General features: G+C 28.7%; 4 protein-coding genes and 1 pseudogene across 31 annotated transcripts; 1 reads left to right on the top strand and 4 right to left on the bottom strand.

The window, feature by feature from the left end:
* Positions 1 to 14,454: 14,454 nt before the first annotated feature.
* LOC111284790 (protein HIRA-like) lies at positions 14,455 to 20,874 on the bottom strand. 7 transcript variants are annotated; one of them, XM_089761621.1, is made up of 11 exons: positions 20,734 to 20,874; positions 19,839 to 20,045; positions 19,350 to 19,625; positions 18,713 to 18,964; positions 18,238 to 18,635; positions 17,090 to 18,104; positions 16,559 to 16,763; positions 16,178 to 16,418; positions 15,814 to 15,936; positions 15,493 to 15,598; positions 14,455 to 15,055 (listed from the first exon to the last, which is right to left on the bottom strand). In XM_089761621.1, exons 2-11 carry the CDS (start codon positions 19,944 to 19,946, stop codon positions 14,732 to 14,734), a joined length of 3,048 nt encoding a protein of 1,015 aa, XP_089617747.1. In that variant the 5' UTR covers positions 19,947 to 20,045; positions 20,734 to 20,874; the 3' UTR covers positions 14,455 to 14,731. The 7 variants fall into 7 exon arrangements, 6 of the variants coding, with proteins under 6 accessions (XP_089617747.1, XP_089617746.1, XP_022729468.1 ...); XM_089761620.1 differs by lacking the exon at positions 20,734 to 20,874 and adding an exon at positions 20,211 to 20,610 and having other exon boundaries at positions 16,553 to 16,763; XR_016342613.1 differs by lacking the exon at positions 20,734 to 20,874 and having other exon boundaries at positions 15,814 to 15,956; positions 19,839 to 20,610.
* A 95-nt stretch (positions 20,875 to 20,969) lies between these two features.
* LOC111285790 (pentatricopeptide repeat-containing protein At2g27610 pseudogene) lies at positions 20,970 to 27,629 on the top strand (annotated as a pseudogene). Its single transcript, XR_016343296.1, has 3 exons — positions 20,970 to 24,385; positions 26,614 to 26,750; positions 26,951 to 27,629. The product of XR_016343296.1 is annotated as a pentatricopeptide repeat-containing protein At2g27610 pseudogene (transcript).
* On the bottom strand, positions 24,379 to 28,730 carry LOC111286034 (subtilisin-like serine-protease S). Its single transcript, XM_089761623.1, is given in 10 exon segments — positions 24,379 to 25,160; positions 25,269 to 25,473; positions 25,621 to 25,735; positions 25,814 to 26,053; positions 26,634 to 26,728; positions 26,895 to 27,112; positions 27,115 to 27,431; positions 27,635 to 27,746; positions 27,829 to 28,075; positions 28,110 to 28,730. Coding segments are annotated over 10 exon segments (2,175 nt in total). The 5' UTR covers positions 28,188 to 28,730; the 3' UTR covers positions 24,379 to 24,612.
* A 1,022-nt stretch (positions 28,731 to 29,752) lies between these two features.
* LOC111285114 (protein SUPPRESSOR OF K(+) TRANSPORT GROWTH DEFECT 1-like) lies at positions 29,753 to 36,852 on the bottom strand. Of its 3 annotated transcripts, none has more exons than XM_022874370.2 (9): positions 36,183 to 36,852; positions 34,619 to 34,724; positions 32,357 to 32,555; positions 31,607 to 31,675; positions 31,454 to 31,528; positions 31,200 to 31,298; positions 30,905 to 31,060; positions 30,350 to 30,513; positions 29,753 to 30,081 (listed from the first exon to the last, which is right to left on the bottom strand). In XM_022874370.2, the coding sequence occupies exons 1-8, from the start codon at positions 36,664 to 36,666 to the stop codon at positions 30,388 to 30,390; spliced, it is 1,314 nt and encodes a 437-aa protein (XP_022730105.1). In that variant the 5' UTR covers positions 36,667 to 36,852; the 3' UTR covers positions 29,753 to 30,081; positions 30,350 to 30,387. The 3 variants fall into 3 exon arrangements, 2 of the variants coding, with proteins under 2 accessions (XP_022730105.1, XP_022730103.1); XR_002689681.2 differs by having other exon boundaries at positions 29,962 to 30,081; positions 30,295 to 30,513; positions 36,183 to 36,844; XM_022874368.2 differs by lacking the exon at positions 29,753 to 30,081 and having other exon boundaries at positions 30,158 to 30,513; positions 36,183 to 36,844.
* Positions 36,853 to 42,201: 5,349 nt separating this feature from the next.
* LOC111285289 (uncharacterized) lies at positions 42,202 to 46,071 on the bottom strand. 19 transcript variants are annotated; one of them, XR_016342605.1, is made up of 8 exons: positions 45,670 to 46,071; positions 44,566 to 45,582; positions 44,092 to 44,133; positions 43,764 to 43,843; positions 43,620 to 43,648; positions 43,318 to 43,477; positions 42,785 to 42,857; positions 42,202 to 42,410 (listed from the first exon to the last, which is right to left on the bottom strand). XR_016342605.1 is itself a non-coding variant. In XM_089761611.1 (7 exons), the coding sequence occupies exons 2-7, from the start codon at positions 44,668 to 44,670 to the stop codon at positions 42,398 to 42,400; spliced, it is 429 nt and encodes a 142-aa protein (XP_089617737.1). In that variant the 5' UTR covers positions 44,671 to 45,582; positions 45,670 to 46,070; the 3' UTR covers positions 42,202 to 42,397. The 19 variants fall into 19 exon arrangements, 8 of the variants coding, with proteins under 8 accessions (XP_089617737.1, XP_089617738.1, XP_089617740.1 ...); XR_016342604.1 differs by lacking the exon at positions 44,566 to 45,582 and having other exon boundaries at positions 43,572 to 43,648; positions 44,092 to 44,134; XM_089761611.1 differs by lacking the exon at positions 42,785 to 42,857 and having other exon boundaries at positions 45,670 to 46,070.
* Positions 46,072 to 65,350: the final 19,279 nt, after the last annotated feature.

Genomic DNA, 65,350 nt, shown 5'->3' with positions numbered 1-65,350 from the left:
TATTTATATGAATCTATTTCATCATTGACACTATTAATAATTTTTTATTACCATGAACAAAACCATTTTCATCACCCAAATGGATCAAATAACATTCTTTTTACTATTATAAAAGATTTCCAATTCAAGATCTTTGAATCACTCATGACTTCCAAAGTAAATATACTTTGAAATTTTCATTATATAAAACCATCGATGATAAATCATTTATACAATCTATAGACACCTCAATCTGTTTGAGGGTCTATTAGGTTTAGACTTTGTTAATAAAAAATAAAAATAAAAAATGAAAAATAGAAAAATTTTAGGATGGTTTAATTTGTTTAGGTTTGTTTCTCTGTGGAGATTAATTTAGGTTAAAATTAAAGATTGAATTTAAAAGGAATTCAAATTCCTTTTCAATTTAAGGTTCTCAGATTTGAAACCCTATAAATACATGAATATGGCAAGCAACAACAGACATGAAAATCGAAGATAGATTGCACAGAATAGCAGAAAATAGTCAACAAATTTTCAAAGATTACTTGAGTTTTATTTAAAAAAAGATTTTTTTTTTTGGGAATTTTCTAGAAAATTTTCAGATTTCAATGACTTTTTCCAATTTTTGATGAATTTTCCAATGTTAGTTGAATTTTTTAGCAGGTTTTTCAGAATCCAATTGAAGAACCCAACAAAGTTTGAATTTTCAGTGAACTTTTGATGAACCAACCTAGATTTTGGTATGATTTTTCAGAATCTGACTAAGATTCAACTGAAGTTCATCTGGTTCTAGAGAGAGAGAAAGAAAGGGAGGGCCAACTATGAAAAAAAGCCTGAAACTAGCCTTTTATACTCTCACCGAAATGGTATCTTTTTGGCCTTAATAAACCCATTAGGATTGGTATATTTTTATTCGGGAGACCCGATCCGAGCGTAACCTGCTCCACTGACCTGTGTCCCAAACCAAACCCTTCAGCTGAATCGATCAGTCGAGCCGAGTCTTCGAGCCATTTTTTGTGCCTAAAGCCAAGCCGCATCAAGTTCCTCTAGTCGAGTCGTTTCTTTTTTTGGTATTTTTTTAATTTTTTTAGTTATTTATTTATGTGTTTGTTTATTTTTAGGGGTATTTTTACATGATTAAATTTAGAAAAAAAAATAAAATAAAATATTTCTTTTGAAAATAAATAATAATTATCCAATGCTAGAATTTTTTTAAAATTTTAAATGGTAAATTTTTATAAAATTTCTAGGTGAGAAAATTTTTATCCCAAATGATGAAATAATTTAGATAAAATTTTAATTATAATTAATATTTATTTTCAAACAAAAAAAAAGAAAAAAAAGAAAATTTAATAAAATTTTTGGTTGAAAATATTTGATAATTATCCAATAATGAGATTCTTCAAATGATAAATTCGTAAGAAATCTCTAAGTGAGAAATTTCTTTAAATTTGTCCTAAATGATGGAAGAATTTAAATGAAATTTCAAGAAAAATAATTGTCATATTATTTTCTTTCCAAAAAAAAAAAAGAAAAAGATATTTCTAATTTGGCCTAAATGGTGGAATAATTAGATATATTTTCAATAAAAAAAAACCAAAATAAAAAAATTTAATTAAAGCTTTTTATGATGATAAAACCTCTTTAAGAAAACAAATGGGATTATTGAATACTCATAAAGTGAGAAAATATTTTTAAGAGTTCTACCAGATTGATGGAGAGTCTTAAAAATTATTTTCAATATTTGAATATTAAAATTTAAGACCATTAGAATCAAAACTTTAGGATAAATTTAAAATTAAATGGTACCATCCTTAAGATGGGCATATTGGGGTGCTATAACCTTCCTTACATGTAACTGAACTCCTAAATCATGTTCTAGTTAGTAGATCAGAACTTATTTTTTTAAGGACCCTTAGTCAAGCTTAAGAGCTCCTTAAGATGGTAGATTTCTTAGGTGGTCAATCACACCTAGTTAAAAAAAATTGGTAGTGACTCTATTTGTTAAGTCTAACTATATATTTTTTAAACTATATATTATGATAGTTTGACGACTCTACTGGAGACGCTATAGAGAGTCAGGCCATAACAAGTTTAAGTTTATCCTATCATTGGGTCTAAGGGTTGTAAAGTGTAATGATTATGTTATTTGTTTGTTTACTAACATTTTTTTTGTCTTGTTTAATTTATAGGGTTGAAAATTTTATGTTCCTTTACATATACACTATCATATGCATTTGCATTACATGACCTTTATACCCGGGTTCTGTCTTTTTTAGGATGAAGTAAAGTACCTACACTCTCGTGAGATGATAATCTTTGCAATGGCTAGCGAAATACTCTCACTCAAATTGAATCCTTTTTGTTGGTAACCTGTGATATGTGAGATTGGACTGCCCTATTAGTTTGTGATGGATAATGATGTAAGGAACAATTTAAAAACTTTTAGTGATCAAAGTTACCTAACCCTGTATATAGTTAACACTTAAGAGGCCAACCTTAAGATAGAGCCTTTCCTACCCGTTAATAGATGTAACATGAAGTTATGACACAATAAGGAACGGTTTGTGATCTAACTATTTTGTTTGTATGACTTTGTGTATTACATGTCATGCATAATTTTCATTGTCATATGTAACATTATGCATCTGCATCATTTTTGTATTAGATTTCATCCATGAAAATGTATATTTCATTTATGCATCAACCTACCAAACATAAAGCATAGCATATCGTTTCTGATCATAATTATGGTATTCAAGGTTTAAAGATAACTCCACCAAATAAAAATCCCACATAATCAACTCACCAATATAACATAAGAGCTCGAGTTAGACAAATGAAATAAAAAAATTTCAATCATCTCAAAAGGATAGAGAAAGCTTAAGAAAAGCTTGAAAGCAAGTTAAGTAAGATTTTGGATGACTTGAATAAATTGAACAAAGGAAAGAGTATAGTGAAAAATACTAGCCAACATGAACATCTATCACAAGAGGTGATTGACCTTCTGTACCCTCTTGATTTTGGATCGCATCAAGCCCAATCCATACAAGACCCACCACTACAGTAATTTACTTATCCTGTAGGGTATATATACTTTAGAATGCCATCAACTTCAAACCTAGGGTAATACCAGAGTTATATAAATATTATTTTTATTGAAAAAGCATTAGAACCAGTATCAATCTCTAATTTGGATGATCCATAAGATAAAGAAAAACTGGGGCATGAGGAGAAAAAAACTTTAGAAGGCTCAAAAGTTGATAAAAAATAAACTTGTTAGATGAAAGGTTATGAGCAGTAGGGGAAATTAGTTTTTATGGTTCTGTGGATACTGTTGGGCTCTATTTAATCCTAGATGTTGTTATTCCTCTAAAGTTCAAAGTATCGAAGTTTAAAAAATATTATGGTACAAAGTGTCCAAAAACCCATATCATCATGTATTATCGAAAGATTATTAATTCATGTATTACAAGATAGTCTTACTGGCTCTGCTGTTAGGTGATATGTCTAGTTGGATAGGATCTGCATTCAATCCTAGAGTGATATGGCCCATGACTTCATTAATCAGTATCAGCATATCATAGATTTAGCTTTCGATCGTCTATCTTTACAGAATATAGAGAAGAAGGTGACTGAATCATTTAAGGAGTATGCCCAAAGGTGGAGAAACATAGCTACTCAAGTTCAGCCACCTTTGATTGAAAAAGAGATCACAATGCTATTTGCAAGCATTTTAAAATCTTTCTATTATGAAAAAATGATAAGGAATGCAACGAAGAACTTCGTTGATATGATAATTTCAAAGAAAATCATTGAAAATGCCATTAAGAGTAGCAAGCTTCAAGAAGGAGAAACCATCAAGAAAATAGGGTTGCCTAAAAAGAAAGAAGCAGAAGCCCAAGCTATAAACTTTAATGGGTAACAATACAGAAGCTATGCTCCATATCTATCACTAGTTCATCCTATTTACTATCTCGTAGTTAATGATATTGCATAAGTTTCTTATTAACCAGATCCACAACTAGCTTACCCACCAACTTACTAATTAACCTTTCAAGTACCTACATCAGTTTCAAAGCCTAACAATCAAGCAAGTGGTTTAAGAAGATCTCGAGATAACCAAAAAAAGGCACATATTGATCCTATCCCTATGACTTATACTGAATTATTCTCAGAACTGATCAAGAATAACTTGGTATCTTCAGTTATTCTAAAACCATTGAAGCCACCCTATCCAAAGTGATATGATGTTAATGTGACATGTGATTATTATAATGAGAACATGGGTCATTCTATTGAAACGTACCCTACTTTCAAACACAAAGTGCAAAGTCTGATCCGAAAAGGCTTAGTAAGCTTTGACGAATCAATGAGACAAGATATCAATAAAAATCTTTCACCTGATTGCATAAATGCATAATTTTGAAAATGATGTCAAGACTGGTTAGAAGTTACTTGTCATTTTAAGATTTCTTTCAAAGTAATGTTAGAAATTCTTTCATGCAATAAAATTTTATTTGTTATCATTTTAATAAAAGGTAATGATGAAACATTTTATTACATTTTTTCTTTCATCCCAACCACTTTTTCATGCTTAATTTTTTCATGTCTTTTTATTCCCATTTTCAATGATGAATATTTAGACAATGATAACAATAATTCTAGGATTTAATTTTGAAAACTTATTCACATTGATTTGAGGAGACTATTTGAGTGAAAAAAGTCAACTATTAGCAGATGTAAAATTAATATGTCTTGAAGATGTGTAGTCTTTTATAAAAATCCATGAGCTTGTTTTTGTTCAATAGATGATTTTCAAAGAAAACATTCATGTTTGAGATGAAAAATTGTCATTTTTCTTTTACCATTCGAAAAATCATTCATTGCTACCCTTTTGAGCTTATTATGATTTCTTTTTCTAAAGAACTTCGACCAATGATTACCCTCCATACTGAGGGGTAATTTTTGAAAAAGAAAAGAGGTAAAAGATCATAAAAGGTCTTAAAGATAGAAAGCAAAAAAAAAAAGTAAAACAAAAAAAGAGAAAAAAAATGAATGCCATAAATGAGTTGGGCAAAGTAATAAGAATCTTTTTATAAGGAATGAGATGAATGCAAGAAAAAAAAATAGTGAAATGAGGTGAAATGGGGCAAAATCTCAAGCTGCATCAAATGATAAAAAATGATCATTTGGTTTTGAACTCTTTGAACATATGTTTTGAGCCTAATTTATTCACTTCTTTCATGACCCCTCACCATAGCCTACGTTACAATCTTTAAAAATCTATTTTAATCAAGTGTGAATGCTCAAATTGAATGATCATATATTGAGCTAAGGCATACTTATGATGGAGTAATGAAATTGTGCCATGTGGATGTGTGGGAGATATCAATAATGAAAAAAAAATAAAAAAATAAAAAAGGAAAAAAAAAGAGAAAAGTGAAAAATGAAAAATAAAAAAGGAATACTAAAATTGAAAACCCGAAAGGGTAATTTGGGTAAAAAATATCTAGCTGAAAGTTGGATAGATAGTTCACATGGATGAAAGCTTAAAGACATTTGAAGATCCCGTAAAGCTGGGGCAAAGTTCAATGAGCTTAAAATGATTTCGAAAGATAATGAAATGAGTTTTGAAAAATAATTCTAGATTAATGTTAAGAATTGTCTAAGTATTCATTGTTTGGATATTGGTACCATTTGATACTATTCATCCTAATGACATGCATTGAACTTTTTCCCTTGGCCATTTGTTATTGTATCAGACTTACTCTTCATTGATTACTTTTCTTCCAATTCACCTTGTACTCTCTTATTTTTGCATTCTCAGAATGAATCGAGAAAATGTATGATTGCATTATATTTGTCGTAATTTGAAATGATAATGAATGAATGATAGTATGCATAAAAGTTTTTTGCATTCTTTGAAAAGAAATCCAAAATGATAGAGGGCAAAAACATGAATGAAAAGATGGTAGAAACATGAAAATATGATTTCAAAAAACACATGGTGTAACTAAATGAATAGGGTGATGGATTGGTCGACATAACTTATGAGATGTCATCAAATGATGGAAATAATGTGGATCAGTGGACAAAATTCATAGCTAGTGTTGAGAAGCTTGTGAATGGTAATCAAGTGATGAACCTAATATGGAACAGTTGACAGAATTTGGTTTAGTGCTGGGAAGCTAAAAGGGGAAAATGTGAGATGGTGGAGTCTTGAGAATCATATTACCACAATTAATTAGAATTTCATGACATCTGCATTACGTGTATTATGTTTGCATTGTAAGTTGGAATAATACATGTAAGTAATTTGGTTTGGACATGCATCAGTCAATAAACATTTGAAATATGACTTAGAGTATGGCACATACATTATTGTGAGAATCAGATTATTGCATTTGCATCATTGATCATGACATTCAATACATATAAAATTTGACTTTGATAAACTTTGAAAATCATCTGAAAAAAAAATTTTAATCTTTTGATGAAGTCTCTTAAGATAAAATTTTAAGTTTTCAGATGAGAATCTTTGAGTATCCAATGAAAATTTTTGAGTTTTCAAATGAAAATTTTTTAGTTTCAAATAAGAATCTTTGAGATGTGAAACCTTAAAATTCGTCGGATGTGAATTTTTGAACTAGAATGAGAAGCTTTAAAATTTTGGAAACGAATCTCTAAATTTATGAATGAAAACCTTTGAATAAGAAACTTAAAAATAATTCGAATGTGAATCTTTAAAAAACTTTAAACTTTTTGAATGTGAACCTTTGAACTTAGATGTGAAACTCTAAGATTTATTGAATGTGAATCTTTGAATTTGAATGAGGAGTTTGAAATTTTTGATGAAATCCTAAAGTTTTCAAATGAGAAATTTTTGAATCAAAATTTTTGAAATCTAGGAGGTGAATTCCTCAAAATTTAAAAAAATAAAAATAAAAAAAAATCTTTTGGTTTTGAATCTCTATAATTCAAATGAGAATTTCTAAAATTTGAATATTTAAATGTTGGATGTGAGCCTTACAATTTGCATGCAAATCCCTGAATTAAAAATTTAGATGTAAATATCATAAATGCGAATCTTGAAATCTTACGAAGATGAAAAATCTTGTGTATCTAAAATTTTATGAATCAAATTCTTGTGAAACTGAAATTTTGATAATCAAATTTTGGTGAATTCTTACGAAGCTGAAAGGCCCTTGTGAATCTAGATTCTAGTGAATCTTTGAATTATGAATCCTTAAATTTCAAACTCAAATTGTGAATCTTTGAGTTTTCATTCTAAATTTCATCAGACACCATCTATGACTCCTCTAGACAAGATTGTAAAGGAGCTTTATTTATTTTTTAAAATTATCGAACCTCTACTTATAGGAGCTTTATTTAGTTTTCAAAATTATTGAGCATCTGCTTATAGGAGCTTTATTTATTTTTCAAAGTTGTTGAGCCTCTGCTTAGAGGAGCTTTATTTATTTTTTAAAGCTGTTGAGCCTCTGCTTAGAGGAGCTTTATTTATTGTTCAAAATTGTTGAGTCTCTGTTTAGAAGAGCTTTATTTATTTTTCAAAGTTATTAAGCCTCTGTTTAGAGGAGCTTTGTTTATTTTTCAGAAGTCGTTGAACCTCTATTTAGATTAGCTTATTTATTTCTTGAAAGTTGTAAAGCCTCTGTTTAGAAAAGTTTTTATGATTATTCAAAGAGTCTGAGTAAAAAAAAAAAGTGTGTTAAGTTGATTGGGTTGTCTACATCTTTGCATAATTTCTGTTTCACAGTAAATATGTAAAAAGAGGTAGCCGTAGACACCCTAATCTATCTAAGGGTCTACTAGGTTTAGACTTTGTTAATAAAAAATAAAAAAAATAAAAAACAAAAAATTAGAAAAATTTTAGGGTGGTTTAATCTGTTTAGATTTGTTTCTCTGCGGTTATCAATTTAGGTTAAAATTAAAGTTTGAATTTAAAAGGAATTTAAATTCCTTTCTAGTTTAGGGTTCTCAAATTTGAAACTCTATAAATACATGGCTATAGCAAGCAACAATAGACACAAAAATTAAAGACAAATTGCATAGAAAAGCAGAAAATGATCAAAAAAGTTTCAAAGATTTCTTAGGTTTTATTTAAAAAAAGATTTTTTTGAGAATTTTTTGAAAAATTCCCAGATTTTGGTGAACTTTTTAAGTTTTCAGTGAATTTTTCGATGCCGATTGAATTTTTTTACAAATTTTCTAGAATCCGGTTAAAAATTTTGGCAAAGTTTAAATTTTTAGATGAATTTTTGACGAACCAACCCGGATTCTGACATGATTTTTCAAAATTCGATGAAGATTTAATTAGAGTTCATTCAATTCTAGAAAGAGAGGGAGAAAAAAAAGAGAGAAGAAAGAGAAGGGGAAGGCGAAATTTGAAGAAAAAGCCTGGAACTAGCCTTTTATACTTTCATCAAAGCAACATCATTTTGGCCTTAATAAACCTATTAGGATCTGCATGTTTTTGGTTGGGCGACCCGATCTGAGCTCAACCTATTTTGTCGACCCATGTCCTAAACCAAACCCTTCAGCCTAGTCAAGCTGAGTCGAGTTTCTGAGCTATTTTTTGTGCCTGAAGTCGAGCTACGCCAAACCTTTCCAGCCAAGCCATTTCTTTTTTTTGGCATTTTTTTTAATTTTATTTAGTTATTTATTTATGTGTTTGTTTTGTTTTAAGGGTATTTTTATATTATTAAATTTAGAAAAAATAGAAAAAAAAACATAAAACAAAATAAAATATTTCTTTTGACAATAAATAATAATTATCCAAAGATGAAATTTTTTAGAAATTTTAAATGATAAATTTCTATAAAATTCCAAGATGATAAATTTTTTTTCTAAATTTGTCACAAATTGTGAAATAATTTAGATAAAGTTTAAATAATAATTAATACTTATCTTCAAAAAAAAAAAAGGAAAAAGCATAAAAATAAATAAAATTTTGGTTGAAAATATTTGATAATTATCCAATAATGAGATTCTTAGAAATTTCAAATGGTAAATTATTAAGAAATCTCTAGGTGAGAAATTTCTTTAAATTTGTCCCAAATGGTGAAAAAATTTAAATAAAATTTTGAAAAAAAAATTGTCATATTATTTTCTTTAAAAAAAAAAGATATTTCTAATTTGGCTCAAATGGTGAAATAATTAGATATATTTTCAATAAAAACAAAAAACCATAATAAAAAAATTAATTAAAACTTTTTCTGACGATAGAGCCTTTTCAAGAAAATAAATGAGATTTTTGAATACTCTTGAGGTGATAAAATATTTTTAAGAGTTCTACCAGATTGATGGAGAGTCTTAAGAATTATTTTCAATATTTGAATATTAAAATTTAAAACCATTAGAATCAAGATTTTAGGATAAATTTAAAATTAAATGGTACTATCCTTTGAGTGGGCATGTGGAGGTGTTATAACCTTCCTCACATGTAACTAAACTTTCAAACTTTGTTCTGGTTAATAGACTCGAACTTATTCTTTTAGGGACTCTTAGTCAAGTTTAAGAGCTCCTTAAGAGGGTAGATTTCTTAAGTGGGCAATCACACCTAGTTAAAAAAGATTGGTGGCAATTCCATTTGTTAAGTTTAGCGATAGATTTTCGAGTCTATATGTTATGACACATTCCATGAAGTAGACCATATACATAACAAAAATTACTATAACACGATCAAGATTGTGGCATCAATTTTGGCTTATGACTATTTTAAGTCAACCATAATAATCTACCTCATAGCTATAAATCATGTAGATTTGACTATTAAAATTATCTCATTTATAAAGATGGCGTTTTCATTATCTCAAATATCATCATGAGTTTTCAATGCATATAGTAATTGCCCAATAGCCAATTCCAAGTTCATGATTATTGAAAGCTCTAAACTTGATTTTAAAATTTTATGAGAACTTTATTTTTTCACCATTATGTAGCCTATATATCTCTGTTATTTATCACATTTAATTGGTCAAAACATTTTTAGATATATAATAAATTCAACCTTTACTCATAGGACCAACATGCCTATATACAATAAGAGTCTATAGTATATTTAACTCCAATTTCAAATATTTTCACAATCATTTTGTAACCAATATGTTCATATCTAGATCATCATATCAATGCAAGTCATAAAATATGAATCCAAAGAATCATTTTCATAAAATAGTATGAACAATAATTATAATATAAGTTCTACTCATATTTCATGCAAAAATTCATGATGAATTTACGTTAGTTAAATAAGTGATTGGTTAACTCTAGGGCTTACAGCTTTCACAAACCAATATTATTATCTAAGCCCATATGTTAATATGATATATAACTAGCCACATCCTTGCCATTGTCATGAAACTATTGGAAACCTTAAAAACTTGTTCACTTTTCATTTTAATAGTCTATAAAAGGCTATTTTTTTTTAGTACAAGAAGCAAAAATACTTTCATTGTCTTTAACCAATAATGTATTAATTGGATGATGGCATTCTATCTCCATAGTCCATATCTTTCTTATATGTATAAGAAAGAAAATTCCATCCCATTTAGTTCATTTTCATAATATATGGTAAATTGTATCAATGTTCTCCATGCAATCACAAAATGAAATCAAACACATGCATGTATTGGTGCCTTTGGAACATTGAATTTGCATGTTTTTTTTTCTAATTTATAAACATACCTAATTAAACATTGATGAGCATCCTTCAAAATGCTAGTAACTGACAAATGTTTCAATATTTTTTTTAATGGCATGCCTTTTTGTGCAGTCAATATCCCATATGCAAAAAGCAATAATGATTCTTTTTTGTAACCATTGATTAATTCTTTGACAGTTTTTTTATGATTTTCACTTTTTGATTGTTCACAATAAAATTTTATTTTATAAAAACACTTATAGTGTAATACATCCGGTGGGCAAAATACATGTCACACTGCCTATGTTTCTAATAATAATTATTATTTGGTTTATTATCCATCAATTAATCCATGAAACACCGTATCTTAATAATAGTTTTCACATATATCAATTTAATTTTAATTAGTTTTCATAAAAATTAAATACTTGTCAAAATTTGAACCAATAATAAATTTTAAAAATATATTGTCAATATTTAATTTATAAGCGACTAACAAAGATTGAATCATACAAATAACTTGATTCAACTTATTATCTCAATTTTGGTGCCATGATTTAATAATAAAACTAATCTTGTAGCCAAATTTTATTTTTCTACATATATTCTCTATTTGCATCTAATTTCTTATGGTAAATTCATTTACCCACTTTAGATTGTTTTCATAAAAACTATGAGAAAATTTGCCCGTTTTATATATAACTAAGACATGACAATTAAACAATCGACCATTCCATTAGAACCTAATTTAATTCGTTATTTGATAATAAGTGATAATTCTTTTGATCGTAAATCAATTCATGTATTTCTCTTTTATGTTTTCAATCTATTTTTCATCATAGTCTTTATAAGCATTGATTTTTCAAATAAATATAATATAATTCATTAAACCTAATTGTAGAGCCAATTTTAGTATATGTATAAACTTATACAATGTAATCAATATTTTGCATATTGTGTTTTAACTTTACACGCTAATAAAATAAATTATTAATGTATTATCTCATTCAGTTAATCTTTTTACTAGCAATTATATAAAAAATAAAATACATACCTATAATGAAGATCTTTATGTAAATTAACATTTTGGTCCATAAAAACATTAATCTTTTGACACTTTCAACTTTCTCTAATATTGATCTCCAAATCAAGCCAATTTCTTTTCCTTGTATCTTCCTCATATGAAATATAAATTTTTAATAATTGTCTTTAAATTGTTAGAAAAAATAAATAAGAGGAGAAATAATAGAAAAAATTTTTGACTTTGAGGCGTAAAGAACATTTTTTTTAAAGGCAATTATATTTTTAGGATACAATAAACCTCAAACTCTCCAATCAGAAGCAGTGCAAATAGTTGTATTAAAATATTTATTTATAATGAATGAACAGACATAAACTTTTATTCAGAGGGTTATGACATTTTATATAATCATGACCTTTATGAATAATAATTTATTTATATTCAAATAATTATGACCATTTGTTATATGATAATTATTCTTATTCAAATAAAATTATTTAAAATATAAATAAAATTAATGTAAAAATTAATTTTATTCATCAATAACTAAATCTTTATATCCATTATAAAATGTACCATATTCTAAACTATCAACATTTAAGAGATAAGAGTAGTTGATCTTTAATGTCCCTCTACATATGTATTCTTATTGTAGAATAAGTTATGAATTACACCAAAAAAGAAAAATTGCTACATTATAATATTTATTAATCATGTTGTGCATATGGGTCACAGAACTAGTTAGCAGTATGTGGTAGCATACTCCCATAAAAAGTTCTATTTTATTTTTAAAATTGTTTTATACAATGAATTCTACAGTACGTAGTTAGTTGATTTAGGAATACATAGTACGTCAATTATTATGATCTTTTTAATTTATTTAAAATTTCATTTCAGATTCAAGTTGTAAGTACTGTTAATTTAAGTAATCTATGTTGGTTTTGATTAAGTAATTGTTTAGTTGGTTTATGGAATTTTTTTTAATATATTAACTATATACGTTAATTGCTATTTATACAAATATTTTCATTCTAAAAGAAAAAAATTGAAATTTTATTTTATATATATTTTATATACCATTGATAAAAAAACCATCCATGTTGCAATCGAAAATAAAAATAGCAAAACTAATTAATAAGAAACATTACAATAAGGCAATTAAAAATTTTATTAAATGAGTAAAACTAAACATACATATTTAGAGAGTAGAACTCTTTTTTTAGCACTCTTTGGTAAAATTATCTTCTTTTTCCACAATTTATGCCCTACAAAAAGCTTTATTTCATGAAGGGTCACAAAATCATCAATATTACCATACGAGCATTGAACTCAGTTATTAATGCATAATTTTTATCCCAAAAAAAAAAAAAAAAAAGAGAAGTGGTCAAATCTCTTATTCTCTCTTTTTTCAAATAATAAAAAAAAAACATATATTACAGTACAGAATTCCTCTTGTGAAAAAAAATTAATAGTTATTGCACCTCATCAAGATGAAAGATATGATATTCATTATTCAAGTGACGTAAACAAGAAGAAAAAAACTGTTTTTTGGTTGGATTTCGCTCTCGTATTGAAAATTGAAGTAGTTAAGAAAAAAATGGTAACAATATATGATATGGTTTCCAAACACATTTATTATATTTATACACACAAAGACAAAAAGGTTTTGATTGCATCAAATTTGATTTGAAACATTTCTAGTACAAACATTTTATGGAATTAGGCGGGCTATCTCCTGGTGTTTGGGTACCATCAAATCTTTAAAACGATAGCGACTATGATAAAAATTCTACAAAGAAAGGGGATACTGTTGATCTTATGAAAGATTTCATTCGGAATTAAGGATTCCTTCAGAATTAAGGAACTTTTTTATAAAATTTAAGAAGGTTAAATCATCACTGTCTTGTTTTTTTAGCGAACTATAGTTTACAAATATTTTATTTATTGCATCTTATTTTTAACTGTGTCTGCTGAAAATTGGGTTTGAACTTTGAATAATTAAATTAATTATGTGAACATATCACAAGAATCATGCTATTTATCTCACTAATTTTATTTTACATTTTAGTACTTTCTCACATGGCATATAAGTATTAAATAAATTTAAATGTGAGAGTTATCAGTTCATTGATAAATCAATTAATTTATAAATGAAATATTACAATCAAATTAATAATTTTATATTATGTCAAAATATATAAAAATTTGAAACAAAAATGATAATATTTTCATATTAAAATGGATTAAACAAATTTTACCTATTTATGTAATCGAGCTTTTAAGAAATTCAATTTTTAAGTCAATTTCTTTCAAAATATACAAGTCATAATTTAAAAATGAAGAAAAAATATTATACAAAAGTAGGTTCCAAATTTTTTCCGGTGTGAAACAAAGAATTATTTCACACTCGATTCATGGCATCAATCGAGCATTGTATCTAACTTTTTACTTCAAAAAATTCAGTCAATGGGGTCCAAGCTAGCTGTAAGACGCTTCATTGTTAACAAGTTTGTTTATTTTCCTATTGCTATTGGTAAACAAAAAATTGTATCATCAAATTGCTTCAATTCCTTTAAAATGTGTCATTATAGAACGGATGGGCAAACAAGAAGTTTCGATTTGTACTTTAGAAACCAAAAGAAGTAAATAATTCAACATCATTGGGTCTTAACCCTCTGTCTTGAAAAGCTGCCAACAACTGAAAACAACAATCACCTAATCAACAAACCTAGCCTTTTGTCATAATAATAATAATAATAATCTTTCCAATCACCAAACATCCACAGAATAGGAACACTTGAAAGACAGGATTGGATTAATATTATGCTCAATTAATTGTACAAGAGAATGATTTCTATCAATGGTGAGAAACAAAAAATAACTTTTAACTAACAAGTGAGATCCTAAAGTTACATACACAAAGAAACAAAAAAAATACATCTGGTCCAACAAAATGAGAAGCTCCGTATATATAGGAGGCTGCCCTTTCAAGCATCAAGCTCAAGATGGCAAGGAGTAACAGCAAGGGATATATTTCTGAGCACTCCGCTGTTCGCTAGTAAGCATTATTGGAGGTTGCCCAAGTTTACTTGATGTGTTATTGATGGAGCAGAATCCATTTTATCTTGACCAAGGGAAGGATTTTCCTTCTTATCTGTTGCCAGCAGGGCAGAATCTGTTTGACCTGCTGCAGACGGGGTAGAGTCCATCAGATCTATAGCTGGTTGAGAAGTAGTTGGCGGAGATGGAATTTTTTGGTCTAGATTGTTTTCAACACTTTGATATTCTGAGAGGAGATCCATGAACTCATTAAGTAAACGCTGAACTTTTCTATTGGATGCCATTGCAGGAAGAATGTCTTCTCTTAAAAGTTTGTGTTTTCTCATTCCCTACAAAGATCCAGATAATAGTTCAAAATGTTTCAAAGCCCTAGATAGACAAGTATCAAACTAGGATGTCAGATACCAGGGTCCAGGGAAATAAGAAAGGATATGTGGTCAGACTTGCACAAGCCAGAAACAAATCAAAAAGCCATGCAGGTTTTGTTCCCCGGTAATGGAAACCACTAGGATAGAGGTGCTTTCATTGACAACAAAAATGAACAAAAAAATTCCTTAAAGCAATATCTCTTACCTTCTGAGGACATCAACCCTCTAGAAAGATTTTAAAACTAATTGAACAAAAACACGTGAGTATTACATTTGTAAAGCACCTCAGATAATGTATTTTCAGATGAGTGATTCTCCACAGATATTCTAGGATATGATAAAAAATATGCACTAAAATAAATGGAGAGTATTTAAAAGAGGTTGGGAAAAAGACTTACAAGCACATAGGGATCCCAAGCAGGATTCTTGGAATCTGAAGCCATCCCAGTTGGTGGCCCGAGAAAACTTTCAGAGACTTCTCGCAGACGAGAGTCATCTGCTTCTCTGCAAACACAAAAGAGCATGTATAGTTTTAATAATTTATTATAATACTTGTGGCCCAATAAGCGATACAGAACATTATTCTGCAGCAATACATAGATGCCAAAGTTTTATTGCAATACACAGAATACAAACTTGGCATTACAAGTAGGGAAGCCACACATGATTTTTATGTTATCATCACTCTAAAATGCAATTGGTAAGGGAGAAAGACACACCTCGCCAGGAAGCGTACGTAGGAAAGAAGGCTCTGGCGATATTCATTAGGGGATTTCAAAGCCAATGATGATGCCAACTGGGCTTCTAAATAAGCACGTGTCTGCACACCATCATCAGTAACCCTGTTGCAAAACATGATCACCTGTGTCATCAGTTACACAGGTAAAAGAGCTTCTTAAAATAATTAAAACTGGTATTTATTCAGAATTATTTTTAGCAGCTACTGTGTCAAATGGAACCTTAGTAAGAGAAGAGTATAACTGAAATTCATGCCACCGACTTAGATAAGATGTCAAACAAATATCCGGCATCAAATCTAATATGGCTTCATGATTTTAGGGCAAAATATTAGTAGTGACAAACCTGCTCCAGCCTGGCTTTCTGGCCAAATATTTCCTGACATCCACCTGCAGTGCAGCCAGCTCACCAGTCTGAATTGAGCCCAAATTCCAAGAACTGGCAAAATTTGATGCAGGGAAGCAGTCATCTGCGACCCTCAGCCAACACATTAGACTCATGTCAAAGAGAAATGCATGCCGAGTAGCCAAAACAACGAGAGGAAAACCAGATTTTGATAACTTAGCAGATATAACTTTGATTGTGCCTGAAAAGAGTCATAAAAATGTCAGGAAATATGTGCAACATCCCACATGAACAAGACATTATGAGCTGTAAACCTACTTCCACAAAATATTAAGTCTTCTAATATAATACAAAGGCTCAAATTATATCAAGTACATGTACTTTTTGCAGATGAGCTAAGGTCCAAAGTGATTAAAGAAGCCAATGAATCATGGAGGAGACAGTTCCTATTGAAGAGATCCCATAAATACAAAGATCCTTTCCTTGTGACCAATAACAATTTCCAGCTCTCATCACAATCTATAAAGGATGCTGCAGATCCCATCATCATGGTCGGTAATGCACGTCTTCCACACTTTGAATAAACCTTAAAAAACATGAGCAAAAAAGACTAAGGTACATTTGCCAAACAATTTATGAAATCTCACTGTAATGATTTGCCAGGTATAATATCAATCAAGTACATGCAAGATGCCAGTCTAAAGCCCAACCTTGAAATCAGTATGGTGAAATGCCTACACAAACCCACAGTAACACCCCACCGGCAAGGAAAAAAATGTGGGAAAACCATGAACTTGACATAAGAGAGCAAGATATCACAAAAGATTAAAAAACAAAATCATACACCCATCTTCAAATATAACGGAGGAAAATATAAATTCTGCCTGGCTAGGATAGAGTGTTCTTGCTTACCTGCAGACACCCATCTTCACATCCCACAGCCCAGAAGTTTGCATTTCCTGCTAAAACAGAGACTTTTCCTGAGACACGATCAGACCAAAGAGTTTGAGACCCTTTTGTGCAAACAATTTCTGTTTCTTTTGTCATACATGCATTTCCTACACCATCAATGTCATTCACAGCACGTTCCCTAGGACAAGCTTCCAAGCAAACTGGTGTCATATCCTCACCTTCTTTCTTCTCAAATACCCTAATTGAAAGAGATGTGGTAGAGGAAGCAGTGGAATCTGAAGGCTTCATGCTTCCACACTGTTCTACACTGATGCTATGATCTTGGCCAGCAGAGACTGGAACTTTCTCTATAACCAGGCTGTCAGTAACAATAGCCCTGGCAGTGACCCCCAAGCGCTCCTTTAAATCAGAGCTTCTATCAATGGTTCCCCTGCCAGAAGCTTCTCTCAAACCACCATCAGTAGGAACTACATTATCATTTTCTCTGTGATAGGAAGATGAAAGAGGGAAGTCTAGTGCTTGAGATTGAGCATTGCCACAAATATTTTCCTGCTGAATGGGCACACCAACTGCTTCAGGAATGATCCTCTTTCTACCATCAGCACGCCTATATTCTCTTTGTTTCACAGGACTAGAAATCCGGGCAGAAGTCACTGCTTTATTTAATCCGTCACTAGCAGCTAGCCCACTCTTCTTCCCATCATTATTCTGAGGCTCAGAATTTTTGTTTGTAGCCCCCAACTCAACAGAAGATTTTACAGGTATCTGGTTCTGCTGAACATCCAAAGCTACTTTTTTGCTAGTGGTTTGCTTGGCTGAAGCAGCTTCAAGCAATAATTGTGCTGGGCTCTCTGCCAAATTCGCCTGTCGACCTCTAACGTCACCATAGCGACTTCTTTTTAACTCATCAAGTTCAGCATCACTTAGCCTGTGGCCAAGTTCTTTCACCTCAAAATGGAAAGTAGCCACTGTCCCATCCAATGAACAGGCAAAGAGAGAATAGCCATCAGGGCTCCTGTTTATGAAAAAAGGTTACTATCAAGATATAAAAAAAAAATTGGCATAAGAGAAAAACGCTACCACAATGCAAACAAAGTGCAAATCAATGACATAAAAAATATATCTTTCACTAAAATGAAACTTTTTACCATGATAAATCCACAACACTTTGACCAAAGAAATGCTTGGCTACAAAAAGAGGTCGAGGACTTGCAGTTGTCCAAACAGTTATAGTGCGGTCCTGACTTCCAATTGCAATTACATTATATGGCTGTGATTCTTTTCCCCCAATCTTAGCAGCTCCATTTGCCCAGCCAACAGGTGTGGCTTTCACTTCCTGCAAATTGGCAAAATTCCTTCTGAACATTGAGTGATTAAACTTCACTACAATAACCGGGGCATTGTGGCCTAAGAAGTCAAATGTGGCAGCCCATTCTCCTCTCTCTAGAACAGGTGCAGAATGCCTTGGCTTTTGATAACCATGAGTGGTAGTTATAAAATGGCCACATGGTGACCATCCAAGCCGCCTGAAAAACGTAGATCCCAGCTGAAAAGAACATATTTACATCAGAAAATGAAACAGAATTTAACACAAGAAAATTCCATCAACACAGATAAACATACTGATTTTGCCCAGTGACCCTCTGTTCTATGAGCAAGACTCCAGTCACTTGCTCGCCATATTATGACCGTCTTGTCATCAGATTGACTTGCTATGAAGGAACCAATGGGATCCCAGGCAACTCCTTTAACAAGACTAGAATGACCCCTGAGCACAGCTGTGCAGATGCCATTGCTCATATTCCATATGTGGATGGTGTTGTCCAAACTCCCACTAGCCAATATCAAGTCATCAGGAGACCAATTAAGATCCACCTACTTCAAGCGCAGAATAAAAGAAACTTCCAAGTAAGACGATATCCAGTGCTTATAAAAAACCACTATATTAAATTAAGGGGGCTGCATATGACATTACAGTAAAGGATTTCAACCATCTATTCCTTCTCCTCTACTTTCTCTCCCCCCACCCCCCTCTTTTCTTTTTACCAAATCAAAATAAACACATACTAAAAAGTGTAGCCATTAACAATTTATGTAGTGAGAAAAAGATGCTGCACAAACTGAGTTTCAAGGTAAAATTTGATGCTTTTCCAAGAATGAAAAATAAATGAATATGTAGCACAATAAAACCAACTAGAGGATAGAGAGTTGAGCCCTTATCAGTGGCAATATGTCCTAACATGAAAAACTATATCATTACCACATCTGCAGTGTGTCCCCTCAGTGTCATTGCAACTTTCCAATTTTCAACATCAGGGGGCTCTCCGCTGCCAAACTCAGTGGTTCCAGAACCAGGCTTTCTCTCATGAATTAGAATCACTTGATCATCAGAGCCTGATGCAACAAATAGACCATGCTTAGCCCACCTAACACAGTTGACAGACCCAAAGTGATCTCGCAAGGTTGCAAGAAGCCTCTGTGTAGATTCATCATTTTCCAAGTCCCTGCCAACAGATTTCATGTTCCATATTCGAACCTGCATTTTTAAGACGATACAAAAACAGTGATATTTAAGAACAAAAGATAATATACAATCCAACATATACAGATGCTATTTGTCAGCATAGTTAGATAAACTCTGGTCATATCATTGTAGTATACACATGCCAATCTGTAACAGTGGCCACCTCCACCAGTAGCAAACCTAAGCCAAACGAGAATACAAAGAGTATTAAGAAGGAAAGTTTACCTTGTGGTCACCCCCACCAGTAGCAAACCTAAGACCGCCAGGCTGAACATCAATGGAGAAAATCTGCATTCCTTCATGCCTAACCCAACTTGGTTTCTCAGCAATCATCCTTCTCTTCTTTAGCTGCTCCACAGAACCCTTTAAAATTCTGCTTCCTTTTTCACTATGTTTGGTGAAAACTCAGACAAAGACTAGTAAAGTTCATAGCTTTTCAAAAGGAGAAAAAAAAAAAAAAAACCCAACCACAGCTTAGAATGAAAAATAAAGATTAAGGTTTCTTAGCAGCCAAAACCAAAAGAAAAAAAGAACCCTAATTGTGGAAAATTATCAAACACCCCCCCCCCCCCCCAAAAAAAAAAAAAGAAACTTTACCTTGTTTTCTGAAAACCCAAAAAAGCAAAATATGAAAATTTAGGGTTTTGGAGTGCTTAGAAGTGAAAAAGAAGCAGCAAATTTCGAGGTAGATTAATGGGAAGAGAGAAAAGACATTAAAAAAAAAAAAAAGGCTTTTCTATTAAAGCTAATTCTAAAAATTAACTAAATAGGGTCAATAAGTGGGTTTTCTTTTTTTTTTTTTTGGTAAGAAGAAAAGCCCTAATTCAATTACAGAGAAGGCACAAGGTAAATAAAAAATAAAACAAATAAAAAACCATAGAAGACGAGATCTCCAAGCCCTAATTCAATTACAGAGAAGGCACAAGGTAAATAAAAAATAAAACAAATAAAAAACCATAGAAGACGAGATCTCGAAAATGATAAAACTTCGTCTTACAATAAAAAAGAAAAAAGAAAACCCAAAATATTGAGATATAGTAATTTATTTGTTAAAAAAAATAATTTGTATTATATATATTTATATATATATATATATATATATTTGTAAACGAGTACTTACCATATCAAAATGAAAAGATTTTTTTGCCAAACAAAAAATTAAAGTTAGTAAATTGTAGATTGCCCACCATCATCCTTGGGGTTTTATTGTTTCTTTTGTTTATTAACTTTTTTTTATTTGATTTGTTTTGTTTATTAACTTTGTATTGTATTTGTGTACAGTATAAACAAAAATTAAAAAAAAAAAAAAGCACTCCCTCGAAGCGTGTTAACTTCTAGTACTATCAAACAGGATAGCATTACCTGGAGCATCTCTTTAAGAACTCTTACAAAATCTCAAACAAAGCATTCTCTCAAAACTCTCAGCCATCCATTCCACTAATCTATCTCTCAAAATCTGCTACTTTACAGCCGACTCCTCACCTGTTTGACAAAAGCCCTCAACCAGACCGTGCACAATACAATGGCTTGCTTTTTGAGTACTCTCGCAATAACAACAAGATGGAAGCTCTAAATCTCTTTCTGGGTATTCATAGTTTTGGTTTACCCGTCGATGGCTTAATGTTTTCTTGTGTTTTAAATGTCCGTGGATGCTTGTTTAATGAGATAGCTGGAAGACAAGTCCATTGCCAATGTTTGAAACTTGGGTTACCTGAGGATATCAGTGTAGGTACTTCTCTTTTAGATATGTATATGAAAACAGAGAATGTGAGAGATGGTAGGAGAGTATTTGATCATATGGGAGAAAGAAATGTGGTTTCTTGGACTTCATTGTTTGGAGGCTATGCACGGAATGGAATGAATGAGGAAGTTTTGGACTTGTTGTTGACAATGCAAATGGACGGGATAAAGCCAAAATTTCCATATACCTTTGCGGCTGTTCTTGGAGTCATGGCGTATGAAGGGATAGTAGAGAAGGGTGTTCAAGTTCATAGTTTGATTATAAAGTTTTGTTTTGAGACAACAAATTTTGTGTGCAATTCTTTGATAAATATGTATTTGAAGTCAGGGATGGATAAAGATGCTAGAGCTATTTTTGGTGTTACGCAAACCAAGAATGCAGTGACATGAAATTGTATAATTGCTGGTTATGTGATAAATGGGCTTGATTTAGCAGCTTTTGAAACATTTTACAATATGAGGCTTGCTGGTGTTAAGCTTCCTCAGATGGTTTTTGCTTCCCCTATAAAGATATGTGCTAACCATAAGGAATTTGGTTTTGCAAGGCAGCTTCACTGTCGGGGTTTGAAAGATAGTTTTAGTTCTGACCCTAAAATCAAAACTGCACTTATGGTAGCTTATAGCAAGTGCTGAAAAATGGATGATGCATTCAAGTTGTTCTCAATGATGCATGAAGCTCAAAATATTGTATCTTGGACGGCTATAATGAGTGGGCACCTGCAGAATGGTGGAATTGAACAGGCACTTAAACTTTTTTGCTTAATGAACAAGGTGTAAGACCAAACCGTTTTACTTTCTCTTCCATCCTTAAAGGTCAACCTGCTGTTTCTCCTTTTCAAATACATGCGCAAGTAACCAAAGCTAATTATGAGAAGTGGCCTTCTATTGGAACTGCTATTTTAGATGCTTATGTTAAGTTGGGAAATATTGAGGAAGCTGCAAAAGCTTCTGAACAAATTGATGAGAGGGACATTGTTGCATGGTCAGTGATGCTAGCTGATTATGCTCAAATAGGGGACTCTGAAGGAGCTAGCAAAATATTTATCCAGCTGGTAAAGGCAGAGAGTAAACCTAATGAATTTACCTTTTCCAGTGTTATAAATCCCTGCACAGCACCTACAACGCCTTTAGAATGGGGAAAGCAATTCAAATCAAAATTAAGTAATGCTTTATGTTTAAGTAGTGCTCTTATTACCATGTATTCCAAGAGAGGGAATATAGGTAATGCATATCAAGTTTTTAAGAAGCAGCGGGAAAGAGACCTTGTGTCATGGTACTCAATGATCTTTGGATATGCACAGCATGGTAATGCAGAGAAAGCTCTTAAGGTATTTGAAGAAATGCAATGACAAAAATGTGGAAATGGATGATATAACATTTATTGTTGTCATTTCTGCCTGTGGTTCTTCTGGATTAGTGGATGAAGGCGAAATGTACTTCAACATCATGGTAAAAAATCACGACATTTAACCAACAATAGAGGTGTATTCTTGCATGGTCAATCTATATAGCCGAGCTGGAATGCTTGAAAAAGCCATGGACATAATAAACAGGATGCCATTCACCACTGGTACAACTGTGCGGCAAGCTCTCTTGGCTGCTTGCCATGTTCATCGCAATTTGGAGCTGGGAAAACTTGCTGCAGAACAGCTTATTTCACTTCAGCCACAAGGCTCAGCTGCATATGTTCTGCTTTCCAATATTTTTGCTACAGCAGGAATTGGCATGAAAGAAGGACAGTGAGGAAATTGATGGGAAGAGAAAAGTAAAAATAAAAAATAAAAAGAGGCTGGTTACAGCTGGATTTAAGTAAAGAACAAGACTCACTCATTCTTGGCTGCTGATTTTTCTCGTCCCATTCAGATCATATATATTCAAAACTTGATGAGTTAAAAACTCGGCTAAAGGACATGGGGTATCAACCTGATACTCTTTATGTACTTAAAGACATTGCTGCTGAAGTCAAAGAAACCATTCTTTCTCAACAGTGAGAGACTGGCTAGTGCTTTTGGGTTGATTGCTACTCCTTCTGGAGCAGCTCTTCAGATTGTTAAGAACCTTAGAGTGTGTGGGGACTATCACACTTGTTTTAACTTAATATCAATGATTGAAGGAAGGGATATAGTTGTTCGGTATACAAACCGGTTCCACCTCTTCAAAGCAGGTAGTTGTTCATGGGGTGACTACTCGTAATAATTGATCTATGAAGCATGGACACTTCTGAACCTCTCGCGTATCCATGTCGTATCCATGTCCGACACTTTGACGTTTGTGACACACCGAAATACTACATGTTCATGTTCGTCCTTCATAGTAATTGATCGATGCATCGTGAAGCTTCCAAAAGGTTTCTCCATTCATCTAGGTGCAAGGGGTGGGAATATAATTTAAAGCTCAATGTGCTAGACATGAAAATTCGATCCTATTTATGTGCTTGGGCCAATCCTATGTACTTACCAGTCGTTCATGGTAGAGTAATGTTTGCTAAGCAATAGGAACATTTGTCAGAGGCAAGTGATGGCTGCTTGTGTTTCTGACTTTGCTGTAAACATGTTGTTTGATAAGGTATGTGCTTTCTTTCTTTTTTTTTTTTTTTTCTGATTGTTACTCTTGGTCTTCATTAGTGTAAACCATACCTTCATCTACCGTGAATTGAGTCATGGGCTGGAAAAGTCTGACTAAGGTTTGTTCCTGTTGCATTTACATAAAGTTACATTGAGAGAAATTAATTCATTACTTTGGATACATCCTGTGCTTGTCAAAGCTTTAATATGCCTTCTGATCCGCAATTACAGGCAGACATCTTTCAACAATCACCTTTCTAGGTGCTGATTCTGCAAAAATATTGAAGTTGAACAAAAACCTGGTGCTAATTTCTTAGTGAGTTCCACAGAAGGTTAACATTCAATTTCCAGAATGATTATAGAATCTCATAAATGGATCATCAAACAACTCCAGAAGGGAAAAGCTTTCTATGCTACTTTCCAGTCGTTGATGTTGGACAGTTCTCAACTGAAGCCTTACGAGACCAAGTGAGTAGGATGCAGCATCTTAACATATAATATACTAAAAAGAAGTACGTTTCTTAGGAATCATAGAGTTAAACTTAATATCAAGGAATTTCTTAAATAGAAACATGAAACTAAAAGGCATAGTTAACATAAATAGTAGGATATTAATTGCTAAGAGTTGGCTGTGGACAGGATATTCCACGAACTTATATGAACTCAAATTCAAAGATGCAGTTAGCAGTTTGTCTCTACACAGATAGCACATTGAGACCAATAGGACTCCTGACGTTATGAATGCCATTGTTCCATGTCAAAGCCCCAAAGACAAAACTTCCATTACTATTCTTGTAGGGGATGAAATCATCCCTGAAGGACTGCTTCTCTCCAGTCTTTGTAAAGCAAAGTTTTGAAGGTGTAGCTATAACTTTAACACCAACTGGATGCTCTATATATGCAGCATAAACTGTGGAACCTTTACCATAATATGTAACTGTTCGATAAGCAGATAAACTTCCCTTCATGTTAGAGACACCAATTGAGGGATAGTTTAAATTATAGGATGGTACAGGAGGGTTTTGGCAATTAGTTAGGTGCCCAGTGAGGTTTTTCAGTTGCGCAGGGCTTGCACCTGTACTGCAAAGAAAATTGATGATGTCACTCAAATCAAAGTCATAAGTTAGACCAGGTTCAAGTGCCGCAGTTGGATTTATGTGTCCAGATCCATAGTCAAAAGGCGTAGTCTCAATGCCATTTGGTTCTCTTCCAATCAGGTGTCTGGTATTATCAAGGACAGTAGCTGTAGCAGCAAATGACGTCTTAGATATAAAATGTGACAGAAAAATTGGGTTATATTTGAAGCATCAGCCATGTATTCTGATAATATTCATTGCAGAGAACTGTTAACCTGTTGTCATTATTGCAGACTTTATGGCTGCTGGACTCCATGAGGGTTGGGTGGATTTTATGATTGCAGCAACACCAGAAATATGAAGACAAGACATGGAGGTTCCAGAGATAATGTTATAGTTGACAGAACGTTCAGCTGTGGCTTTAATTGCTACAGGAGACCATGCTGCCAGAATATTCAATCCAGGTCCTGTAATGTCTGGCTGCATGACATTTGCATCAGGAAGAGCAATCTTATGGGCAATCTTATGGACTATAGTTTCCTCACTAAACTTATTCAGAACAACAGCAGGGATAGGATCACATTAAGGCATGTGCAAAAAAAGTATTGAGAATTATATAGTAGTTACTTTAATGATGTCTGGAGTTATAACATTTGGTCCCATGCAAGAAAATGCAGCCACTGCCGGTGCAGGTTTACTGTCTAGAACTGTTATTGTTGGGTAGATTCTGGCTATGGGTTTCCTGTAACAATAGAAATAGTTAGTACTGCCCAATTTTGAAATAGTAATTCAGTCCAAATTCAGTTTTCAATGTACTCACTTTTCAGTTGCCATATATTCTTGTAGCAGTACTGCTTCTTCTTGACCAATTAGAGTGCCTGGGAGCACAAACTGGAAGCCAACCTCTTTCGCAGACGGATCAATAAGTATCATACCTACACCATCACCTTGTCTTATAAATATGCTTTTCTCTCCTTGGTTATCAGTTACTGTCTCAGTTGTGCACACCACAATCTTCCCCTTAATTAAAGTAGCATCTAGGGTATTATTCTTGCAAAAGCTGGAAAACAGTAGAAATCCATCAGGTTAGTGGCATGAATCTTGAGAAGCCATTCTTACAGTATGCTTAATCCTGGGCCTTGTTCCAAGTTTTAGTTTCTAGCCCATTGCATCTTAGTATTGAGAAGGAGAATGGTGGTTTTCTATCCTGCATCTACCTAGGGTGAGGAAATAATATACCTTATAAGGAAGGGGATGTGAACCAGGCTTTCTGAGCAAATGACCAAAGGATTGCTTTCCTATCTTGGTTATATAGCAATGACATGGCATGCGTTCTCATAAAATTCCTAGTGAGGAAAATATAATCATTTTGAATGTCTTATATACTCTTGGAAAATGTTAAATTGTTAGGATGTTGTTGTGATGATTCCATTATTCACAAAATAGAGATTTGTGATTAAAGGATTTTGCACTAGTTCACCTATTGTATGCATGAATCAAGAGGAAATGAATATTTAAATGCTGGTATAATTTGAGTGATTATATACATTAATCAACTTTGAAAATGCAATTCTGAAGGCACGGGGTGATCATGAACATGTTCCATTTATCATGCTGCAGAGTAGAACTTTTGGGCATACCTAGCATTGTATGGTGTAATTCCTTTGGCAGCTGCTGCACTCCCAGCAATCAAACCATATGAGGTTTCCATTTTCAGAGGGTTTAAAGAGAAACCCTGAGAGCATAAAAGTATCCTGGTAAATATCAACCTTATGTGCAGTTTGCTGATTCTTTTTGCTTCTGTTTTTGTGCTCTTTTTCAGGCTTTTTTTTTTTTTTTTCTTGTTGGGAGAGGGGGTTGAAGGTAGGACCCTTAGTGCAAAAATGTTTTCAGAATATTACCTTCAAAACTCTTGAGTTTCCAAGATATATGCTTGAGTTGAATATTCTGGCCACAGAACTTGCGGCAACTGTGAGGATCCAAGGAGCAACATTGGTTGCAGTACCTGGAAAAATAGAGTTTCCAGCTGAGCAGGAAACTAGAACTCCCTTTTGGAATGCATGGAAAGCTCCAATGGAGACTGCATCTTCAAAGTATATCGGTTGTGGTGGATCAGGCCAAGGGAAAGAGATAGGATATCGACACCATCACTTATAGCATCATCCATAGCAGAAAGAAGATCAGCATCACTGCAAAGGTTAAACCAACAAGCTTTATAGATTGCAAGCCTGGCAGTGGGTGCACCACCTCTTGCAGTGCCTCTGGCCATGCCAAATAAGCTGGCATTTGCTACAAATGATCCAGCAATGGTTGAGGCAGTGTGGGTTCCATGACCATCACTGTCTCGAGCTGACCAGAAGAAAATGCTGTTGAGAGATTCAAGAGGCCCATTTTCTGCTTCAAACCCTTTGAAATAAAACCTTGCACCTATAATTTTCCTGAAAATTTGAAGGCGATGTGTCATTGGACTCACAATTATTCCATGCTGGTTTCTTTTATATAATACATATAGCCTCATTGATGTGATCACGTTACATTCAACTTATAGCTGTATCTGGTTGTATGGTTAAGTACAAAAAGAATTTGCTATAAACTGTTGAGATGATGAGATGAAAGTTCACATTGGGAAATGTCAGTATACCTATTGCAATTGGATAATGCAAACTGTTCTCCGGGTACACATTCTCCCTTGAATTTTTCAGGCACAGGACCCAATCCTTCATCACTAAAGCTCTCTGATTCAGGCCAAATACCTGAAGAATAAATTTGAATAGGGAGGAGTTATTCATGAAATTTTGAACAATCAGGAAAGCATGCTGGCATACAAAGCATTACCACTGTCGATGACACCAACAATAATATTGGATGACGAGTCCATTTGAAGCTGCTTATATTGTTGAATGGAGTCTATTCCCAGAAAATCTCAGGTACGTGTGGTATGGATCGTATTTGTCCTGCTTTCAAACACAGAAACAACCCAGTCGCTCTCTGCAGTGCAAGTGTAATCAGTGAGTACATTGCATAATCCAGAGTGTTTGGTATCAATGGACTGTGAAAATGGAGGACATAGTAAAACAGCTTTCTTACATGTGTAAACCGCTCTCTGATCTCCTTACCTTGGCATTGCTGTTGACTCCATGCACCACAGTCAATCTAATGAACAAGAAAACAGTTAGAACTTGAGCAAGTCTCATGATACACAATTGAAAAAACCGCGATAGCAAGTGGTATAAAGTATAAACTATAAACTATAAAAGCTAGAGTGCAATAATAGCTTAAAGCATGAAATGGTGGTGAACTATGACCAGGAACTTGCCCTTCTTATAGCACAAGAAACTTAAAACCAGAAAAACTCTAATGCCGGCTTGATTTGATTCTGGTTGAAAAGTCTATTTTTGTAGATAAGAAATTTAATTAGAAGCCTTATTGTTTTAATAAGTAGACGGCTGTTTCTGGTATTCTTTCTTTGAGTTGGGTTTCATATAGGACCTTACATCATGAATTCTCTATTCAAAACAAAGTCTGCTTCTTGGAAGTATTCCATTGGATAATGTTCAGAGAACAAGAATATATGTTCATTGAAGCATCAAAGTTCCGCGAAAGTGACATCAAAACAACTCCCAAATGGAAGTATCTCAACTCTCACAAGTTTAACTCGAGATATTCTGATTTTTTACCTAAATGACTTGCTCGCAGACAACATTCAAATTCTGTAAAATGATGCATAGATTGCCATGTAAAATTTTTTTTGTCAAAAAAAAAAAAAAAACCATAACTCACGGTGTTAAAATAAGCTAAAGACCATGCGTCCTTTGTTATTGCTAGAAAGGGGTCTACTTTCAAGAATCATTCAAGCTACTTTACGTTATATATATATATATATATATATATATTTTAATATAATTATTTGTGATGTTAAGGTAAGAGAGTTTCCATTCAAACCAATAGAATGAAAAGAAAATAAGTATATTAATATAAATTGAAAACCAATATGATCAAAAGTTAAAACCTACATTTAATCCCACATAAAATATTTTTTTTTCTTTGATGCAAAAGATCTTTTGAATTAAATATACTTTCTTTTTTTTTTTTTTAATTTTCCTTCTCAAGCCATCTCTAGGAAGCCTTTTTTTTTTTTTTCTTTTTGGTGGGGGCATCTTTATTCTATAGGAGGTACTAAGGATTGAAGTAAGAAAAAGCCTTGTCCAAGATACTGCTTTTTTATTTAATTCAGGGCAAAAATTTGTTAAGGTGGATAGACTTTAATTTCTCCAAAGACAAGGTATATACGCATGCATTTGCCTTATTTTTTCTTTCTTTATATATTTTTTTAATTTAGTCTTTAAGTTATATGTAAATGTATGAAATTTGTGAAGTTTTTATGCGTATATAACCTTGAGTTTTTGTCTTTATTTCTGTTTAATTTTTCTTGGTAGGAAAAAAAAATTTTCTGAATTGACACCTCAAAAACTTTTACTAAGTACTAGCTTTTCAAACCTGTCTTAAAACCCTCACTATTCAAGTTGGTGCCACCCTCACCTGACATAACTGCAAATGAATGTATCTGATATGCACGTAAACAATGACAATGCCCTACATATGTACATTTGGATCCCAAAACAGCATTCATGGTTTAAAAATTGAACCAATCTTGGTAATGAAACTTGAATGGACCATGAAATGCATCCCTAACGCTACCAAGTCAAAGATGAAGCAAAGCAAACTTGAGAGTTATGACTCAAAGCCATCAAGCATAAGGTTATGAAGTAAAGGGGCTTTGGGAATTCAATTATATAAAACATCTCAGACTGGCTGGTAAGCATACAAATATATTCTGCACCAAAAACCAGACAATAGGAATCCACTAGGGCATTCGTAAATCAACATGGTAGATATCAAGAAATATCCCTCAGGGACCAGATTAACATCTGCGGACCAAACCATCCCCCAAAGCCTGTAAACCCTCCCCCCCCCCCCCAAAAAAAAAAAAAGAAGAAAAGCACTTTTCCTACTTTCGTTTCCCTCCAAACAACCCATCCAACCATTCTCCTAACGGTTGGCAGCACTAGCAAATGCTCCAAATGATACCTGAAAATTCAAATCATTTAAAAAACCAGATAATTAGACCGCATGAAAAAAAAAAAAAAAAGCACCATTCTTCAAGTTTAGGCAGAAAAAGGGCACAACTCATATTCTAGCATTATAAGCCAAATTACTTGGTAATCTTCTTTACACGGTAAAAAAAAAAAACAGCAATTCAATTGTGTATCTCCCATCTAAATCCAAGAAAAAAGAAGTCACCTTCCCCGCTTCCAGCAGTTATTAATAAAATACAAATCACAGTGATTGCACTCACAACTAGAGTAGATCAATGTGACAATTTTATCAAATCCATCAACCTTCCTCTCCAAACTCATTTGTAAATCTTTGATGGACCTCAAGATCAGCTTTGCTCACTGTTGGCCTCTGTCTTGCAAGAACCTTATCAAAATCTGATCTTGAAATAGGAGGTGGAAGGATCTGCATGGGCATTAATCAATGAAAAAGAAGGTTTAATTACTTGAAACGTCACAAATGACTAAATAGATATATTTATTGCATAACAGAATGGTAATATTCCAAAGTGTCTTCTAGAATATCTGATGAAATTTCTCTGTATTTTGATTATGTTTTCCTTGTTCATTAAATTATATGGTTTTTAAGTGTTAATTATCTCAACGATGACTTCATAATAAGATAATCACATCTTAGATATAGAAAATAACTAAATAAACACTCCAAACACTTCATATCCATCCGTTCTCCACCACAGTGACAAATCAAAAAAATAAGCGAATCTCCCAAAGTATACAGGAGCATAGGGACATAAAGTTAAGAACTCAAATACATTGTATCTCAAGCAACTCCATACCTGAACTGCAAGTCCTTTAACTGCCAATTCCTGCATAGTAATTTGGAAAGCACCTGGTTGCTTTGCTCCACATGGCATCCACATATCATTAGGTGTCTTGTAGAAAAACATAGCATCTTGGGTTTTACGAACTGGTTCAAAAAGAACATCCTTAACCTGTCAAGACAAATTCAAGTAAAAAAGCGCACAAGTGAGCTACTCTATATTTGTCCTTCATAGGAAGATTCACTGCCAATACAGAATTCAGAGAAAGGAAAAGAAGAGATAATGATCAAGCATAAGGTCTTGCACTTACACAAACAGATATGTCTGACCCTGAAAACCCCTCCGTCCGGTGAGCTAAGTTTTCAAAATCACTTTCAGTCAAGTTGTGAGGTGTATCACCTAAATGCACCTGTTGTAATTTATTTTATTAAAACAAGGCAGCCATATCAGAAAACAAAAGTGATTGATTGATTCTATTGTGAAAAAGAATATAAAACAACCAGGCATTTTCTTCCGTTTTTTCTCAATATTTTGGAGGAGAAGATCAGGGACAAGGTCAAGTACTTTGAACATATGTTGCCGAGCCTTCAAATCTGGGAGAGGAATGTAAATACGCTTATCAAAACGCCGGCGGATGGCCTATAAGAACAATTGGTTAGTAACAGAAATCCATCTGCGCTGACCCAAGATGAATATAACGTTGATATTCTCCTTTACCTGATCAAGTGCATAAGGAGTATTTGTTGCTGCAAGCACTAGGACTTTCTGATCATTATGTCCAACACCCTAAAACATAAAAAGCACAAGGTATAAAATCCATTCATTAAGTTAGAAAAGTTGGAAGGGATCATATATCTATTTTTCATAATCTAGCACAGGCATAAATAAAATATGAGCACCATGTGATACAAATACGGGCAACATGGAAATTCCCAAAAAAATCAGCATACAGATGCTAGCATGCTGCAGAGTACAGCAATAAAACAATACCTTACATAAATATGTATTGAATAACCTCTCAACAATATACACATAAAAGTCTTTCTAAATATATAACATTAATTAAGAAAATTGTGCTATTATAAAGTCCCAAGGTAATTTGCTTATCTTTGTACATGGGTTGAATCATGAATGGTCTGCAAATTTTTTGTTTTCACATTCTGACTTGTATACCAACAAATGAATGTGTAATTATCCAAAAAAAAAAGGTCTTCAAATTTTGGACTTAAACAAACTTCATATAGAATAAAGCTATTGGGTCTAGTATTAATATTTATAAGGCGCAAGTTATCCTTTCGAAAAGCTCAAAAAAGAAAGGCCATGGAATTTACATCAAGTCCTGAAGATCAAATTGAAAAGTGTTCAGAGATTATCAGAATGTAAATCATGTGAAAATAAAATCTTGAAAACCTTTGGGAAAAGAAATTTTTAAATTCTTCTTAGCACTTTTACCACACTGATAAATACCTGCATCTGCACAAGAAGTTCGGTTTTTATACGTCTAGACGCTTCACTCTCGTTGCCCTCACCGCGCTGACCACACAAGGAATCTATTTCATCAATGAATATGATAGAAGGAGCACTATCACGAGCCATCTGAAAAAGGTTTGAAACCAGCTTTTCACTTTCCCCCATCCACTTTGACACAAGATCTGATGACGAAACACTAGCAGAAAAAGAAGGAGAAAAGGGATTAAATTTTAAAAGAGAAACAAGCAGAAACCTAACATACATGCACATAAACGGAGCAAAGTTATATAAAAGATTAAATGCCAAAAAAAATTTAAAAACCAAACATCAGCCAGAAAGGAAAACTTATCTTAATATATTAATATTAACAATTTTCATAAATGAAAGCCTAGGTTTACAATCTCAAAAACAAAAGCATAACACTTGAAGGAAACACAATTTTCATGTCACAAGACAATGAAACTTTAGACCAATTGTTACACATAAGATAAACTGATAATCGCGAGAGAGACATCAAACTAAATTAAGGAATGAAGAGCAAGCTTGACCAGAACAGACAGGTAGTGACTAAATGTCTACTCAATAACACAGAAGTCAGTAGAATTGCTAACTTGCTCAAGATTACATTAGAATTCCCAACAACCATTCTTACTCCTAAGATATAATTTGTTTTAAAGCAATTGCTTCGATACTACAGGGCGTCACAAATCCCATAATGCATCTTTCAGAAGTATGCTAAAGTATAATAATGGAACAGCAGGATGCAACCACAGAAACAGTTCTAAAACTCCCAGATCTTCAGCACTATTCAAAGTATACTTTAGCACAGTGAAACCTTAAATTATGCGCATATGAAATCATACTAGAAGATCTTCACATCAGTGGACATGATAAATTGTATGGCTATAATAATTACACAAGCCAACACCCATTCTTGGAGCAAACACTGTAAAATCCATATCATTTTTATTTCAATTATTACTTCTATTATTGCTGCAATTAATATAATTACTACTACTACTTGATGTAGGTAAAATGGGGGTAATCTGTCAATGTCATTATTTTGGCGGACTTGGGGTTGGAAATAACGAAAACTAGGTTTCTAGAATAGGAGAAAGCAAATTAAGGTTAGCGAAGGAAACAGCACTTTGATGTGATCGGACGTTAGCATAAATAAGTGGCCGGAACTGCTTAGCCTGTTTACCAAAATTCTCAGCAACAGCAACAGTAGGATTTACTTAATGTATTTAAAAGCCTTGGCAGTGGGAATTGATATGGAAGATTTAGTCTTAGAAAAGCATAATAAACGGGATTTGATTAGATCATAAAAAGGAAGAAGACAATGTGGTTAACTATGAGATCAACAGTAATCCAAAAGCACTGTAGTAATGGAAATGAACAAAGGACAAAGAAGATAATAAGAGAGAAGGAGAACACGGTTACACTAGGCACCCATGCTCGGTAAACAAAATGCTCATAATTACATAAATCAAAACCCTAGAGAAATATGCACATTAGATTGGTATTTATAAGGACTCCAAGAGTATTCCTTAAATCCAACAGGATTAGGATTCAGACATAAAACTACAACCAAATAATCAACTTAGATTCTGGAAAACTAACCAAGAGCCTAGAAACTCCTAGACTAACATAAACTTAACAAAGTAATACCTAGGTTAAAGGAACTGTCAATTATAATTCTGCTCCTGCATGACACAATCCCTAGAATTCTTAATATAAAATCACATAAAACAATGAGGCGCTCTGCAATTGATGCATCAACATTATTTGTACTATAGATATCATAGCAAAATTCACACATAACTAATCAAGCAGCGCAGCAGTAATTTCAAATGACAGAACAAAAAACATGGAACTAAGGAGGAAAAAGGTAGGGAAATTTGCAGTACAGAAAGATAATAGATACTAACAGATCAAAGAGCTTTTCTAGCGGATAAAAGCAGTAACCACAATATGTGAACAGTGCCACCTAACCAATTCAATATTGAAGTCTTTACTACTGCCACCTCTCCCTTTCTCTCAATAAAAGGAAAGTGGTGACTGCATCACAGGGGAAACGCTAGATAACACACTATCAGCTACACATTAAAGGTGACCTTTTTCCCTTATTTTCATGATTCAATATGCATCTTGAAAACAAACAAAAGTTAAAAAGGTTTCAATCTCAGCAGATGATCAGTGAACATTTTCTTATGGGCAGATAAAGAGGTCAAATATGTGCCAATCAGAGTATATTACCTAAAAAATGTAGAGTCTGCTTCAGTTGCAACAGCCTTGGCCAAGTATGACTTCCCAGTCCCTGGTGGCCCATACAAAAGAAAAGCTCTCCATGGCCTTCTCTTTCCTAAAACAAGTAGGAAAAAAAAAACAAATTAGTTAAATTATATCCCTGCATTGTAATGTTGAAATGGGAAAGAATAGGACTGTTGAAAAAGCCGCTAAAAGGGGGGTACAGATTAGATTCAGTGAGTTTCTCTCCACCCAATAATACAGTTCAAGCACACATAAAACAAAAGCAGTTCAAATCATACAGTCTTGTATTCTAGCAAGACCAAGAGGATATCCAAAACCATCAATATGAACAAGGGAGAAAATGTATGTACTGGTTGAAGATAGGGCTCTTTTCCTACCAGAACACAAAACCTCATCTAATCCTATATATTACTTTGATTTACTCCATATATATAGATGGCAAATGAGCCATGTTTAAGTTGAATATGACATATTCTACTTCAAAATTATAACAGAAGCAGAAAACTTAAAAAGCTTTTGACTTTCAAAACCAAATTAATTTCATATCATGTAATTAAGATGGCAATGGTGTCAGCTCCAAAGGAGGTAGAGTCTGTATTGTTGCAAGAAATTGACACTAACAAAGGCAGCAAGCAGGTCTTAGTAAGGTGATGTAAGAGGCTGCTTGTCATATTTACATGCTGCAAGAAGTTGATCATTAAGATAATGATGGTATTAGTAGAGTTATTGTCATTAACAACTATTACAATCATTAACAACATAACAAAAAGGAGGAATTTCACAAGCAACAATAAATTCTCAAATTAACTCCTTTAATATCACAAAATAAAATCTCACTATGTTGCTTGTACTATTCTAGGAATCAATTCAAGCACGCAAGGAAAATGACAGCAAGATACACCACAACTAGCCGTATCAATAATTTGCTAAAATCTCACTGCATTAAACAGGAACAGTCCAACAGATATATAACAGGGGCAATATTGGTTTGCACCAAAACAACACGGAAAGCATGCAGTGCATCCCATAGATATTCAAAAAATCAGCAATTCACATTTAGGACTAACAATCGCAACAATTAGTTTATAATGCAACAAAATTAGGCACTCTTCATTACCACGATCAACTTAAACAAACAAACTCTTATTATCCTCACAATATCAAATATCAACAAGAAAATCACATCTTTCTCATTGAAACTACCAACCAACCTCCTCTATAAATAATATCACTGTCAAGAAAGAATAAAGTTCTAAACAAATGCACAATCAACAGTTAACCCATTTCACTATGCAATTACCAATTACCAAAATCAAGAAAAGTCAATGACTTTATAGGTAAAAATTAAAAAAAAAAAAATCATTAACAAAACCTATAAAAAAAAAAAACATAAAACCATAAAATTCCTCGATAGTTTAACAAACAACAATTAACCCACGTCATTATCCACTACCAATTTCTAAAATCCAGCTGAAGCCATCAATTTTATAGATGTATACTCAAAATCATCCTCAAACTCAAAAGCACAAAAATCCAAAGAAAAACTAACCAGTAAAAAACTGAGGAAACTTGACAGGCAAAATAACAGCTTCTTGCAAAGCCTGCTTAGCACTTTCTAACCCAGCCACATCATTCCACTTGACATTAGGCTTTTCCCTAATAATAGCGGAATCAAGCCCAGCTCTCAACTTAGCCTGTTCCGGATCCTCCCTATCACCGCCTTCTCCTCCACCACTACCATCCTTGGGCTTACTTTTGGGGCGAGTGGCAACGGCAGCATCTCCATTAGTAGCCGGTCCAGGCCCACCTTCATCGAGAACGGCACGGATCTCCTCGGCACGGCGTAAATACTCGGTGAATTTCTGGGTAATTGCTTCCCTGATTTTGGGGTTCTTCTCGTATTTCAAATGGGTCTTGAAATACTCTAGTGCGTTCATGTATAAAGGGAAGGCTTTGCTGTAGTTCCCTGCATTGTCTTCTTGTACCGCTTGCTTCACGTACTCAATCGCTTGTTCTTTGAAATTGCTATACATTTTTTTCTGGGTATTTTATTTTTTTTCAATGGAATTGCATTGATTGATAAAAGCTTAAATTCTTCTATTTCAAACGTATTTTTGGAGATTTAGGTTTAAAAAGAGGATGAAGAAAAAAGGGAAGAGAGAGAAAGGATGGAACAAGGGAAAGGAAAAGATTCGATTTTATTATCAAAACAAAACTCCAAAGTAAGCGCGTGGAATATTAATGGAGAAATTAAAAAAGACGGTTCATTGCAAATTTTTATTAATTGCCGTCAGGAAGAAATTATTAGGGAAAAAAATGACGAGTTTTTAATTTATAAAAGAGAATATGGGTTTTTGTTAAATTGTACAATATATCCCTGTATTTTAATTAAATAATAAAATTAGTTTTTCTATCTTATACACTCAAATTGAATTTTTATATTTTAATAAATTATTAAATTTAGTTAAATTATTAATAGCTTAAACTTTTTTTTAAATTGATGATATAATATTTTAATTTTTTTATCTGATATTTTTATTTACATAATCGTTGATTTTACTAATATATCAAATTTACAGTATAAAAATGATAAAATGACAAAAATGTTTTGTCACGTTGATATTTTCATATTAATTTTTTTCAAATTGTACAATGCGTTATTATACTTTAGTTAAATGATGAAATTAATTTTTTTATCTTAATATATATTCAAATTTTGTCTCTATATTTTAATTAATTATTGAATTAATATTTTACCTAAAATAAGTAAAATAAAACTAAAATAAAAAATAAAAAACAATATTTTAATGCAAATAGGTCGAATCATAACAAAATTTCTGTATAGGTCAACATACGAATAAAACCAAACCCATTTTTTAAAACGGCACCGTTTTAACTTGTTGTAAAAGCAAAAAATCATATATTTAAAGTTTTCATCTTTTCTCCTCTTTTTCATCCTCATTTTCCTCTTACTTCTTTCTACAAGTTTTATTCAATTAACTCATATTTCAATGAGATTTCTAGAAATTAGTGATCAAAAAATTCAGTGATCATAGAAAAAATTTATCTTAAAAATCCAAAAATTACCAATATCGTAAAATCGATCATCGACACCACCGTTTTGTATCACCGTCCAAAGTAAAACTAAGCATAATGCCTTAAAAGTTCAAATTCAAAACCTCTAAAAAAATTTTCTCAACCAAAAATTTGTTTCTAATTATTTTTATTAGTTATTTTTATTTTTGTTATCTTATTGATTGCTGTTGAATTTTCAAAATTTTCTCCAATCAATCTTTTTAAAAGATTTTCATATTTTCCTTATTTTTCAATTTTCAATTTTCAATTTTGTACTTTTATTTTTTTGCCTTTTTCTAACTTTGACTTATTAACTACCACCAACTTAACAATAAAAATAATAAAGAAAACAATAAATAATAAATGAAATATTTTTTTAGGCTTTTAAATTTGGACTTAAAATCCAATTTCACAATTAAAATCTAATTGTTCCAAAAACGATTTTAGAACCCAATATTGATATGAAATTCAAAATCCATTTAATGTCAAAAAATTTCCCTAACAAAATGAAATGTCTACAATTGTTTTTATTGTTGATTATGAATTTGGGTTTATTAGGTTTGTTGATTATAGGTTTCTTGATCTAACTTATTGGTTTATGTCATTTTTTAAATTTTTTTATTTTTTATCTATTTTTTTTATTTTTTATATTTCAAAAAGATTGAAAATACAAATTATCAAAAATGAAAAAAAAATCAAAATAAATAAATAAATAAAAGAAAGATAAAGAGAAGATATAATTCAGTTTTTGTTATGTTTATAATCTAATTTGAAATTAATCCAATTTGTCAAATTAAATCAAATTAATAATTCAAATATCCCAAAAAAATCTAAATATGAAAAAAACTACGATTGAATTAATAATTTATGTTTTTTTTGTGTTTTTTTTATGTCAAATCTTAAATTTAATAATTAATTAATATATAAAAATCAAATTTAAATACATATTAAGGTAGAAAAACTAATTCCACCATTAAACAAAAATATAAGAACGAATTGTACAATTTAAAAAAAGTTGACGTGAAAAAATAATAACATGTCAAAACTTTTTGTCGTGATATCATTTTTTATCACATGAATTTTACAAATTGACAAAATTAACATTTACGTAAACAAAAATGTAAGATTAGAAAAGTTAAAATGTCACGTCATTAATTTTAACCAAAAAAAAAGTTTGAATTGTTAATAATCTGACTAAATTTAACAATTAACTAAAGTATAAATATCCAATTTGAATACATCAAAGTAAAATGACTAATTTCACTATTTAATTAAAGTATAAGGATTTAATGTGCAATTTGAAATTTTTTTTTTTTTCATAAAAGAGAAAGTTGCATGGATCTAATGTTAAAAAAAAATAAAGAAAAATAACCATATTCTTTCATTATTTTATGGGAATGTAGTCTCTCACTCCCAGCACCTTTCCTTTTCTATTTTTTTTCTCTTAAATTTTTTCTTACTTAATAAATTTTTTAAAATGATATGAAATTTTTATTTAATTTTTAAAAATTATATGGAAATTTTTTGAAAAGGATTTAAAGATTTTTAACAAAATTTTAATTTTTTAAAATATATTTTCTATTAAAAATAGTATTTTAATGCTAAATAATATTATAATAAGAAATAAAAAAATAATTTAAATGATAATATTTTATAAAATATATTTGAAATATAAAAATAAGAAATTTTCTTTAATTATTTTTATTTTTTCCTTTTTTCATCTTTATAAAATAATATGTTTAACATAAAATAGTTTTTTAAATGTTATGAAATTTTTTTTAAAAGATTTTGAAAATTTTAACTTAATTTTAATTTTTAAAAATATATTTTCTATCAAAAACAAAAAAATTCAAAAACAAAATATATTGCAATTAAAATATAATTTTTTTAATTTAATGTTCTATAAAAATATATTTGAAATATAAAAATTGATATAATAACATCATTAGTCCCTAAACTTTAAGAAAAATTGTATTTTGATTCTTCTGTCTGTCACATGAGATATCAATTAAAACTATTTATATGACACAACTGATATTTACTATCAATTTAGATGATTTTATAAATAAATAACCAAATTAAAACAATTTTTAACAATTAAAATTTCACCTATGACTTTTTAAAAATTAAAAACCAAACTAAAATTTACCTCAAAACTAAATGACTACGAATACTATTAACTCTTTAATAACTATTCTCTCTTCTTTTAACCACAAGAAATGTATGATCTAATCAAACACCATCGAAACAAAAATAAATAGCATGCAAATCTCACTGTTCTCCATTCCCCTCCAACACTCACCAACAAATTCACTCTCCATGCAACACAAAAGCACACCCATGCTTTTCTCACTTTGACCCCACCAACAGTCCTGTAAATAACATCTTTATACTTGGAAGAAAGAGAGGGTGTCGATGGCACCTTTCATTCATTCTTTCTCCTTCCTCATTTTTCCAATTTTTTTTATTTTTTACTTATTTATTTATTTTTATATATTTTTTATTAGATAACATTTATAAAAAAAATCAATGAAAGTAGAAATATTGAAATAATTCATATTCGATTGGTTTTAATTCATATCGATTAAATATAAACTCATTATTTAAAAAAAATTGAGATTGAATATAAGTTTTTATAAAATGAGATCGAGTTGAAAATAGATTTAAAATGTTTCGTCCTTTGGTGTTTATATGTTATTTTTCTCATTTTTTTCATTTTCTTTGTTTTTTTAAAGCTTATTCTTTTTCACTATACTTTATATTAGATAAATTTTATAATAAAAAAATCAATTTAGATAAAGATGACAAAATAACAAATATCCGATAGATTTCGATTCGTTTTGTTCCAATTAATGTGCTTTCTTTCAATTCAAAATAATTGGTTTTTTTTTTTTTTAAATCAAGCTAGGGTCAAAGAAAAAAATTTGGATATTATTATTTGGCCTTGGTATATATAAAAAAATATATTTTATTATTTATTTAATTCTATATTTATACATTAAAAAATATTATTTAATATCTTTGTTTAGTAAATCCATGTGCCATCTCATTTAGCTTTTTTTTTTTAATTTTTAAAATTTTATTTATTAAATAAATTTTGTAAAAAAAAAATCAATGAATGTAAAAATAACAAAATAATTTATATATAATAAATTTTGATTTATCACAATCTAATTGATACAATTTTTTTTAAAAAATAAAGAGCGGGTTAATTTTTTCTTTTTTGAACAATTTGGATTAAGTTGTGACCATGTTTGCTTTGTTCCAACTTTTCCGAAAATACATAAAGAATAAATTTTACTATTTATTTAATTTATATTTACATATGTATTATATTAATAAAAATTATATAGTTTTAATGCTTGTATTGGTATAAATAGTTATGACTTTAACTTATTATTACGTCTTAAATTACAGATAATAAATTAAAAGCATTTATTCATGCTTTTCCAGTCATTTAAACTTAAACTTTTTTTTCCTTTTTTATTTATTTTACAAATTACATCATTTAACGTACTAATTATTTTCTTTTTGAATATATACAAATCAATAATAACATAATAGTAGATAATCAATAATTTAGTAATTAATCATTAAAAACTTAAATATAATCAATACAATTTAATAGTAATCATCAATAATTTAGTAATAAATTATTGATAATTTAATAATAAATGAATAATAATTTAGTACTAAATAATTAATAATTTTTAGTAAATCAGTAATAATATAATAATTTATGTATAATACCTTAATGGTAAATCAATTATAATATAGTTATAAATATATAATAATATAGTAATAAATCAATGATAACTTAACAAAAAAAATGATATATAACTTAATAGTTAATTATTGACAATTTAGTAATAGATTAATGATAACTTAATAATAATTTAATAATAATTTAATAGTAAAATAGTTTCAATTTAATAGTAATTAATTGACAATAGTAAATCATAAATAATTTAGTAGTAAATCAATAATAAATTAATAGTAAATAATTAATAATTTAATAGTTAATTATTAAAAATAAAAATAAATCAGTATAATTTAATAATAATTCATTGATAATATGATATTTAATCACTACATGAAATAAATCTTTAATGGCATTTTTTTATATATTTAGTGGCATTTATAAACATTTCTAAACAATTCGCGACACTTTTCAAAAATACCACTAAGAACATTGACTATACCTACATTGAGGAAAATAACATTTTAGAAAAAAATGCCTCAAATTTTATGACGTTTCTTGTAAAACGTTACTAAATTTAATGATATTTTTACACATAAACGCTACTAATTTTGATTATTTAACTACGTATATTTAAAAATCATCACTAAATATAACGGTATTTTCAGATAAAAAAGCCACTAATTTTAATCATTTAGCGACGTTTATGGCAATAACACAGTTAAATTAGAAGTTTTATTTTTTTATTATTTACTATTATAATTAAATAAAAAAATATTTAAATAAATAAAAATAAATTGAAAATCATAAATTAAATATTATAAATATTTAAATATCTAAATACATAATTTATTATAGTATGCATGTTACGACAAATATTTAATACAATAACAACTTATTGTTTCAGTACAATAATTCCATGCAAGTAATTTTATATCAGCATTCATATCAATGAAAGATGTACTCTTGCGTCCCCGCGCTAAATTATTCTACACCACAAAACTGTATAGCAAATAACAAACGAATAGTCATGATTGGAAAACCAAAAACTAAATTAATTATAATTTGTAATTTGACAAAATCAATTAATTATAATTTATGAAAAATATAGATTATACAAAGGTACCTGGATTAGGAAATAGTTATTATTTTACTTACACCATAAATTATATTTCAGTATTTTGAAAGAAAATTGTTGAAATGAAACTTTTTGGTTAAAACTATTATGAACTTGGTAAAATGGGTAAATTAAAGCCAATCACGTGGAAAAGATATAAATAAAGTGATACTATTCTCAAAATTAAACATGTGGCCCAATGAGCTTGCATACATCAAATTTCAAAAACAGTAACACCCAAAAGAGAGAAAAGTCTAACCTGCACTTCAATAGTACTAAAAACTCAGCAGCACGTTAAGGATAAATTGTATGTCTGTACTCATTCTCTTAACCTATGACTCAGAATGTCATAACAATTTATTCATTTTTTTATTCATTACACTAGTGAAAAAATAAATAAATTTATGGCATTTGATATGAAGTCATAGGTTGACAAAGTCTAAAGTGTATACACCACACCATCAGTTTTTGGTAAGACCTGTAGTTCTTCAATGACGCCGTAAATAACATGTGTACACAAGCACTAAGAAACGTAAATACATAAGGAATGCATCAACCATTTTCACCAGCAAAGTGATAAATCCAAATACCCAAAAATGACACAGGTCATGTCATCTATAGACTAGGAAGGGATATAATTTAGCAACAATTCTAGATAATGGCACCAAGCTATTACAAAGAAAACAAATACAAACCATACAGACAAAAATTTATTAAATAAATAAAAGGATTTATAGCGTATGTAACAACTCTATTAAATAAATTATTAAACCATACAAACAAAAAAATTACCTGAAATAATACTCAATTTGTTTCACTATATTGAACCTCAAAGCTACTGTCTCTGGAAGGAACATGGCAGTCCCTGGATTTATCGGGTATGGAACAAAGCGTGGAGGATGAGGTCCCCTTATAGAGCCTGGGGAAGCAATAGGCATATAACATATAGCTCCTAGAAAGTAGAAATAAGTCACTTTAAAGAGAATTCATTTTAGGAATGGCAAAATAAAATCGAGAGCTCAAACAAGAACAAAATACAGAATCACCTAAGGTTCAATACTAGGAAAGGTCCAGGGACAGGCTGGTAAGCACACCTAGGAACTGCAATGTGCGGTTGAGGTACCTTTGCTTGAAAAATAGATGGCATTGGTGGTTGATAATAAGGCAAGTGAAACACGTATCTGAAATATCAAAATAAAATAAAAATTATACCTCTTAATTATATCTAAATTGCTTACCCCAATAAGGACACCAATCTCAATACCAAGAAACAGAGTCGTAGTACTTGTAATGGTCCAAAGAATAAAATCTTTCTTATCTACATGCCATAAGAAAAATGCCTCTTCATAATCCACATGAAATCGTTAAAATGCAGAGAAAATAAATTACAACCAAAGATCTGCTTAAACATATCAATTACCTCATAGGATACCAATTTCTTTTTATTCTGGTAGATTTGATATGAGTTGCAAACAGTAAATTATATGATCCAACATCCATTGAAGCATAAAATAATGCATAATCTAGTTTTAAAAATGTTCCAACACAGGCTTGTCTTTTACTTACCAGACTTATAACAGCATAGATTACTATAGCAGCCAGAGCACACTGCAAACGTGATGAAGTGCAGATACCTATAGTTAGCATTCATATAATTTATAATTAACACCAAATTTAAAATCTAATTAATTTTTTTTTAATCCAAATTACCAAATTAACAAAACTTAAGAATTATTAATACTATAAAAACATAAAATACATTAAAAGCAAAAACACACGCATGAGAGTACAATCCTAATATATATAATGTAGTATAATTTATAATTAACACCAAATTTAAAATCTAATTAATTTTTTTTTAATCCAAATTACCAAATTAACAAAACTTAAGAATTATTAATACTATAAAAACATAAAATACATTAAAAGCAAAAACACACGCATGAGAGTACAATCCTAATATATATAATGTAGTGATGAGGTAATTAAAAATTGTTAAATATCAAGGGAATGATGAAATGGAGATGGAGGGATGGGTACGTCAATTGTCCCTTCCAGCATCAAGATCACATTCTTCATTGAAGGACGTAGAGTTGGGTCGTTTTGAATACACCACAGTCCCACCTTTACCATTCTTTCCAACATTTTCAAGTCTAATTCTTCATCTTCCACAAGCTTATTCAGCTCGCTAGAGTGAAGCAATTATATGCCCAACTTGAAAGAAGTATCTCATCTACTATACAAACCTTTACTTCTATGCTACTCCTACAACAGATGATCTCCAGCAGTATGATCCCAAAATTGTAAACATCAACTTTTATAAATATTGGGGCATTCCTTTGCCATTACAGTGCCAACTGCCCTCCCGTGCTTTTAATCCTTGTAATGCTTGTTTGATCTGCCATCAATAGCTTGGCTAACCCGAAATCTCTTAATGGCTGTCATCTCCTTCTGAAACTCTCTTTCTCTGTACTCCACATTCTCTAGTTTCTTAATTGCAACAATTTTAGTACCCCCTGCAACTGGTAGAGTTCCTTTATAAACTGCTCGAAAGGACTCTTTACCCAACTCTTCCTTGAAACAGTCTGTTGCTTCCTGGAGCTCAATAAAAGAAAATGATCTTATTGTAAACTGCTTAGTTATTCTTGGAGTAATTTTATTTTCTGAATGCTTTCTGTAACTGTGAATTCTATGCTTGTATAGAAGGAAACCAGAGATTGCAAAAGCAAAACACAGGCACATAATGGAACCTAAACTTATGGCAACAGATAAAAGCAAATGTGGGTTTTCTTCGTTGATGATGACTGTTGGACTACTTAGAACAAAAGGAATATTGTAGTTTGCGGAGCCTCCATGAATCAACTTAATGAAGGCTAAAGTTGATATAATTTTGCTTCTTCTACCATATCTGAGAGGTAGCTTATACTTGTTATATGTGAAAAAAAAAAGTTTTTGACAGAGCTAGAGACGAGAGAACACTCATGTTTTTAGTCTTGAATATTTTAAGGGTTTTGTCCATCTAATTCACCCAAATCATAAGCTCCAGTTCTGCTTACCCTAAACAACAAATAGAAACAAAATTTCAAAAAAATTACATTTACATGAAGGAAAAAAGAAAAGTTTTGGGTTGTAAGTGTTAATTACATGAAGTTTCATGGGATGGAAGATGATGACGATGACACCACCAGCTCCTCTGTCTATGAAATTAAACAATTCCATAATGAGCATACAAAAACCACACTCCACAATAGAACCTCAAAAGCTGCTTCAAACTACTCTATCCCCTCAAAATCCACAAACCCAGAAAGGGATCTGCCAAGTGGGCAAAATGGGCGAAATGGGTTTCAATCTGGAAATGAAAAATAAAAGAAATTGAAAAGTAAATGGAATGACGAGGAAATCTGAGGTCGACTGAATCTGAATGGCGGAAAAATAGGAGAAATGAAATAGAGGAAAATCTGCCAGAAGGGGCTGATGATTTTGGGGAAAATACAAACGCCACTAAATGATGCTTAATAGAGGCGTTTATCATAATAAGCGCCACTAAAAATTTTCATATCCGTACATTCCATTTTTTTAATTCAATTTAATTAATTTTGAAATTTTCATTTGTGGCGTTTGTAAACAAACACATTGTTAATTTTTACTGATTAGTGACGTTTTGAGTAATCCACGTCGCTAAATGTATATTTAGTGGTGTTTATGATATAAACAGTCATTAATTTTATAAAAACACGGAACATAGTGATATTTATCAACAAACGTCACTAAAAAACTGTCATTAAATATTTATTTTCTTGTTGTGAATTAGTGGTAATTTAATAATAAATTATGTATATTTTAATATAAATCAGTAAGAATTTGATAGTGAATTATATATAATTTAATGGTAAATTGGTGATAATTTTATAGTAAATAATAAAAAATTAAGTAATAAATCAATGATAAATAATAGTAAATATATAAAAATATAATAATAAATCATTAATAATTTGTAGTAAATCACTAACAACATAATAGTTCATTATTATAACTTAGTTATAAATCAGTAATAATTTAATAATAAATTAATAAATCACTGATAACTTTTTAATGAATTATTGATAAATTAATAGTAAATCAATTATAACTTTATAATAAATTATTAATAATTTAGTGGTAAATCACCAACAATTTAAAATCAATAATTCATAACTTAATGATAAAATCATTCATAACTTAATGTCAAACCATTCATAAATTATAAGTAAATTATTAATAAATTATTAGTAAATAACTAATAATTTAATTATCAATTATTGAGAACTTTTTTTATATTTGAAGTTGCCAAAGATTAAATCCTGGTTACTAGTAGAAACGATGTCAAAAGTTTCATTTTAAGGTTTAAGATAAACTAACGTAAAACCTATTTAATAAAAAATAAGTGAAAAAAATTCTAAACTTAAATAAAATAATAATGTGATTATGTAAAGAAAGTTTATCTCATATATTATTAGTGAACTTTTTAAATTCCATGTTTCATAGTTGTAAATGCATAACAATATCTTAATAAATTAATGATAGGTAATGTTAGCCTTAAATTTATCTTTATTTTGAAATGATAAAACAATAAGCTAAATAAGCTTGATCAAGATTTTGAAAAAAATTTATTTAGTACAAGTTCTTAAGTTTTATTATTTTGGTACTAAATAAATAATATGATTTTCAAAGTTTAAACAAGTCTTTCTTTATGTTTTCTTATTTCTTAAATTAAAACTATCTTTAAATATTATTTATTTAAGCTTAAATGAAAGTCTAATTATTGGTTTTAAAGTGAACTTATTCATTTTGGACTCAATACAATTTTGATAATATTGGTTTTTAGAAATAGATTAACTTAAGAAAGTTGTTTTACAAGAACAAAAGTTTTTCAATATTGAACTTGTTTTTATTTTTTTTGTATTAATTCACAAAGGTCTAATATTTGAATTTTATATGGTTGGAAAGCTCTTTGAGTTTACTTTCTAATGGATAAAAAAAATCAAAATCCAAATTTTTTAAGAAAAGATTATAAATTTTTACTAGACACTTTGTAGTTGTCTAAAAACTGTAAAAAAGTAGCTTTGAAAATTTCATTATAATTCATATACAATGAATTAGGTAATAAATTTTAAATGATAGAAAGCTCTTTAAGTCTAATTTTTAAATCTTCAAACAACTTTTGATTTGAAATTGTATAACTCAAGATATGATCAAATTAATGAGTAAAGTGCAAAGCAGGATACAACCGCCTAACTTGATCGAATTGATCCCCTTGGGTTATAAGATCGATGCCCTAGCTGAACCAATCGATTCCCTCTTGTAATAGATCAATTGATTTTTCTTACAATCAACATTTAAAACAATTTAATATTATTGTATTTTTAATTTGAAATAATTTAATATTATTTAAAAATATGCATATGTTAACAATTATATTTTTATTAAATAAATTCAAATCATTTGTATAAATTAAAAACATATTTACTACTAATGAATAAAAATTCAATACAAATTAAAATTGACTTAATTTTATACTTTTTGAAAAATAAATTTAAGTATGGTCATTGCATGATTCAAGATGAGACTTTGAATGTTCAGTGTGTATCAATTTCGATATTTGTTTATCATGTAATTTTTTTATATTAAAAGATAAAATAAACTATAAAAACCATTTAGGTAAAGTAAAAGTGAGATAAATTTTACATTTTATTAAAATTCTTAAAAAGCTTCAAAGTGAGAAAATTTGTGATTTATGATTTTTTTCCTTAATATTATTAAAAACCTTAAAAAAATTTAAAAAAAATCAAATTAGGAGAATCAAACATAAAAATCATACTAATAAAAATTCTAAAAATAATTTTACTTTCTCCTAAACTAACACCCCTTGTATTTCTTGTTTGGAATAACCCAGGCTTTTGCACGATTTAATGCTAAATAGAGTGGAACATATATTGAATAAGCCTGAGTGCAATGTATGAAGTGGCGTTTATTAGATTTCAAGTCTCTCTTCTTTATTTTATTATTGGTTCATGTTTTCATACTTTATTTTATATTTGCGTCATATTGTATCTGTAAGTGGAGTTTGATGATGAAAGCAAAGTTAGTGATGTCACATCTGAAGGTGATACTATCACATGTAAGAAAGTTGTTTGTGATCCTTCTCACTTCCCAATAGTATTGTTATAATATTTTTTTAAGCCTAATTTGATAGCTTTTTAAGATTGTCCTGTAACGGTCATTTAATTAATGTCCTTTCAAAGGGATTATAAATTCGTATATTTTTTAATTTTTTTAGCCTTATGTCTCATCAGATTTTTTTTATTGAGTATTATGGTTCTATTATGCCTTATAAAAATAATATATAATATATTTTAGATAAATTTTAATTTATATAAAAATATATTGATAAATTTATGAATTAAAATGTTAATTTAAGAGATTAATTTAATAATTTGATGCAGTAAAATGTAAATAAGATATAATCCAATGTAATAGAAGCAATAATAACCTTAGGGGTGAGCAGAAATTGGTTCAAATCGATTTAATAGACTAAAATTAATGAAATATGGTCATTTCGGTTCGATTTAGTCAGTTTTCGATTATAGTCAATTTTGGGATCAGTTAAATTAGTTAAATCAATTGGTTATCGATTTTCAAAATTGATAACCGAATTAACCGATCTTATAATAACTAAGGGTAAATATGTAAATTCTCTTAAAAAAAACCTTAAATTTAATTTACTTTTTCTAACTCACCGTCTCACCCTACCTACGTTGTGCCCCATTTCTGCTATTTGCTCCCCCTCAATCTGCCGCATCTTACAGTGCCCCTTTTCTATTCTTTGCAGTTTGCTCCCCCTTAGTCTCTTGCATCTTTGCCTCCCTCTTACTCTCTTACTTGATTGCTTCCTTTTTAATGTCTTGCTCCCTCTAATTTGTTACACAAGATCAAACAATTGTAGAGATCGATCTTCCTTTGCTGCCCAAGATGCCATCGTAAGTTTCTAAATCCTGATAATCTTTATTTTTTCTTTTACCGTGATATTATGTCTTTGTTTAGAGGTGCATTCTTCATGTCTGATCTATAAAAAATGCTTTGGGAAAATGGTTTGTGATTTTGTCTTTCAAGACTACAAGCTGTAGTTTTCTTTGTTGACCACTGAAAAGTTCTATTTTCATCCTGTTTTATGGATATGAAAGCATAGGACTTATGGGGGAGAATACATCCACTAAGCCAACCCCTGTTACTATCCTGAAAAGGAATAGATGATTTGTCCTGTTCATTCATGCACTCTTTAAACCATTTATTCTTTTTTTTTTTTGTTTAGTCATAAGTTAGAAAAGTCAGTCTACTTTAAATAGTGAGCCTGGGACAGCCTGCCTTTAATGCCAATTCTTGTGGCTCGCTTTCTGAAGTTAGGAAAGAGTTGATTGGAAGGGCGATTCCAAAACATGGTTTCTTGCTTTAGTCTGGTTTTCACAGTGATTGTGAAAGTAGGCTCGCTTAAAGATAAATAAGGAAGGTATTCAAAAGAATGCTAGTAAGTAAAAAAAAATAGTCTTTCCATGGCCTGATAGATTAAGTAGGGACTGTGTGATGTGAGCTTTCTAGAAAATCGTGATAGGTAGGTAGGATTTAACCCTTTTTGTTAACGAATTTCCTTCTTCGCTTTGTTCTTGCCATCGAGTATAAAACAAGTCTTTTAAACCAAAAATTCAAAATACTTCACACTTTTCTTCTAGCTTTAGTCCTCTTTTCCTGTTAACGTTTCCAGTAGCTCGGTTCAAGAAGTATGGAAAGATTTATTTAAGGTCTTATCATATATGAATTAGAATAAAAAGAAAGCAGAAAAGTACCTTACTAGATCTAGCACTTTTAACTTCCTTACTAGATCTAACAACTAATTAATCTAAATTGTGCTAGATACTTAAATTAAAAGCTAAAATAAATTAGTCTAAACTATGCAAGATACTTAAATTGTTCGTTGATAAAACAAGTAACTAATATATAGTTTGATCAACAAACTATTTCATTATTTGAATATCCAATGTGTTCAGTAATTGTGTGACCACTACTTTATTATTGTTTCATTATTTTAATATAATTTTATTTTTATTTATTATTTTAATATAATATAATTATTTATTTTTTATTGTTTGGATATAATTTGATCACTTTTTTTTTTTTTGAAGATGTTAAATGAAGTGAATGATATAATTTTGGATTTTACACCTAAGCAAACACAATTGGCCTCTCAACTTCCTGCACATGATGAGGTAACAAAAAGTGAAACTGTAAATTTCAAAGTGATGAGATGGGCATCTAAGCCATGGTCAGAGGTATGGGACCACTTTACTAAATTTGTTAACGAGGAAGGTAATCGTAAAGCTAGATGTAATTATTGTGACAGAGAATTTTTTGCTGATCCTAAAAAGAATGGAACCACTGCTTTAAAGAATCAAATGAATTCTTGTAAAAAGTTTACTCTTGTTAGTGGGGATGATGGTACTCAAACAGAATTGGTGTTGCCGTCAGGAGGAGTGGAATCTTTAGGCACTTGGAAATTTAATCAAGATGCTGCTAGAAAAGCTGTAGCTAAAATGATCATTCTAAATGAGTTGCCATTTAGATTTATGAAGTCAGAAGGATTTAAGTATTGCATGTCAGTTGCATGTCTTAGATTTCGTGTACCATCACGATGGACTGTTGCTAGGGATTGCTATCAACTTTATATTGATGAAAAAATTTATTTAAAGCAATTCATGAAATCATTTTCCACAAGAGTATCTCTTACCACTGACACATGGACCTCATTACAAAGGGTCAATTATATGTGTCTTACGACTCACTTTATAGACAAAGATTGGAAACTAAATAAAAAGATATTAAAATTTTATCCTATTTCTAGTCACAAAGGTGAAGCTATTGGTAAGGCGGTTGAAAAATGTTAGAGTGATTGGGGGATTGATATGATTTTTACTGTTACAGTTGATAATGCTAGTTCTAATGATGTTGCAATTGCATATTTGAGGAAAAATTTTAACAATGTTGGAACTAGTATTTTGGGAGGCAAATATCTTCATTTGAGATGTATTGCACATATTGTTAATCTTATTGTTTGTGATGGATTGAAGGAAATGAATGAAACAATTGCTCGTGTTGAAGGGGCAATAAGATATGTGAGACAATCACCTTCAAAGTTAGCTAAGTTTAAAGAGTGTGTTGTGAATGAACATATTCAAAGTAAAAGTTTATTATATTTGGATGTTAGCACTATATGTGATTCTACTTATTTGATGTTAGATGCAACTCAAAAGTTTGAAATAGATAATAATTCAAATAGTCATAAACATTTGAACTTGTTCGATAAACAGATTTATCTTTTAAAGTCATAATTATTTGAAATTGATAATTGGTCAAATAATCATAACTATTTTTATGCCTTTTATCTATTAATTTTTGAAATATTAATAAATTAATATTATTTTGGTATGAATAAGTTTATATGAACAAAAACAATTATTTTTTAACAAAATAAAAAGTCATAACTATGAAATAGATAATTGTTGAAATAGTCATAACTACTTGAACTTATTTGGTAAATAGATTTATCTTTTAAAAATTCTACTTATTAATTTTTGGATTATTAATAAATTACTATTATTTTATTTCAAATAAGCTTGCATGAAAAGAAATAAGTGTTTTATGACAAAATAAAAGGGCATACTTTTTTTAAATAAATAGTTAAATAGTGATGACAATTCAACTTATTCGCAAATAGATTTATTTTTTAAATCTTTTACTTATTAATCTTGGGAATATTAATAAATTAATATTATTTTATTTCGAATAGGTTTGCATGAATAGATGCAATTATTTTATGGTAAAACAAAAAGTTATAATTATTTGAAATAAATAATTTTTCAAATAATCATAACTATTTTAAATTATTCAGTAAATAAATTTATCTTTTAAATTTTTTACTTATTAATTTTTGAAATATCAATAAATTAATAATACTTTATTTCGAATAAGCTTGCATGAACAAAAATAATTATTTTCTTACAAATCAAAAGGTCATAATTATTTAAAATGAATAATTGTTTAAATAGTCATAACTATTTGAACTTATTTTCGGTAAGCAAATTTATATTTTAAATTATTTACTTATTAATTTTTAAAATATTAATAAATTAATATTATTTTATTCCAAATAAACTTGTATGAACATAAATAATTTTATTATAAAACAAAAGATCATTATTACTTGAAAAAAATAATTATTCAAGTAGTCATAACTATTCTGACTTGTTTTCGATAAAACATATTTATATTTTAAATAATTTACTTATTATTTTTTGGAATATTAATAAATTAATATTATTTTATTTTGAATAAGCTTATTTGAACAGAAACAATTATTTTCTAATAAATAAAAGTTCATAATTATGTGAAATAAATAATTGTTCAAATAATCATACTATTTGAACTTATTTGGTAAACAGATTTGTCTTTTATGCCTTTTACTTATTAATTTTTGGAATATTGATAATTTAATATTATTTTGTTCTAAATAAACTTGTATGAAAAAAAATAATTATTTTTTGACAAAATAGAAAGTCATAATTATTAAATAAATAATTGTTTAAATAGTTATAACTATTTAAACTTATTCGGTAAACAGATTTATCTTTTAAATATTTTACTTATTAATTTTTAGAATATTAATAAATTAATGTTATTTTATTCCAAATAAGCTTATATGAATAGAAACAATTAGTTTATAACAAAACAAAAGTTAATAATTATTTAAAATAAATAATTATTCAAATAGTCAAAATTGTTTGAACTTGTTTGGTAAACTGATTAATCTTTTAAATCTTTTACATCTTAATTTGTAGAATATTATTAAATTAATATTATTTTGTTTCAAACAAGCCTGCATGAACAGAAACAATTATTTTTTTATAAAATAAAAGGTCATAATTATTTGAAATAAATAATTGTTCAAATAGTCATAACTATTTGAACTTATTAAAAAAAAAACAAAATTTATGTTTCAAGCCTTTAACTTATTAATTTTTGGAACAGTAATAAATTAAAATTTTTTTATTTTGATTAAGTTTTTATGAACATGATTGTTGATTTTTGTATAACTTATAAGTACACAGATCAAGTAATAAAATGAAAGTATTTCAGTATCGTCTCCAAAGGGATTATAGATTATAAATGTTGGATTGCTTTCCATTACCAAAGGTGAAATCATAAAATCTTATATCTAAATAATTGGAATTTAGGGTTGATTGCAAAATTAAGAAAAAAAATTAAACAATAGTGTAAGCTTAGATCTTAATTTCGCTAACTATAACTTAGGAAGTAAAAGAATATAGCTAAAAACTATATCTAAAAAAACAACAAGTGAAATCTTGAAATAAAAAAAACTTGGGATTGCCCAAATGCTGGTAATAAAAAAGAGTTGACTTGAAACAATAATTGCATAAAACTAAACTTGTAGAGCATCAAATAAATGGTAGCCAAAACTTACATTGCATTTAAGAAAATTCAAAGAACAAAAGATTAAAAGAAAAGAATATAGATGCCAAAAACTTGTAAGTAGCAAAATAATAATTGAAAAAGAGATCTTGAAAACTGAATACTTCCTAAATTGAAAGAAAAAAAATTAAAGAACAAAGATTTTATTATTAGCAAATCTATCACCTAACCCAATAACTAAACTACAAAAAAGAACTAGAAAAAGAAAAAAGGTAGGAGAAGTAAGGGATGATGAAATAAGTGAATGGCCTTGCCTATTTATAGGCATAGGTCTGGTCGTAAGGGGATAACTATATAAGAATTACATTTAAATTCAAATACTAAGAGATATGGTTGATCCTTATTTTTAAAAAGCTTTGACCAAGTGAGACTCTTGGTCTTGGAAATGTTTTGGCCAAATGGGGTTCTTTGGACTTCATCTCAGCCATTTGATCATTGCTTGCTTCCATCTTAATTCAAACTTGTAGGTAGGTTTAGCTAAGGTAGGATTACAACACCTTTTGATTAATTTTCATCCAAAACTCTTTTAATTCAAATGGTAAGAGTCATTCTTTTATCACAATTCTTCAATAGATACACAAGAGTCTTCTTTACCTAAAACATCTTTGGCTAAAAAGGGTAGTTCCATGTGAGCTTGAAATTGCTTAAAGTTCTTTTTTATTATATCTTAGCCAAAAGGATATGGGAGATAAGAGTCCTTGTTCTTTTAAATTTCTTTAAGGGTAAGTAAAAAAGTCATGATGGAGTTTAACCATTTTTAGTTGTATGGGGTAGAGTTTTTGTGCCTTTAGAACTACATGGAGCTTTCTTGAAAAATGGATATGGTCGAATGGTGTAAAAGCCCTCCAATAATGCAAACTCTTTTCTTGGCCACTTAAACAAGTTCTAGTGAAATTGAAATTCTTTAAATCTTGCTTTAGTTTAATACAAGAATGATTTAAGAGTGTCTTTGTGTAAATGAACTTCTTCAAATTTCCTTGTTTTGCTACATGGTTGCATGGATGGATGGAATTGGGCCAGTAGGGTTTGGCTAGCCTTTACTCTTGTATGGTCGAATGTGCCTTTGCATGTATAGATTACATGTTTTTCTCATCCATAGGCTTTGAACCCTAAAAATCATAAAACTAACATTGAGGCACAAAAAATAAAGTAAAATTTAAATTTTAGCACCTTTTTTTATTTACAAAATCATTATATTTTTAGATGTTATCAGAACAGAAATAATTATTTTTTGACAAAATAAAAGGTCATAATTATTTGAAATAGATAATTGTTCAAATAATCATAGTTATTTGAACTTGTTCGGTAAGCATATTTATCTTTTAAATATTTTACTTATTAATTTTGTGTTTAACTAGTTAAATATTAATTAGTTATATTGGCAAAATGCAATTGGGCTTTAAAATGTACTTTAGGCTTTCAACATTAGATTTTGGGCTTTTAAACCCACATGACCCAACTTTGAAATAATCCAAATTAAACTAGATTGGGCCCAATATATGCAAAATGATCTCCACAAAATTTATCTTAAACAAAGCCCATTTAAGCCTAACTAGATAAATCCAACTAAAGTGCTCAAATAAGCCCAAATCGAAATGTCCAAATCAAGAATACAAATCGAATAAACTCAAATCATCTCGAACAAAATTAAGTGTTTACAACTACCTCTCTTTACATATTATGAAAATCAGAAATAAGGCAAAGATATAGACAATAATTTTATCTACAGTAAATGATTTAAAGATTTTTCAAAGGACTTTTTTAATTTTTTTAGGATTTTTTTATTTTTAAAATTTTAATTTTTTTTAGAATTTTTGAACTTTGATTTATTTGGAGTTTTTGAGTTTTTTATTCGATTTTATTTTTTAGATTTTAAAAAAAAAATTGGAAACCTTACTCATTAGAGTTTCCATAACTTTTGAAAATGAATCTCAAAGCTTCTTTCATCAGAGGCTTCATAACTTTTGGAAACATAACACAATAACATGAAGATTTTGCTCAAATGTCTTACAAATCATATTAAGAGGTCTTGGGAATTATGCTTAAAAATATTATAAATTGTTATTTTGAAAATTAACTTCTTTAAAAAAGCATTCAACTTTTAAGATTTCTTGAAACTTAGATATTGTCACCGAGGAACTTTGAAAAAATTTAGGATATCACTATCGAAAAGAATTCGTATAACATTACCAAAAAGCACTCATATATCACTATCGAGAAAATACAAATGAATTCAGATATCGCAACCAAAGAGAACTCTTATATCACCACAAAGAAAATACAGATGACTTAAAATATTGCCATCAAAGAGAATTTGATGAAAGCTCAGATATCGCCATTAAGAAATTGTAAATGATAAAATAGCCAAAACCCCAAAAATGACAAAATACACTAAAACAACCTTTCAAAGCCCTAAAATACCAAAACCCCAAAAATATTTAGTGATGAAAAATTTTATTTATTTTTTGTTGAAAAAATCTCTTTAATTCCTCAATATCTAGGCAGAATCTAAGAAAATTAATCCTTCACTTAAAAATTCTCAAAATTAACTTTTGGTAAAAGTGTTATTTCCTAGTAAAAATAATGATTGAATTCCCTCAAATATCTTAGTAAGGTCATCAAAGTTTTTTTTTTTGAATTATTACCATACCATATCACGTTTGCTATCAACAAATATAATGCATGCAATGGCATGTGAAATAAATGAAGTGAATAAAAATCACATAATGTAGTGAATTAATTTTATTTTATTTTATTTTTTTCATAACTTTTTATACTTCTTATCTTTATTTCTTTGATAAAAACATTTAGTAGTAGAAAATTTCCTTCATTTCCCAATATATCAGTGAAATTTAAGAGAATTGATTATTATTTTAATAGGTTTGCATCATAATAATTTTTTTAAATAAAGATAATATTCTTAAATAAATATAATATTTTGAATTCCCTCTAATATCTAGATAGGGTTTTCAAATAATTTTTATATAGAAATATTATCATATGTTTTATTTTTAAAATCTTTTTTTAATTAGTTATCCACAAACGAATTTATTTTGAAGACTAAAATTACGTGTGAAAATAAACAAATAAGTAATAAATAAATAAGTAAGCAGATAGATAAATAAAATTAAAATATACCTTAAAAAGGTTAGACTAAGCCCATATTAGAGCCCAAGGCAAAGCTATTGAGTTGATTGGGTGTAGATATGATACGCTAAGAATCCAAGATGGGGTAATCGGTTCAGTTCGATTCGGGTTAGGACTTGGTCGGGTCAAATCTAACTTAAAATATATATATATATATAAACAACACTATAAAAGGCTTGGATTTAAGACAAAATCTTGAAATTTCCAACCGCAAAAACACCCCATCCCACCTTTCGATCCTTTTGTAATTTTAGTATATTGTTCTCTTGCGTTTTCCCTTTCTTTCCACCATTACCAATCATCCAAAGGCTCTTTCCATGACTATCGGCTTTCATGCCTTCATGCCAATAAATAGTTATAACTATTTGAATAATTATTTATTTCAAATAATTATGACCTTTTGATTTGTAACAAAACAATTGTTTCTATTCATGTAAGCTTATTCGGAATAACATATTATTCATTTTTTAATATTCCAAAAATTAATAAGTAAAACATTTAAAAGATCGATCTATTTACCGAATAATTTCAAATAGTTATGATTATTTAAATAATTATTTATTTCAAATAATTATAACCTTTTACTTTGCCATAAAACAATTATATATGCTCATATAAATTTATTTGAAATAAAATAATATTAATTTATTAATATTCCCAAAATTAATAAGTAAAATATTTAAAAGATAAATCTGTTTGCCTAACAAGTTCAATTGTCACGACCATTCGAATAATTATTTATCTCAAATAATTATGCCCTTTTGTTTTGATATAAAACAATTGTTTCTGTTCATGCAAGCTTATTAAGAATAAAATAATATTAATTCATTAATAATCCAAAAATTAATAAATAGAAGATTTAAAAGATAAATCTGCTTATCAAACAAGTTCAAATAGTTGTAACTATTTGAATAATTATCTATTTCATAGTTATGACTTTTTGTTTTGGCAAAAAACAATTGTTTTTGTTCATATAAACTTATTCAGAACAAAATAATATTAATTTATTAATATTCCAAAAATTAATAAGTAAAAAGCATAAAAAAAATCTATTTACCAAACAAATTCAAATAGCTATAACTATCTGACCAATTATTTATTTCAAATAATTATGACCTTTTGTTTTATCATAAAATAATTATTTCTGTTCAAACAAGCTTGTTTAGAATAAAATAATATTAATTTATTTATAGTCCAAAAATTAATAAGTAAAAAATTTAAAAAGTAATTCTATTTACTAAAAATAAGTTCGAATAGTTATAACTATTTGAACAATTATCTATTTCAAATAATTATAACCTTTTGTCATACAATAAAATAATTATTTCTATTCATGAAACTTATTTAGAGTAAAATAATATTAATTTATTAATATTCTAAAAATTAATAAGTAAAAAATTTAAAGAATAAATCTGTTTACCGAATAAGTTCAAATAGTGACGATAATTTGAGCAATTATTTATTTTAAATAATTATGACTTTTTATTTTGTCATAAAATAATTGTTTCTGTTCATGTAAGTTTATTTGGAATAAAAGTAATATTAATTTATTAATATTCTCAAAATTAATAAGTAATATATTTAAAAGAAAAATTTGTTTGCCAAACAAGTTAAAATAGTCCGGCTATGTGAACAATTATTTATTTCAAATAATCATACCCTTTTGTTTTGCCATAAAATAATTTTTTTTTATTCATTCAAGCTTATTCAAAAAAAATAATATTAATTTATTAATAATTCAAAAATAAATAAGTTAAATATTTAAAAGATAAATCTATTTACCAAACAAGTTTAAATAGTTATGACTATTTAAACAATTATCTATTTTCAAATAATTATGACATTTTATTTTGGCATAAAAGAATTATTTTTGTTCATATAAGCTTGTTTGGAATAAAATAATATTAATTTATTATTTTTCTAAAAATTAATAAGTAAAAGATTTAAAAGATAAATTTGTTTATCGAACAAATTTAAATATTTATAACTATTTGAATTATTATCTATTTCAAATAATTATGACATTTTGATTTGTTATAAAATAATTATTTCTATTCATGTAAGTTTATTTAGAATAAAATAATGTTAGTTTTCTAATATTCCAAAAATAAATAAGAAAAAAGTTGAAAAGACAATCTGTTTCCTGAATAAGTTCAAATAGTTATAACTATTTGAATAATTATTTATCTCAAATAATTATGATCTTTTGTTTTATTAGAAAATAGTTATTTCTATTCATAAAGGTTTGTTCGAAATAAAAATAATATTAATTTATTAATATTCTGATAATTAATAAGTTAAAGGCTTAAAAGATAAATCTATTTATCAAATAAGTTCAAATGATTATAATTATTTCAATAATTATCTATTTCAAATAATTATGATCTTTTATTTTATCAAAAGATAATTATTTTTGTTTATACAGGCTTGTTTGGACCAAAATAGTATTACTCCAAAAATATTTCAAAAATTAATAACTAAAAGACTAAAAAGATTAATCAATTTACCTAATAAATTCAAACAATTTTGACTATTTGAATAATTAACTATTTCAAATAATTTTTTTTTGTCTTAGAACAATTGTTTTTGTTCATACAAGTTTATTCAAAATAAAATAATATTAATTTATTAATATTTTGAAAATTAATAAGTTAAAGACTTAAAAGATAAATCGATTTATTAAACAAGTTCAAATAGTTATGACTATTTGATCAATTATCTATTTCAAATAATTATGACTTTTTGTTTTATCATAAAATAATTGTTTCTATTCATACAAGATTATTCAAAATAAAATAATATTAATTTATTAATATTATAAAAATTAATAAGTAAACGATTTAAAAGATAATTCAATTTACTGAACAAGTTTAAATAATTATGACTAGTTAAATAATTATTTGTTTCATAATTATGACTTTTTGTTTTGCCAAAAAATAATTATTTTTATTCATACAAGCTTATTTAGAACAAAATAATATTAATTTATTAATATTCTGAAAATTAATAAGTAAAAGTCATAAAAGTTAAGTCTATTCGCTAAACAAGTTCAAATATTTATAACTATTTGAACAATTATCTATTTTTAATAATTATGATCTTTTGTTTTGTCAGAAAGCATTTGTTTCTGTTCAAATAAGCTTATTTAGGATAAAATAAAATTAATTTATTAATATTTCAAAAATTAATAAGTGAAAGATTTAAAAGATAAATCTGTTTATTGAATAAGTTCAAACAATTTTTACTATTTGAACAATTATCTTTTTCAAATAATTATTACCTTTTATTTTATTATGAAATGATTATTTATATTCGTATGAGCTTATTCGTAATAAAATTATATTAATTTATTAGTATTCCATAAATTAATAAGTAAAATATTTAAAAGATAAATCTATTTATCAAATAAGTTAATATAGTTATGACTATTTAAAAAACTATCTATTTCAAATAATTATAACCTTTTTATTTTGTCAAAAAACAATTGTTTTTGTTTAAACAAATTTATTCAAAACAAAATAATGTTAATCTATTTACATTCTAAAAATTAATAAGTAAAATATTTAAAAGATAAATATGTTTACCGAATAAATTTAAATTGTTATGATTATTAGAAATATTATCTTTTTAAATAATTATGACATTTTGTTTTGTCAGAAAAAAATTATTTTTATTCATACAAGCTTGTTTATAACAAAATAATATTAATTTATTAATATTCAAAAACTTAATAAGTTAAAGGCTTAAAAGACAAATTCGTTTACTAACAAGTTCAAATAATTAATATTATTTGAATAATTATTTATTTTAAATAATTATAATTTTTAGTTTCATCATAAAGTAGTTGTTTCTGTTTATACAAGCTTATTTAAAATAAAATAATATTAGTTTATTAATATTTCAAAAATTATAAGTAAAAGATTTAAAAGATAAATCAGTTTACCAAATAAGTTCAAATAATTTGACTATTTGAATAATTATCTATTTTAAATAATTATTATATTTTGTTTTATCATAGAACAATTGTTTCTATTCATACAAACTTATTTGAAATAAAATAATATTAATTTATTTATTTTCTAAAAATTAATAAGTAAAATATTTAAAATATAAATCTGTTTATCGAATAAATTCAACTAGTTATAACTATTTAAACAATTATCTAATTCAAATAATTATGAAATTTCGTTTTGTCAAAAACTAATTGTTTTTGTTTATACATACTTATTCATAATAAAATAATGTTAATTATTAATATTTAAAAAATTAATAAGTAAAAATAGACATGGCAATTCGTGTTTTCATATCGTGTATCGTATTGTGTTTGACACATGTAATGACATGAATTATTAAAACACAAACACGACGTGAATTATAAAACATGTTTAAATTCTAAATACGAACTCAATACATTTAATATAAGTGTTACACGTGACACAACACGATTAACACATATACAATTAATTTGTTTAAACAAAAAATGAATAATATAGATATACACAAATAAATACAACTAATAGGAATATATACAAGAGCATGACTAAAACAATAAATAACTATAAACTATCCATCATTTACAACTTAATAAACTTGGCATATTAATAATGTAAAAAAGTACTTACACATTAAAAAAATGAAAAAAATTAATACTCATTATATATGTGTTTAATATATATATATATTAATTTTAATTTATATTACATAACTATATTATTTTTTTAGTATCAAATTTAAAATGATAAACTATTAAAGATTAAAGAATAAAATAATAACACATATGATTAATATTAATATTAATATTTATATTGTATTTATATTATTAATATAAAAAATAATTTTATAATAATTATTAAATGAGTATCATAATTAAATGTTTAAAATAATTTTTATATGATATTAAAGACTAATTAAGTATCATAATTAAAAGATTAAAAAGTATAATAATCTTTATATATTTATATTAAATTAAATAAATATAAAATGTGTTAAACATGTTAAACATATTAAACATGTACTCATATAACCAAATTAAATTAAACGTATTATTCATATCATGTCACGTGTTTGGACGTATCAACATGTAGACATATCAACACGTATATGACATGAATTATGTCATATTGAAATTCACGTAGACTCGAATAAACACGAAACATATTTTTTTAAAATAGATACGATTTTTTTTGTGTCATTTTTATATCGTATCACCTTATCTTGTTTGAAATTTTCAAGTCTAAGTAAAAGGCTTAAAAGACAAATCTGTTTATCAAATAAATTTAAATAATTATGACTATTTGAACAATTATTTATTTTAAATAATTATAATATTTTGTTTTGTCAAAAAATAATTGTTTCTATTCATACAGGCTTATTAAGAACAAAATAATATTAATTTATTAATATTCCAAAATTGCTAAGTTAAAGGCTTAAAAGACAAATTTGTTTATCGAACAAATTTAAACTAGTTTTACTATTTGAACAATTATTTATTTCAAATAATAATTACCTTTTGTTTTGTTAGAAAATAATTGCTTTTATTCATACAAGCTTGTTCGAAACAAAATAATATTAATTTATTCATATTTTAAAAATTAATAAGTAAAAGCTTTAAAAGATTAACTAGTTTACTAAACACGTTTAAACAGTTTTTATTATTTAAATAATTATCTATTTCAAATAATTATTAGTTTTTGTTTTGTTATAGAACATTTATTTCTATTTTTATAAGCTTAATTGAAATAATATTTATTAATATTTTAAAAATTAATAAGTAAAATATTTAAAAAATAAATTTATTTGTTGAATATGTTTAAATAATTATAATTATTTAAAAAATAATATATTTTAAATAATTATGATATTTTATTTTATTAGAAAATAATTGTTTCTGTTTATATAAACTAATTGGCTATTAGATTTAAAAGTGTGGCATTGATTTAGTGTCAATTTTGATTAGTGAATAGTTTTGAATTTATTTATTTAATATTTTAATTGAATAATTATATAAAATTCTTCATCCTTATGTAACACTATCAAGGAAAACAATTATTTGCTTATGTGGAACTAACTTTGACATTTTTCCTATGAAATAAATTTTAATTTTGATACTTTTCTCTCAAACTTAATCAACATCAGGTTATTTAGGGGTGAGCAGTCGGTTGGTTCAGTCAGTTCGATATAAAAAAATTAATAACCGAATTAATCGATTTTTATTATATCAGTAACCAAACCAACCAACAAAATTTTTAACTAACCGATTTAATCGAACCGACCAAAAATCAGTTCGGTTTGGTTAGTTTGGTTAAATAACCGAATTTTTCATAATTTTTTCTTTTATTTTGAATAATTATTTAGCTACAAATTCAATCCAATAAAACTCAAATTCACATACCATTCAAACTAAATCACTAAAGAGTTTAATAATTTCTACAATATTTTACAAGAAAAAAGATAAATAAATACTCATCTAAACTTATTTAATCAAAATAAATTAAACAATAAGTTTTAAAAAGTAATACTCTAACATATATCAAATAACAAACAAAGCCATCAATATATAATAATTCTCATTTCAACACATAAACAAGTTTTCAAAGGTCAATAGGCCAACTTAAAAAAGCAAATAAAGCAAATATGCTTTTCATAACTTTGGTGCAAAACATAAAAGACCTTTTAAGTTGGCAAATTGAGCTAATAGCTCATACAAAACATAAAACAAGCCAAGGACACTCCGAGTTGGCAAATGGATATAAAAGTTCATAAAAAAACATAAAACAAGCTAATTAAATGACATTCCAAGTTCTAACATCATTCTTCATATATGAACCCCATAACTTTGGTGCACATCCTTCATTGTTTCTTAAGATGTTAAAGAGATCGAAACCTTAATTAGTTGTCAAAGAATACAATAACTATTTTTTAAATGCAAATATTCACAGAAATTAATAATGAAATTACCTCAAAAGGTCCATGCACCTTTTTCTTAATCAATTACTGGATCTAAGGCAATTTTTGACAAATCTAAAAATATATAAACAAAAAATAACAAAAGTAAGCTTTAAACAAATAAAAAAATAAAAAATAAAAATCCTTAAAAAATAAATGATGGTATAAATAAAATATTACCTAAATCCATTTTGTCAAGCTGTGTCAAATCATCTTCAGGTTGAAATGAATCAAGATTAGAAGATCTACGTAGCTAATCTTAAACACAAATAAGGGCTTGCACAATTTTAAGAGTTAAAGAGCTCCTATATGCATCAGGCACATGACCACCAATGCTAAAAGCATATTCAGAAGCAACTATGGATATAGAAATTGCCAATACATAACGAGCTAAATGGAAAAGGATAGGAACCCTGTGGCTATTGAGTTTTCACCAAGTTAAAACATCAAAGTCATCACTATCATCATCATCAGGCTTCTCACTCAAATATTTAGCCAATTCTGATTTATGTTCATCTTTGCCACATTCAATCCTATACCTCTTGTACTTGGACTTAAAGCTTTCCTTCTTTTTTATCATTCCATTTCCACTTTCATTATTGGTGGGCTATGACATTTGACTCGCTTGACTATGTTCATCAGCTTGCTCAAACTGAGATTCTAACATTCTTTTGTATTCATTAAACAATTTTTCTATTGCTTGTTGTACTTTTTTACTCATCAATGAAGATTCATCAGAAGAATACATTTTCATGAAGTAATATTCAACAAAAGGAAACTTTTTTGAAGGATCAAGAAGAGAAGCAATATAAACCAACATATTCATCTTCTCTATATTTTCCCAATACTTATCATATTTATCCTTCATTCTCTCTGCCATTGCATTTAACTCAACATTAGGATTTAGTTGCCATTCTGGCAAAGTGGAATAAACATCACATATATCATTAAGAAAAATATTAGATGTGACGTAAGAAGAACCTAAAACTTTCACGGTGAGATCATAAAATTGTTGCAAGAATTGTTCATGTAAGTTTATTTGAAATAAAATAATGTTAGTTTACTAATATTCTGAAAATAAATAAGAAAAAGGATTAAAAGACAAGTTTGTTTATAGAACAAGTTCAAATAGTTATAACTATTTGGATAATTATCCATT

Source organism: Durio zibethinus, chromosome 6 (genome assembly GCF_047325235.1).
Source record: "Durio zibethinus cultivar Kanyao isolate XHJ-2024 chromosome 6, ASM4732523v1, whole genome shotgun sequence".
NCBI lineage: Eukaryota > Viridiplantae > Streptophyta > Magnoliopsida > Malvales > Malvaceae > Durio > Durio zibethinus.
The sequence above is the reverse complement of the archived record's forward strand: the minus strand, read 5'-3'. Positions and strand labels throughout refer to the sequence as shown.

What these genes read in the sequence shown, in the direction of transcription:
- LOC111284790 (XM_022873733.2), bottom strand. Translation starts at nt 19,946, where the DNA reads ATGATTGCTGAGAAACCAAGTTGGGTTAGGCATGAAGGAATGCAGATT. An exon ending in AGGGTCACTGGGCAAAATCA is followed by an intron (nt 18,636 to 18,712) that starts GTATGTTTATCT and finishes TGTTCTTTTCAG; the next exon opens with CTGGGATCTACGTTTTTCAG. An exon ending in TACGTACGCTTCCTGGCGAG is followed by an intron (nt 15,599 to 15,813) that starts GTGTGTCTTTCT and finishes TTGTGTTTGCAG; the next exon opens with AGAAGCAGATGACTCTCGTC.
- LOC111285114 (XM_022874370.2), bottom strand. Translation starts at nt 36,666, where the DNA reads ATGTATAGCAATTTCAAAGAACAAGCGATTGAGTACGTGAAGCAAGCG. An exon ending in GTTTCCTCAGTTTTTTACTG is followed by an intron (nt 34,725 to 36,182) that starts GTTAGTTTTTCT and finishes TACTTGTTTTAG; the next exon opens with GAAAGAGAAGGCCATGGAGA. An exon ending in GGTCAGACATATCTGTTTGT is followed by an intron (nt 31,061 to 31,199) that starts GTAAGTGCAAGA and finishes TTGTCTTGACAG; the next exon opens with GTTAAGGATGTTCTTTTTGA.
- LOC111285289 (XM_089761613.1), bottom strand. Translation starts at nt 44,670, where the DNA reads ATGTTGGAAAGAATGGTAAAGGTGGGACTGTGGTGTATTCAAAACGAC. An exon ending in TCTATGCTGTTATAAGTCTG is followed by an intron (nt 43,844 to 44,091) that starts GTAAGTAAAAGA and finishes TATGGCATGTAG; the next exon opens with ATAAGAAAGATTTTATTCTT. An exon ending in AGATTGGTGTCCTTATTGGG is followed by an intron (nt 43,649 to 43,763) that starts GTAAGCAATTTA and finishes TTTCAAGCAAAG; the next exon opens with GTACCTCAACCGCACATTGC.